This window comes from Mus musculus (genome assembly GCF_000001635.26).
Source record: "Mus musculus strain C57BL/6J chromosome 4 unlocalized genomic contig, GRCm38.p6 C57BL/6J MMCHR4UN_CTG3".
Classification (NCBI taxonomy): domain Eukaryota; kingdom Metazoa; phylum Chordata; class Mammalia; order Rodentia; family Muridae; genus Mus; species Mus musculus.
The window spans coordinates 15,918-87,344 of record NT_166434.1 but is presented as its reverse complement, the minus strand read 5'-3'; the positions used below and the strand labels follow the sequence as shown (position 1 = coordinate 87,344).

Sequence of the window (71,427 nt, the reverse complement as noted above, 5' to 3'; positions counted from 1 at the left end):
ATTCAGAACTTTTCAGCTGGGGAACGAGAGTACCAGTGAGTACAGCTTTACGAGGTAAGCCTGGCCTTGAACTTTCTAACGAAATTCAAGACAGTCTATCAGAAGTAAAGTGGAAAATGTTTGGCCTTGAATTTTTTCTAATGTTAGGAGCCCTTTTGTTCCTTTTCACATGTTATCAAGTGGTTAAGATAGGGCGGATTCTAGATGAAATTCAGGACAAGCTATCAGAAGTAAAGCGGGGAGAGAGAGTAGGAGCAAAGAGAAAATATGGTACACAAAATAAGTATACAGGCCTTTCCAAGGGTCTTGAACCCGAGGAAAAGTTAAGGTTAGGTAGGAATACCTGGAGAGAGATTAGAAGAAAAAGAGGAAAAAGGGAAAAGAAGAAAGATCAATTAGCGGAGGTCTCTAGGAGATACTCGTCACTAGATGAGCTCAGGAAGCCAGCTCTTAGTAGTTCTGAAGCAGATGAAGAATTCTCCTCTGAGGAAACAGACTGGGAGGAAGAAGCAGCCCATTACCAGCCAGCTAATTGGTCAAGAAAAAAGCCAAAAGCGGCTGGCGAAGGCCAGTTTGCTGATTGGCCTCAGGGCAGTCGGCTTCAAGGTCCGCCCTATGCGGAGTCCCCGCCCTGCGTAGTGCGTCAGCAATGCGCAGAGAGGCAGTGCGCAGAGAGGCAGTGCGCAGACTCATTCATTCCCAGAGAGGAACAAAGGAAAATACAACAGGCATTTCCGGTCTTTGAAGGAGCCGAGGGTGGGCGTGTCCACGCTCCGGTAGAATACTTACAAATTAAAGAAATTGCCGAGTCGGTCCGTAAATATGGAACCAATGCTAATTTTACCTTGGTGCAGTTAGACAGGCTCGCCGGCATGGCACTAACTCCTGCTGACTGGCAAACGGTTGTAAAAGCCGCTCTCCCTAGTATGGGCAAATATATGGAATGGAGAGCGCTTTGGCACGAAGCTGCACAAGCGCAGGCCCGAGCAAACGCAGCTGCTTTGACTCCAGAGCAGAGAGATTGGACTTTTGACTTGTTAACGGGTCAGGGAGCTTATTCTGCTGATCAGACAAACTACCATTGGGGAGCTTATGCCCAGATTTCTTCCACGGCTATTAGGGCCTGGAAGGCGCTCTCTCGAGCAGGTGAAACCACTGGTCAGTTAACAAAGATAATCCAGGGACCTCAGGAATCCTTCTCAGATTTTGTGGCCAGAATGACAGAGGCAGCAGAGCGTATTTTTGGAGAGTCAGAACAAGCTGCGCCTCTGATAGAACAGCTAATCTATGAGCAAGCCACAAAGGAGTGCCGAGCGGCCATAGCCCCAAGAAAGAACAAAGGCTTACAAGACTGGCTCAGGGTCTGTCGAGAGCTTGGGGGACCTCTCACCAATGCAGGCTTAGCGGCCGCCATCCTCCAATCTCAGAACCGCTCCATGAGCAGAAATGATCAGAGGACATGTTTTAACTGCGGAAAGCCTGGGCATTTTAAGAAAGATTGCAGAGCTCCAGATAAACAGGGAGGGACTCTCACTCTTTGCTCTAAGTGTGGCAAGGGTTATCATAGAACCGACCAGTGTCGCTCTGTGAGGGATATAAAGGGCAGAATTCTTCCCCCACCTGATAGTCAATCAGCTTATGTGCCAAAAAACGGGTCATCGGGCCCTCGGTCCCAGGGCCCTCAAAGATATGGGAACCGGTTTGTCAGGACCCAGGAAGACCCACAAGGGTGGACCTGCGTGCCGCCTCCGACTTCCTACTAATGCCTCAAATGAGTATTCAGCCGGTGCCAGTGGAGCCTATACCATCCTTGCCCCCGGGAACCATGGGCCTTATTCTCGGCCGGGGTTCACTCACCTTACAGGGCTTAGTAGTCCACCCTGGAGTTATGGATTGTCAACATTCCCCTGAAATACAGGTCCTGTGCTCAAGCCCTAAAGGCGTTTTTTCTATTAGTAAAGGAGATAGGATAGCTCAGCTGCTGCTCCTCCCTGATAATACCAGGGAAAAATCTGCAGGACCTGAGATAAAGAAGATGGGCTCCTCAGGAAATGATTCTGCCTATTTGGTTGTATCTTTGAATAATAGACCTAAGCTCTGCCTTAAGATCAACGGAAAAGAGTTTGAAGGCATCCTTGATACCGGAGCAGATAAAAGTATAATTTCTACACATTGGTGGCCCAAAGCATGGCCCACCACAGAGTCATCTCATTCATTACAGGGCCTAGGATATCAATCATGTCCCACTATAAGCTCCGTTGCCTTGACGTGGGAATCCTCTGAAGGACAGCAAGGGAAATTCATACCTTATGTGCTCCCACTCCCGGTTAACCTCTGGGGAAGGGATATTATGCAGCATTTGGGCCTTATTTTGTCCAATGAGAGAGCAGCGTTGGGGGATAATGTCGATATTTCCACTCCCAATGACGGTGATGTATAATGCTCAAGTATCCTCCTGCTTTTTTACCCACTAACTGGGAACTGGGTTTAGCCTTAATTCAGACAGCCTTGGCTCTGTCTGGACAGGTCCAGACGACTGACACCATTAACACTTTGTCAGCCTCAGTGACTACAGTCATAGATGAACAGGCCTCAGCTAATGTCAAGATACAGAGAGGTCTCATGCTGGTTAATCAACTCATAGATCTTGTCCAGATACAACTAGATGTATTATGACAAATAACTCAGCAGGGATGTGAACAAAAGTTTCCGGGATTGTGTGTTATTTCCATTCAGTATGTTAAATTTACTAGGACAGCTAATTTGTCAAAAAGTCTTTTTCAGTATATGTTACAGAATTGGATGGCTGAATTTGAACAGATCCTTCGGGAATTGAGACTTCAGGTCAACTCCACGCGCTTGGACCTGTCGCTGACCAAAGGATTACCCAATTGGATCTCCTCAGCATTTTCTTTCTTTAAAAAATGGGTGGGATTAATATTATTTGGAGATACACTTTGCTGTGGATTAGTGTTCCTTCTTTGATTGGTCTGTAAGCTTAAGGCCCAAACTAGGAGAGACAAGGTGGTTATTGCCCAGGCGCTTGCAGGACTAGAACATGGAGCTCCCCCTGATATATGGTTATCTATGCTTAGGCAATAGGTCGCTGGCCACTCAGCTCTTATATCCCATGAGGCTAGACTCATTGCACGGGATACAGTGAGTGTGCTTCAGCAGCCCGAGAGAGTTGCAAGGCTAAACACTGCAATGGAAAGGCTCTGCGGCATATATGAGCCTATTCTAGGGAGACATGTCATCTTTCATGAAGGTTCAGTGTCCTAGTTCCCTTCCCCCAGGCAAAACGACACGGGAGCAGGTCAGGGTTGCTCTGGGTAAAAGCCTGTGAGCCTAAGAGCTAATCCTGTACATGGCTCCTTTACCTACACACTGGGGATTTGACCTCTATCTCCACTCTCATTAATATGGGTGGCCTATTTGCTCTTATTAAAAGGATAGGGGGAGATGTTGGGAGCCGCGCCCACATTCGCCGTTACAAGATGGCGCTGACAGCTGTGTTCTAAGTGGTAAAGAAATAATCTGCGCATGTGCCAAGGGTATCTTATGACTACTTGTGCTCTGCCTTCCCCGTGACGTCAACTCGGCCGATGGGCTGCAGCCAATCAGGGAGTGACACGTCCGAGGCGAAGGAGAATGCTCCTTAAGAGGGACGGGGTTTCGTTTTCTCTCTCTCTTGCTTTTCTCTCTCTCTTGCTTCTCGCTCGCTCTTGCTTCTTACACTCTGGCTCCTGAAGATGTAAGCAATAAAGCTTTGCCGCAGAAGATTCTGGTCTGTGGTGTTCTTCCTGGCCGGGCGTGAGAACGCGTCTAATAACACATGTCCTGCTCAGAGTCTGTCTCCATGAAGACTTCTGGAGGTGGGTCTGGGAACTGGAGCTCAGGGGACTCCCGGGGACTGTGTGGACAGGCATCCTCAAGATGAAAGGTGTGACCCTGTTGTGAGGAGCCCTGGAGTGGTCTGTGCAGGAGCCTCTTCTCCTGCTCTCCATCCTGGCGTGTCTTTTGACTGACCAGGGAAAACCCAAGACCTGCGTCCCCTTCTCCAAGGTCCCCCACGACTTTGGATTTCTCTAGGTTGAACCTTTTCCCTCCAGCTTCCATGTCAACACAGACTTGGGTCTTATCCCTTTGGGATTGCGAGGCCTTGGAGCTCTGCTGGGCAGAACTATGGGGCACTGCTTTGGAAGGAGGAGGCCTTTGCGCCTGACACACATCCTGTACTGCAGAAGCTGGCTGTTTTTTAGGGTGGACCCCTTTTGCATTTGGGGCTGGCAGAGATGGGCATGCGACAGGCTGTTCCTGAAGCAGTGTGCTCTCTGACATGTGTAGACTTCTGAGAAATTCCTGGATGGATTCGCTCTCTAGGTCGGCTGTACCCAGCTCCTTGTATTCTCTCTTTTCCTTTTCAGAAATCCCAAACTGCATTGCTAGGATCTTTTTTTTTCAGGTGGAAATTCAGTTTGGCCAAGATATGTGTGTTTATTGGGTAGGGTCTGCATGGGGGAGGCTGACTCTCTGCAGGCACCTTCTCTGTCCTTCTGTCTGCCTCTGCTCCAGGCTGGAACTCTTCTGCAGTGTCCGCAGACACCCCACTGTCATCCTGAGTGCAGGGCTCAAGTGGGGTTATTTGAGTCAGAGCATTTGATGGGCTTTTGACAGCTTTGGGCATCTTCTCTCTGAGTCTAGGTTGGCTAGTGACTGCTGGGGATGCAGGCCTAGAGAGAGCTACACAGTAAAGGGCAGGCAGGCCTGACAGGAAGGCCAGATACTTATGATGTAAAGTTGTCTCCAGTTTCTTAATGGTTTCCTTAGGCAGGGATTGGGGCTTCTTACAGTGTTCAAAGAGAGTACCAGATAAGGTTTGTGTCTCCTGGCTGAGGGTCTTTGGTTTCCAGGGAACAACTTTGTGAAGTAAGTCAGGGTCACTTTTACTTTCTGCCTGTAACTTCCTGCATTGGCCTTGTGGAATCCAAGGGAAGGGAGCCACTGTTGCTAAGCTTCCAGGAATTTTGCATTCCCAAGATTTCCAGACTTGGGCCGGGACCTTGCCCTCCTGGATCTGTTCACATTTGGAATCAACATGGCTTTTCAACATTTCCCTTGTCTTGGCAAACAAGTGTGGCATGGGGATTGTCCCTTTGCCCGCTGTGAGTGAGAACATGTCCCCAGGCCCATTGGCCTCTGGTTTCCCGGGCTGTGAGATGCTCACATTGGGTAAGCTACTGCTGCCACAGGGCAGGGACTGCGGGTCTGTTGAGGAGAGCAGCATATTCATGGAGCGCTGGATCCTCTGGGGCAGCCCCCAGCGGAGGTGAATCAGCTGCTTCTGCAGGTGGAATTCCAGCAGCCTAACTGTGTGCTCTGGGAAGATGTCCCTGGTGGGATGTAAAAAGGGCTTCCTTGCCAAGGAAGTTTTTACTGTCTTAGCCTCACTGGGTGCTTCACACAGCATTCGGCGCTGGTTTTGGAGGAGGAGTGTTGGCAGGCCCCACTGAAGCTTGCTGAGTTGTTTCTTTAGGAGGTGGCGTTCCAGTGCTTCACACTCAGCCAGCGACAGGAACGGGACAGTAATCTGTGCTCCTTCACGCTCACAGGGAGTCTTGCCATTCAGAGAGGTCGGGGAAGAGGGATAGGCTGACTTACATGGTGTTTTGGGTAAGAAAAGGCCCGAGAGTACCCCTGAGGGCTGAGTATCTGTGGAGGGCTTGGACATATCCTTTTTCTTGCAGGTACCTTGAGAACTCAAGTAAGTAACATCCAAGGACTCACTGTGAAGAGATGGAAGGCCACAGAATAAGTGGCTATAATATTCACTCTGAAGATTGTCCCCTGAGTCATTAGCTTTTGCCCTGGGGAGTGGATAGAAATTCCTTAGATGTTCACCTTCATGAGAGGGCAAGCAAGTATGAATTTGGTGCCAGGGCCTTCCTTGTTGCAGGTTTATAACAGGCCGTTTGGAAACCCAGAAGGTCTGGACGGGCTGGCCTGCCGAATACAAGCTGCTGGTCTTGTGGGAAACGATNCCCAGTTCTGTCCTCAATGACCTTAGAACTGCTGCTCAGAGTGCAGGAAGATGGATTTTCTCGAGATCGACGAAATAATGTTGGGTCTGGCATGAGCTACCTCAGGGACTCCTCCACACGTCTCGGAAGACCCCACTTCTGGAAATGTATGCATTTTTTTACCTGTAGTTCAAGAAGCCCACGGACTTTAGGACTAAGTAATGGCAGATGGGAAGACAGCATTGAGTCCATATGTAAGGACATAGTATGTGTCAAGCTTGGGTCCAGGGGTAGTAAAGACACAGAGGGCTTCACGTGATGAAGGTCTTGGCTTTCCTGGTCAAGCTTTGCTTTGCTTTGCACTATTGTTTCCTCAATCATTAAAACCATAGGTTCCTTGAGCCTTGAAGAAGTCACAGTCTCTGAGACCATGGGCATGTTGGCGAGATGAAAATTTTGGTCTAGCTGGAGACGATCAGTCCAGCATTCTTGAACCCCGAATGTGTTGGTCAACTGTGTTAAGTGTCCCGTTAGTTGTGTTAGTGTTTGGTTTCCAGGCACCCGTGGATGAGGTCTGGTGTGCCTGGAACAGAGCTCCATATTCTGTTCAAAAGACATGGGTAACGTCTCCAGGTGTGCAGAGTGAGCAGAACCCTGGTTCAGTCCCAAAAAAGCAGGGGAGAGCTGACTTTTCTCACTCTGCACTAACTGCTGAATCTCTTCAGTCGCAGCCTCACAGATTTGGCAGCTGGGATCTAAACACAGGAGCTGCCGCACATTTCCCTGCTTGGGGACCCAGCTTTGGCTTGGAAGAGAAAAATAAGACAACCATTAATGAACGAACTTTGTCTGTCTCTTTGGAAGACTGTGTCTGGAGGTTTCTGGGCCCTTTTCTCCAGTCCCAAAGTTCTAACCCTACACTGTAGGAAATGAGGTCCTCACTCAAAGCATGGGGTGCTGCTGTATCCAGAAACTCTTGGGAATCTTTTGTGCTCTCCAGAAATGAAGTAGAGGGTAAGATGATGGGAAGATGGCATCCCAACAACTGCTCCCCCACTCTGAGGACAGACAGGAGGTAATAGCAGCAGTGTCCAGCCAAACCCAGGGCTCTGCCTTTGGAAGGGAGCAGCAGGAAGACCATATGACATGGTGACCTCTTTATGCTGAATTCCCTCTCTTGACAGGTTGGTGTCTGGGTGCAACCCTAGCAATGTCCTTTACAGAGCATGCGTGAGTCCGTTCTGAAATTCAGACCTGCTGAGACCCTAACATACAGATTGGGTGTGGGGTGGCTCTTCCCTGTTGAGCTGTGACCCATCTCTGCCCTGGCAGCCCTCTCAGCTGGCAAACCTGCCTGCCTGTGTCTGTCCTTCCCTCAGTTACCCCTTTCCTCACCCCTGGCCTGGATCAGACCAAGAAATTGTCAGAGTTTAGATACAGAGATCAAGAAGTCACCTTTTCATGATAGAGAGCAGCTCCCATGGCTTCTCAGCTTCTTCTCGGGAAAGTCTCCTGGCTGAGGAATCAGGACACAGTGTTATGTGGGATTCTACAGTAACAGGAAGCTGAGCTCCTAGACTTGGTGCTCTGTGCCTTGTCTGGGTAGAGCACCACCATTTACAACGCACTGTCCCCTGTAGGGATAATTAATAGTGTGCTTATTTTATTGATAAACCCATAGGTGAAATGAATCCCATAGGGTCATAAACTCAGTAAATGACAGTTAAGGACGCCTCAATTCTTTCTTATCAGGGGAGTAAGGCAGAGAATTTTTTTTTTAACATTCTTAATTTCTCATTTCCCATCAAGATCAGTCCGTTGTAAATGTCACCAGTTAGTGGCTCTGGAACCTCAGAAGTTAGAGCACTTGGCACTGGGCAAGGTCATAGAGAAGAGGAACTGTGGGAGCTCTCCCGGGGCGGGGAGTCAGGGGACATTGGAACTTTACCTCTTGACGCTGCATCTTTAGCCCTTTGTCTGACTTTTTGATGACGCTTAAAGAGAAAAATATTAGAATGTGAGGCTGGAACTTTCTTTTGTGTTCATATTGTGACAAATATCTTGCACTTTTCCTTTCCTTTCCTTATCTATGTGTATTTTTTACGCTCTCCTCCCCTGCCTTCTGCTAGGCTCTACTTTTTTTTTTCCCTGACTTTCCCTTCTTCTCCATCTTTCTGGTTCTCTTTGAAACTAATCTGAACTCTACTTCCTATCCGTCTACTGGGTGATGTTTTACCAGAGTTTGCAGGCAAAAGAGTAGAAAGAATAGAACACATATAGGATGTGTTCTAATATAAAAAGCTTTCCAGGTATAAATGCCGTAACAAACTAAAATGGGAAATTCTCCTGTATTGGGAGATCTGAGATAATGCTAATCTTCTATTCAAAGCAATACAATGGTTTTTGGTTTACAACTCATAAACATTCTGGTAAGGAAAGGCCTCACAGGAGAAAGGTATTATATAAACACCCTTCAAAGTATCATATCCAAACTGTCAGATGGGGTAGTGAGGCCATAAGTGGAAGATGGATCTTGAAAGCGTCTCTACCAGCTCAGTATTGGTCACAGGGTTTCCCTACCCGACAGCAGCTTCTTCTATTTTCGCACTTCAATCCTTGGTAATTCTGACGCACTTGCCAGACAATTAGGACAATGATGAAGATGCAGAAATAGACATACAAGGGACATTCAGTGTCCCACAGAAAGCACATAGAACCTCATCAGCATGAGGAGACCAGCCATCCTACTCTTAGGACATTCAGAGTCCATGTGCCTAATAGCTCCCAGGGCCAAGCCTTGACATGTGCATGAATCAGGCCACCAGACCGCATCACAAAGACCTCTATTCCATCAAGAAAACTTGTGTGGTAATTCAGCCTACAGCAGAGGATAGAGACATGGTTATCTTTAAAGGTCATGAACCTTTGGTCATGAATGTCACATTCACAAGCAGGACCTGCTCTCCATTTTCCCTGTACCCACCCACCCCTCTCCACCAGCCCGTTGGCTTGGTTCTTTTCTTCACAGCTGTGTAGTTGTTCCTGGTGGTCAGAGTCTGGGCTTAGTGCTGCCAGGTTCATGACATCTTATTCACAGCATTGAAATGATCAGATACAGATTTGCAAAGTACAAAATTGTATCCAAAGCAAAGTGATAGTATAGAAGAGAAAGAAGGAATGTGGTTAAAATAGTGACTGTGGGCCACTGACTAAAGGTCCCCAAGGACTGTCTGGCATTTCCTTTTATGGAATTAAGAGAAGGAGGAATTTGGTTGCTAAAGGTTGCATAGGTGATTCTTTATCTAGACTGACAGAGTGTTATGTAACCTTGAAGGGCCCCAACTTGACAAGACAAACTCCATCTTGTAACCAGGCTTCCATTTTATTATACACTAGGCCCTATCCTCAGGTTCAACCCTAATTACTGAGAAAACCACAAACTGTTCCAGGAAGGAACCACCCTAAACATGGTTCACCAGCAGGAAAATACCTAATGTTCCAGACGTTATAGATAGATATAAATTCTTTAAGCCAACTGAAATAATTGTTAACCAATCATGTAACTGCCAAGCTGATAAGCCACTCACCCTGCTGTAACTGAAATAAAAGGGCTGAACCTTAGATGCTTGGGGCCTTCTGTGCTACCTTGCTCATCAGAGGGGCCTGAGGGTCCAAGCTCGAGCTTGAATAAAGACTCTTTGTCTTTGCATACTAGAGTTCAACTCCTAGTGGTCTTTGGGGACCCTCGGATCTGGGCATAATAACCTCTTTCCTACGGTGCACGTTCTTTCCATAATGCACCTGATTTTTGATATGTGTACCCAATTATACATAGGCATAAGATGGCAAATAGGGGTTTACTCCCTAAAAGTTCACCCAGAGTACATACTTTCATCTTGTTACCCATGCACCCAAAATTAATTCAGGTTATATCAATCTTACTATCCTCTTACAAGATGTAGTTGCAACATCTTTGAATAGAAACTGTCCAAGTTCAATGGTTGTTAAGAGTGGAACAACTTATTCAATTCTTTTAAAATATTTTTTTAAGATTTATTTATTATTGTATCTAAGTACACTGCAGCTGTCTTCAGATACACCAGAAGAGGGAGTCAGATCTCATTATGGGTGGTTGTGAGCCACCATGTGGTTGTTGGGATTTGAACTCAGAACCTTCGGAAGAGCAGTCGGTGCTCTTAACCACTGAGCCATCTCTCCAGCCCTCAATTCTTTAGAGATGGCTGTGTGCATAGCTCAATACAAATGGGGGTCCTAGGTTCCTTACAGATTGCATAGGCATATTGTTTGGAGTGTGGTATGTGTGCATAGCCCAAGCCAAGCAGAGTCCTAGATTGCTAAGCAATTCTTATGTTTGCCTATAAAAGGAATTACATATTCAAGCTAGCCTGTACAAAAGACATACAATCCTTGTATTTTATTAACAAGCTGTGAGCCTAGATTGGGCAGGTTTGGAGTTATTCTAACTTACATCCCAGCCATATGTCCCTTGTTATTTGCCATTTCTCCTGGCCATGTGCTCGTGGTCCATCCACTCTCATGGTGGCCTCCTCTTCTCTGTGTGTCCTTTCTTCTCCGTTTTCTCCCTACCTGTGACCCCAAGCCAGGTAGCTGAAAACGCACCTACCTCTATCTACTGCCCAATCACAGGTTTTAGCCTTTTATTAATCAATTAACTTGGGAAGCAAGGTTACATAGCATCATTTTGTGTTCATGAAGATCTCCTCACACCTGAGGTTCTCCTCACCAAAGGCAACCAGATCTTGGGGGTCAGTATTTAGCATTTGAATAGATAACAGTGCCAGATCAGTTCCCTACATTTCCCTCTTTTGTATGAATAAAAAGACTACTTTTCTTACAACAATAAAGTGTGTATAGTAAGAACAATTATGAAATCTATGGTGTAATAATTAACATTCATAATGTCCACTCCTTTTGTATTTGGAGAAAGTGTTCTATTATTTAGCCTATATTGGTGAGTTTAGAGTTCTGTATTTAAATCATTTTCTCATTACCATCTTAGGCATTAAATTCTCTAACTTTCATAACTTGCAATTATCAACCTTAAAACATCCATTTATAACTTAAACCTTCAAGTCCTCCAACTTACATAACTTTCATTTGCCATCCTTAAAAACCTCTTTAGACCCTAAAGTATATTTTTTAGATCCTTTATAACTTAAGTTTAATTGTAAGACTATAACTCTCTGGCCTTCATCCCCATTAGAGATGTGAGAAGGGGTAAATATTACCTGAATTTGTAGGAAATGCAGGCAAGCAGCTTTCAAGGTTAAGAAATGGCTGAGAAATGGCTGCCTGGACAGCTCCCCAGAATTGTCTCCATAATGTTGGAGCATCCATCTTCATCCTTCTGGCCCAGTATATCTGACAGACATTTTGTGAAGCAGGAATTATAAAGGACTTGCTTACCCTCTCTTGGCAGAGCTTGGCAGATGTCCCTGAGCCTGTTTGTCCTTTCTGAACAGCATTATGTCTGTAGTTGAATTATGGGCAACTCTCTGCCCTGTGGCAGCTTGCCACATTGAGGCAAACTCCGGTTGGAGATTCTTGATGCTCATCATCTTCTTTGAAATAGAATGGGGTACTGCCAGAAGCTGACATGCCTTTATGTCAAGAAGGTCTTAAATAAAAAAATAAAAAAACAAACAACAACAACAAACAAACTTTAAATGCCCTATTCTATGAGTATCTGAGAGTTTTGAAGACTATCCATCTATTTATAGCATACCTGAGCAAGCAAACATTGCTTGTTTATAGGTATAAATTATCTGTGCAACCTAGGGTGTATATTTCTGTGATAATCTAGACTAGCATCTGGCATGATACTAGTAACTATTAACTTGTATTTCTTAACCATCCCTAACAGCCCAGGGGGCAACCAGATCTTAGGGGCTGATATTTAGCATTTGAATACATAGCAATACCAGATCAGCCCCCTACACTTGCCTACTTATAAGTTACTCATCCTCAGAAAACTAAATACTTTGGCATACCAGGTACATTGTCAGGAAGAGTGACTGGGACAGAGAAACTTCTACCTTCCTTACCTGGAAATGTGTCTGACAAGTACACAGAGGTTCAGGGAGAGAACATATTTAAGGATCAGAAATGAAAAGCCTTGATATTCACTAAAGGGGTTAATCAGACATCAGAAATACAAAAAGGGCAGGTGTGGAAGGGAAAACCAAGGTGGCAGGTTTGTTTGTTTGTTTTGTTTTTTTAATTAAGTAAGCTTTTATTGGAACTTACATTGTGGTACAAAAATGCATTCCAGCTAAAAGAAAGTATGACACCACAACCTCATCCCACCCAGATTAATCACACTGACGACCACCCAGTTTCCATTTCTTCCCTAGGTTTTGTTCTACACAGATCTGTGCACATCATCAACATTAGAGTTCTTAACTTTAAGTGAAGAAAGGGACTAAGAATCAAACCCCAAGCCAATAACATGTTATCAGATCTACTAGGCTACATACTGTTCAATCCCGTGTAAGCACTGGCTCCTCGGGAAGTCAGTTATCAGCGCCTGTACTCATTACAGAATTGGACCAATGGAAAGATTCCTCAGTAAGACATTTGGTCAACAGCATGTTTAAACCAAAAGTCCAGCAGTGTTCCAACCACAAAGACAGCAGTGTCTTTAAATTGCACAATAAGAGCAAGGAGGGGAAGCCTCCAGTTTGAGTGGGAAGAGATTATAAGCACTGCTGTCCATGGAGGCTCACCAACTCGGCTTGTTGTGGAACTCTGTCCAAGGCTTTGTGTATCTGCAGCTCTTTCTATCCATATTTCACCACCCAGCCTGCTCAGGGCAATGATGCCTGCACAGAGGAGCACTTCCAGCCCGAATCATAAAAACAAACAAACAAACAAACAAACAAACAAACAAAAACAGTAGCTAGTTGTGGTTAGATATTCTTGTAGCTTTATTTGATGTGCATTTATTGATGTGCAGCTAAGGCATGGGGCAAGTGTTTTGCAGCTCATTTCTAGAAACAGTCATTCTTGTCCTCGTCCCATTAATCTGCATTTGTGCTAATTGCTTGATCCCTGTGGATACTGTGATGTTTCTGTAACACTCAGGAATTCTGGAAATCCTTTAGACTATCTTGCCCAGTGAGAATGGCCTCATAAAACCTTTGTATCCCAAAACTGTGAAGAGTCTATTTCATAGTTTCCTCAGCGTTCAGTCTTCACCCTACTAGTCTGATGAACACTCATGCCCACCCTGAGTAGTGTGTTAGGCATCTTCCCATCATTGAGAGAAAATACATTAGCACAAAGGGGAAAAAAGATTCATTTGGACCCATGATTTCAGGCATTTCAGTCCTCAGTCACTTGGCCATGTCGTTCTGGATCTATGATGAAGCAGGTAATAGTGGGTATGGGAGCCGGTGGCAAGAAAAGCTGCCCTCACCTCAAGAAATCCAGAAGGAAAACAGTGAGGGAGCAGAAAGAGCCAAGGACAGAGCTACACCTCCCAAACACATCCCAAGGAGCCAATCGCTTGAGTAGATTCTACCTTCTAAATAAACAATCTTTATACATTCATTTATTCATTGTGAAGTTGCACTTGTACCATGTGGTGGTCAGAGGACAACTTTCAAGAGTTGGTCCTCTCTTTCTGCCATGTGGGTTTCAGGGACGGAACATAGGGAGATCTGGCCCTGCCCTTGCCGATTGTAAAATTGGGTAAATGGGTCAGTGCTGGAGAGCTTGAGCTTGCCCTGGTGCTGTGCGTGTGGGCGAGCTGGGACTAATCACTGATGTGTGAATTAGTCTTGTCTTTAAAACTATATTGTCAATTGTCTTGAGAGCAGGAAGATAGTATTTCTCAAATGTATACACTTGTGCTATGGTTTGAATCTGAAAAGACTCCCAAAAGCTCATGTTGAAGTCTTGATCTTCAATGTGGCTATCTTCCAAGGTGGGCTTTGGTGAAGAGAGTGGAATTCTGAGGACTCTCAATGGAATATTCCATTGATGGGTTCATAGTTTAATGGGATATTGAGAGGTAATAGAAACTTAAGAGGTAGGGGTGGGTGGGAGGGATCAGTGGATAAAGGTACTTGCCACTGAGTCTGGTGACCTATCAGATAGCCTGCAGTTGCCCTGTGTCCTGGAGATCTTGCAGCTTTGAATAGGCAGGACCAGCTCCTTCAGTGCCCCAGCAGTTCGTAGATAGGGTAGATGTTGGGGTGGGCCAACTCAAAGTCCTGATCTGGGTCTGGGTGGTAGCTGAGCTGGTCAGCCTGGGTCTCAGACAGGTGGGTGGGAGTGTGGCCAGTTCTCCTGCCCATGCTGCTGTTAATGTGAACTCTATGTTTAGTTTGTAGAACTATTTGTGAACTATTTGTGAGCTTAGAGACTGAAATGCCAGGCTGATAGACTAGCGAGCCTCAGAAATGGACCTGTCTCTGCCTTTCCAGTGCAGAGATTACACGAGTGCCACCATGCCCAGCTTTAAAAATACTTTTATCTTTGAGAATTTCATACTTATACACAAATATGGCACCCACCTTTCTTTACCCCCTCCAGCAAGCTCCCCTCCTAAACGTCATGTCTCTTTTTTTAACTTTATTGATCCCTTGTGAATGCACCCCAATCCTCTCCTCTCCTCATCTCTTTGTATCTTCCCTCCACTCTTGTAACCTCCCCCTAAAATAAAATAAAAATAAAGAATAAAAGAACAAAAAAAAACCCCAAAAATAAAAAACAAATACAAACCTAAAAACTCTCATTGTGGAAGCTGTAGTGTGTCACAGTGTGTCCCACAGTATACTCTTTTAGACCACATGTCTGTACTTGGAAATGTTCATTGCTGTGTTACTAGTCTGGTTTGAGGCCTCTGGTTTCTGCTACACCATCCATACTGGATCCTTACCAGGACTCCTCTCAAAAACCCTGTTGTTGCCCTGAGTCATGGAAGTCCTGCAGTTTTGGATCTGCAGGACCGCTCTCCTTTTAATGCTCCAGCAGTTCATAGATGGAGCAGATGTTGGGGTGGGCCAACTCAACACCCTGGATCTGGGCCTGGGTGGTAGCTGAGGTGATCAGCCCTCAAACTCTCCCACACTCACAGCACCAGGACAGGTCTCCAGCGCTGGGCCACCAGTTCACCCAGTGCTGCAGCCAGCAAGGGACATGAGGGCCATCTCTCCCTCACCTGCACCACCCCACAGCAAGTGAGTAGGAGGCCAGCTCACCCACACTCCTAACATCGTGGCCAACTCTAGTGATGTCACCCAGGTGACGAACATGGCCTGCTCTCAGGAGTACTATAGCTGGCAAGAGGCAGGGACAGCAATCCTGCTCTCCTAACCTGCCACAGGGCTCACCTGAGTCCCCTCAACCCCCAACTGGGCCATCTCTGCACAGTCCTTGCACATCAACATGGTTCCAGGCAGCAGACCAGACCAGGGACATCCACGTGGCCTTTGGTCATAATGTGAGCCACAGACATAGACACAGGCCCCTGCTGCTGCCTGATCACAGACCCAGACATGGCCCTCAGTGACGGCTCGGGCTGGGGCTTCACCGAGCCTCACTCCATTCTCCTATCTCTCCACCACAGACTTTCACGTTGTAGTAGCTCCAGCGGCAAGCGAGCCATGTGATGGGTGGGCCTCTGGGTGTCTTCGGTCCACCCACATGCTCAGAATGATTCTCTCTCCCCAGCAGCTGCCAACAACTAACAGCTCCTCAGCGAGGGGTGGGGCCTGGAGATCATCTACCCGCATCCACACCAGAGTGTTGGCTGACTTGATCTTGTATAGGGTCTTGTGGGGGGCAGGCCATAGCCTGCCATGAGTGAGACGGACACAGCCCAGAAGCCAACATTTCACGATGTTCCTCCCATCCTGCATTCCTTCCCTCTCCTGAGCCTTGGTGGTAGTGGTTGTGGGGGGAATTAATATGATATTCCGCTTAGGTTGGAGCAAGTAGTCTCCCTCCTTACTCTTTTACCAGCGATACATCTCAGCTTTGACTTATTTCCACTCCAAAAAGAAGCTTCTATGGCCAAGGCAAAGAATAGCCCACATCTATAGGTGTAAGCATAAATATTTAGGAAACAAATTTGACAGCATGAATATTTAGCAAAATAACAATAGCTGGTTCTACTCTAGGGACTATGACTCCCATAGACATGAGCTAGGATTACAGCCTCAGACACAAAAGTCCCTCCACAGGGATAATCAAAAAAACATTGTAAAAATGCATGAAATTCTCAAAGATGTAGTTATTTAAAATGTTACAACTTTTTTTTTTTTTAAATCTGTTTTCCTAAGGATTCTGGTAAGCTGGGCATGGTGACACATGCCTGTAATCCCAGTCTGAGGCAGAAGAATATTGAGTTCAAAGCCAGCCTAAGCTACATAGTGAGACTCTGACTCAAGAAACAAAGATGCTCACAACTCCCTAAAACTCCAGTCACAGGGAATCCAACATCCTCTTCTGGCCTCTGTGTACCAGACACATACATGGTGCAGACAGACATGCAGCCAAAACATGCATACACACAAAAATAAAGGGAGTTTCAAAGTTAAAAAAACAAAAACAGCCAGAAACAACCATAGGCACTAGAAATGCTCATTATTGTAGCTTGAAATGACCCCCCCTCCCCCCATAGACTCATGTCTATTGCTCTCCAACTGGTGGACTGCTTGAGAACACTATGGAACCTTTAGGAAGTTCCTAAAGACATCCAGAACCTTGCTGGAGGATGTAGGTGACTGGGGGTGGTCTTTGCTGTTTTATAACCTGGCCCTGCTTCCTTTGCTCCCTCTGGGTTTCATGTGTGGGAATGAAATGTGATCAGCCAGCCTCCCGATGCCAGGCCTATCTTACACTCCTGCCACCACCATGCCTCTCCTGTTGTGCTGGGCTGTATCCCCTCTGGGAATGTAAGCCCAAATAAACCCATTTCCTCCTCCTCCTCCTCCTCCTCCTCCTCCTCCTCCTCCTCCTCCTCCTCCTCCTCCTCCTCCTCCTCCTTCTCCTCCTCCTCCTTCTCCTCCCCCTTCTCCTTCTTCTTCTGGTGTTTTATCTCAGCAACAGAAAAGTAACTAATGTGATCATGTTGCCAAATTGCATTGTAAATATAAATGTTAAAACCCATAGACCTGAGCTCTCTCGACCTTGATCAAAGCAGCTGCTTTTTGCAGAAGACACAAGTCAAAGTGGAGGTGCACAACTGGTCACAGTGCTGAAGAGACCGGACGCTCAGCACTAAACGGGACATCTGTATTCACACCCCAGCACCAGGGCTCAGGAGCTTTGCAGAAGAAGAGATGGAAGGAATATAACCTGGAGAATGGGCGAGGTGAGGTGAAGTCCTGTCTTCTGGACATGGCATGGCTCACAGTGATGAGCGCCACCTGCACAAGATCAAGCCGGCCTGGCATAGATAGGGTTGATGATCTCCAGGCCCCACCCCTCACTGAGGAGCTATTGGCTGTTAATAGCTGCAGGGGAAGGGAAGTTCATTAGTTTTTGAGGCTGTGGCCATTGTTAGGTTTCTCACACTCTATAGGATGCCCACACTCATGTGCATATAGGCGGCACTAACTGGACTTAGTGGGCTACCAAAAAAAAAAAAAAAAAAAAAAGACATGAAGTTAGAAGAGGACATACTAGCATGTGCCCTCCCCCCAGTCTTGAGCAGGCTGGCTCAGACTTGGTTTGCCACAGTTGCTAGCCCATCTAGGGTGGAGTCTTCCGACCTAGGTAAAGTCTATTGTCCTGCCACATTTGCGGTTTCCTCCAAGATGCCACTACCTGCTGAAAGCAGGGATCCTGACAAAGCAGCGAGATCCTGGTGTGGTGGGGGATGGGTCCCCCCACCCCCTTTATAAGCTCTGACTCACAAGTAAACATTGGCCTTGATCAGAGAACTTTGTCTTGGCTTGTTATTTCTCTCACTGACTTTCCCATCCAACCCCAGCTTTCCTTTCAGGAACCCAGTAACCCGTAGCTGCTGGCGACTACACTGGGGGGTGGGGATAAAGGAGGAGTTAGAGGGAAAATTGAAAATGAGTATTGTCATATTTCATGTGTGAAATTCTCAAGAATGAAGAAAAACTATACCCAAAAACTTAGAGATTATAAAAGAAAGAAAATCGTAGCGTGTATAACACGACTAGGAATGTCTGATTAGTGGGAGTGGCCCAGAGTAGGTGGTATTAATAATGCATGAGCCTCAGCTGCCATTCAGACCAATCAGGACGATAGCATCAGAGTCCATTGGACATGGTGCTTGCACACCTGGGATCCCAGCACGGCCATCATGAACTAGAGACCAGCATACATAGCAAGACCTTTTCTTAAAACAGAACAAAAACAAACAAACAAACAAACAAACAAAAACATCAATGTGACTCAGCCTGCATGCCATCTTGGTAGAGTCCTGGGCAAAGGTTACATGAAAGGAGCCTGAACAGGACCTGTGCAGCCCTTGTGCTAAAACACGTGACGCCTTCTCCAGAGAAGTGTGTGTGGATGACGTCCTCCAGCCTATCTGTGTGAAGACATTGCTGTATGTGCCTTCAGCAGTGTATGATGATTTACACTGGGGGTCCCTCTGACCCAGCATTCAGCAGTGAGCTTCTCTAGAGGCTCAGCCAAGTAGGGCTCCTCCTCTACAAAAGAAAGCCTTGCTGGCGGCCTACTCACCAGCTACTCCAAGGTCTTCTGGAATTCTCCCTTCACCATTTCAGCCACTTGGAAATTCTCACTCTTGGGAGCAGCTCCCTTCCTCCCCTCTGCCAGCGCAATGTGACTGTCACCAGATTTCCCAGGTGGGTTTCCACCTCCTTCCCCTCCCCCTTCGCCTCTGCCATAATCCATGCCATTTACTCCCTATCTTGCTAGAACAATCCTTGTAAAAATGTTTAAATCAATAGTCGGTGACCTTAACAAAGAAAAGTGAAAAGGAATGTACAAGGTGGACTTTAGGAATTCGTCAATATTGGTCCCTCAACTGTAGGAAAAAAAAGTGTGACATAAGATGTAATAATAAAGAAAACTGCCAGGGTCTAGAAAGGGTTACGGGAACTTCGTATTTTCCAATAAGTTTTTCTGAAAATCTTAAGCGCTTTTTTAAAAACTTAAAACATAATACAATTTTCTTTTTTTTTTTTTTACAAACTATAATCATCCATTATAGTTCAGCTTGTTCAGGCAAAGGCAAAGTAAGATGGTGTAGTAGTTTGAATATGTTTGGCCCAGGGATGGCCTTTTTGGAGTAGGTGTGGCCTTGTTGGAGGAAATGTGTCACTGTAGTTGTGGGCTTTAAGACCCTCATCCTAGCTGCCAGGAAGCCAGTCTAACAGCCTTCAGATGAAGATGTAGAACTATCAGCTCCTCCTGCACCATGCCTGCCTGGATGCTGACATGTTCCCGCCTTGATGATAATGGACTGAACCTCTGAACCTGTAAGCCAGTCCCAATTAAATGTTGTCCTTATAAGAGTTGCTTTGGTCATGGTGTCTGTTCACAGCAGTAAAACCCTAATTAAGACAGATGGCAATGGAGAGGTATGTTAAAGGGTGGCCTTTGATAGGTAAGATCCTAAGGCTATGAGAACTTAGCGGCCAACTCTTTTACACAAAGCACATGGAGAATTTGAGAGGGTGAATAGAACAGAGGCCCTAGAGTCAGGGATTTCTTATAAGCTGCAATTTTTGAATAGGAACAGGGAATTTCTGCCCCTGCTCAGGTGTCTCAGTTGCTTTCTGTCAAAAGACTGTCATGCCAAGACTTCATAAAGCTAGGAAATGAACAGGCACACATTCACTCCTGTGCCCTGCATATCTTATGACCTCCCTTCTAGGATGCAGTGGGGGCAGGGAGTGAAGGTTAAGAATTTGGGGGGTGGACAGGAGAGATGGCTCAGTGATTAAAAGCAGGAACTGCTCTTCCAGAGGTCCTGAGTACCCAGCAACCACATGGCGGTTCACAACAATCTGTAATGGGGTCTGATGCCCTCTTCTGGTGTGTGTCTGAAGACAGTGACAGTGCACTCATGAATAAGGAAAGAAAAGAAAAGGAAAGGAAAGGAAAGGAAAGGAAAGGAAAGGAAAGAAAAGAAAAGAAAAGAAAAGAAAAGAAAAGAAAAGGAAATAAAAGAACAGAGGAGAGGAGAGGAGAACGAGAAGAGAAGAGAAGAGAAGAGAAGAGAAGAGAAGAGAAGAGAAAAGAAAAGAAAGAGAAGACTTATTTAAAAAAAGAATTTGTGGAGAAGACTCTGCCTCCTTAAGATCATCCACTGGCTCTTCAATCTTTCTGCTTCATCTTCCACACAGATCCCTAAGCGTTGGCAGGAGGTATCTTAATAAAGACATCCACTTAAGGCTGAGTGCTCCAGAGTCTCCCTCTTCCCTCCACCTTGTCCAGTTGTGGATGATGAGGACTGAGTAGCACCATGAATTTATGTGTAACAATATGTGGGCAGAGAAGATCTGGAAGAAGCTGGGGAAGAGGGAAGTATGACCAAAATATATTCTATGGAAAAAAGTATAAAATAAACATGAATTCATGAGGACCAATTGCCCTGTTTTGCCATGAAATAGAAGCCGGATAACAGCCTGGAGTGGGGCATAGGAAGAACCAACTCCATCTTAACCCAGAAAGTGTGCACATTCATTCGGTTTCCCGCCAGAGCCCATCAGTTCCCCTCATTCAGGTCCCCCCTGTAATCTCCTAGCTCTGTGGCTCTCTGCCTAGCTCCCACTGGGCAGAGAGGATGCCTGTCAGAAGACCTCCTTGATCTTTGGGGTGCTTCAGGGAAACACCTGGGAGTGTGTTAGTTCAGTGAGCCTGGGCCTTGTGTTTCTCTGCTTTGAGGATCAACTAAGGGTTGGTCTTCCTTCCTTTAGGCACAGAATTACCCTGGAGGGGAAGATGATACACACATCCATACTCTCTCCCACCTGGGGTTTCTGTATCCTGCTAGCAGCGGACACATTGTGCTAACCTGCAGGGTCCTATGAGAGGAAGCAACTCCCATGACCACTTCCTCTTGACTTGATGGGATGGTGATAGATCCAGAGTTTCTTTATGAACCAGAGGTATCCACCCACACACCCCCAAACCGCTCCACCCCACCCCCTACCCCTCATACCACATCACAAAGAAGCCCCAGCTTCCTGCCCTTGCTTCAGCTCTCCTCTGAGGTAGGCTAGCAAAATACAGCAGACATGCTGCCTTCTGAGGAATACTGGATGGCCAACAGGAATCCATCCCATGTAATCAAGACTGTCCCTTTCCTTTTCCTTCCCCTTCCCAATTTTGAAGCCCTGGCTCACATCCACGTCCTTGCCAATCCAGTGCTGCTAGGAGAAGACTTACTCCCATGGGGTTAGAATGAGGGTCTCATTTCCCACCCCCACAGTGTACACTTCTTCCAACAAGGTCAATCCTACTCCAACAAGGCCACACCTCCTAATAGTGCCACTCCCTGGGCCAAGCATTCAAATCATCACAAGTAGTTAGATAACAAATTATATCACCATTTACTTTGGGATTCTTGGGTGAGCTAGTGTCCACCATTTTGTGCTGACTCAGACCCCTGGATATATCCACTGTCACTCATCTTGGATCTGTCAGGTATCAGTGCTATTTGTTTAAGTATAAGCTGGCCCATCTGGCCCTCTGTTCTCAGTAGCACACTCCTTTGTTTTCTAACTCTATGGACAATGTAACTGAAGTACCCAGGTGCCTTTTACTACATTTTCCTACCGAGTCTGTGGTCAAATCATTATCTACACTATTGCTGTCTGTTTCTCTGCCCGGTGTCTTTCAGTTTGGGGTGCTCCCCCTACTTTCTATTTGATAATTTTTTTGTGGGACTTCCCACATAAAATGAGCTGGGTGTATTCCTTAAATCCTAGTACTCAGGAGACAGGGGCAGGTGGATCTTTGTGAGTGTGAAGCTAGCCTGGGCTACATAGAGAGTTCCAGGAAAACCAGGGTTATATAGAGAGACTATGTCTCAAAAAGAAAAAAAAGAAAGAAAAGAAAAGAAAAAAATTTTAAAAAATATATGAAAAGTCATGCTCTCCCAGGAGGAAGCATCCCTGCTACCGTCCTTCCTTTCATGGGGTATTTTCATCAGGAAAAGCATCTTTGCCTCCAAGCCTGATGGCCTAGTTTGATCTCTGGAACCCACATGGCAGGGGAGAGAAGCCACGTCTGCAGACTGTTGTCAGGCAGTGGGAGTGGGGAAATAATGGGGCTGGGAGAAAACCTGCCCGCCCGAGCTCTGGGGCTCTGGGTGGATGGACTCAGAAACTACTGTGCACTCTCCACGCCCCTAGGGTGAGCATCAGGTTGTAAGAAGCCACGGAATCCCAGTCCTCGGGGGATGGAGAGGGAGCAGTCCGGGTCCCTGGGCTTCACGGAGTCCAGGGATGACAGGTTCTAGGTCTTGGCCATCGCAGGACATTGCTGGACATGGAGGAAGAGCTGAGAATGGGTGGAGACCCCAGGGGCGGCTCAGTCAGCCCCAGGGCTGAAGGGAGAAGGGGGAAGGGGAAAAAGGGGCTCTGGGTGGTTTCCACTCGGGCGAGAGTCCTTGGTCTGGTGGTGTCTGCTGGAAATGCTGGGAGGCCTTCTATCAGAAGATTAGACGCAGCTCTTTAAGGGAAGGCCTAGTCCATCATTCAAGCACAGTGGGTCTTGATGAGCAGAGACGGTTCATGGTTTTAGAGCTTTATTGTAGAAAGGCAGAGAGAAAGAGAAGGTAGAAAAAGAGAGGCCGGCCATGGCCACGTGGAGAGAAGGGGGAAGGGAGGAAGAGAAGGAGAACTAGAGATGAGAATAAGTGAGGTGTGAGCTTAAGAGAGAGAGGAGGGGCCAAGCAGCCCCTTTTATAGTGGGATGGGCTATCTCGCATTTGCAGGGTAGTTTCGGGAAGGAGCATGCCTGGCTATAGTCAGGTAACTGTGGGGTGGAGTCTAGCCAGAATGCCAGGAGCTTGTGACATTGTCTGCGTGACTGATAGTCACAGGATTATGGAGTTGGGGGCTCCATGGTGTCAGCACCTACGTCTGAGAACATGACTCACTGTTCCATCCCTTGTAGAGTTTTCTACTGAGCCTCCGTGGTAAGCTTGGCTCAACCAGAACACAGGCTGCCTTTCACGTTCCCACAGATTGTCGTCTGGCTTTTACTGGTACACTGCTGGTGTGTGTGCTCCTGTACTCCCAGTAGGTAAATAAAATGTAATTTAAAAAAAAATCTCAAATTCCCACATAAAATGGGATTCTTCCTGCTTCCTTAAATTTTAGTGTTACCAGGGACACAGAGGAGGGGCTTAAAGCTGGTCAGGATTCGGGTTCCACCCTCAGTGACCTTCAGACCTGCTCCTTTCCAGTTAGTTACACAACAGCACTGCTCACAACAACCAATGGGCTCATCCTATACAGCCATTAAAGAGGACAAGATAAGATGTGCTGTATGTATATGTACAATGAGGCTTTATTCAGCCATGAGGGAGACTGAAACACTACCATCTGCAGGGAAATGAATGGAACTGGAGTTCATACCAAGTGGCATGAGCCAGACCCAGAAAGACAATCATTAAAGGTTTCCTTTCATAAGTGGAGCTCGCACATGCCTATATGGCATGAAAATATAGGCAAAACTACTTTGCAAGAGGAAAGAAACTATCAGGAAGGGGTAAGAGTGACACACAGGGGGGTAATAGGGAATGGATATGGACAACAAACTTGAACAAAAAATGTCATTGAGACGCATGGCTTTGTACAATGAACATGTGCTGATAAACAAAGGAGCCAATGCCATCTTTAGTCCCCGCAATAGCTACTTATATCAACTTCTGTATTTAACCCAATAGCTTCCCCACCTCTTGAAAAAATTCTTGTAGTGTATTGGCACACTCTACTAACCTATAAACTAAGACTATGGGGAGAAGGCTCAGTTGGTAAAGAGCTTGGTGTGACTGAGGGCCTGAGTTCCATTCTCAGCAGCTGTGTAAGGTGTGGTGTTGGGAAGTGGGGACAGATAGTCTAGCTGAATCAGCAAGCTCCAAGTTCAGTGAGAGACCTTGTCACAAAAAATAAGGAAGACAGCTGATACTGACCTCTGCATTTATATACATGAGCATGTTCTCTCTCTCTCTCTCTCTCTCTCTCTCTCTCTCTCTCTCTCTCTCTCACACACACACACACACACACACACACACACACACACACAGTGAGGTAGGGAAGCATAGGAAATAGTTTAGCAAACGGAGACTCTACTTGGCTTGGGGGATACACAGACCCGTCTTCTATTAACATGCTCAGCAGCTGTCTTAGTTAGGGTTTTACTGCTGTGAACAGACACCATGACCAATGCAAGTCTTATAAAAGACAACATTTAACTGGGGCTGGCTTACAGGTTCAGAGGTTCATCCATTATCACCAAGGCAAGAACATGGCAGCATCCAGACAGGCATGGTTCAGAAGGAGCTCTGAGGGTTCTACATCTTCATTTGAAGGCTGCTAGCAGAATACTGACTTCCAGGCAGCTAGGATGAGGGTCTTATAGCCCACACCCACAGTGACACACCTACTCCAACAGGACCACACCTTCTAATAGTGCCACTCCCTGGGCCAAGCATATACAAACCATCACAGCAGCCTAGGACTCACACCTGCATGTATCATGCACACATCTGAGCACCTAGCAACATGCTAGCAACCGAGACCCTCCCCACCTGCATCAAGTTGCCTGCACAAACTTCTCTCCAAACTGCTAGTTCTTGCTGATACCAAGGACTTTTAAAACGGTGATGGGGCTGTCAGGATGGCCATGGTGCCAAGCCTGAAACCCTGAATTCCATCCCGGGAAGCCATATGGATGAAAAACCCTCACAAAGGGTCATACCCTCTGATCTCTGCATGCACATGCATTGTGGTGGGCACACACACATTACAAACACACACACACACACACTTAAAAAATTAAATACAAAAACAAACAAAAAATTGGGATCAGACTGGGGGAGCCAGTTTGGGGTTTTAACTATAGGAAGGACCTTGGACCCTCGACCCTTGTCACTCTCCTGGGGTACACTGCTGGAGACAGCTTCTAGAAACTGGTCCTTCCTCTCACTGACAGCAGACTCCTCAACTTTGGCTAAAATGTTTTATATCCACTCCCAGGAAAAGAGGATTCTCCAGACATCTGGCAAAGTTATGGCTAGAGTTAGGTGGTAACAGCTGAAGTTGTGGGAACACTGATAGGTGGGGGAAAGATGTGGCCTACTCTCAGTGTGGGTGCTTTTGGGGAGGGCGTGGCAGAGAGCCAGTCACTGATAGTAATTACAAGCCTGACCCTTAGGAGCAATGGAGTCCTACACATGCAAAGGCTTCCTACCAGGGAGGGATGCCCTGTGGGTTGAGAAACAGCAGGTGTGGAGTGGGATTCCCAGCACCAATGGCGTCTGCGGTGGTAAAGTCAGGGAGGCAGTGGGCGTGACTTTAACTCTTTAATGCACCGGCTGTCTGTGCAGCAGCGGTGGGGGTGCGACAGAGGAGACCACGACCCGAGCGCTGGGGAGCAGGCCTCAGGCCGCTCGACAAACAGCTAATTAGGCCCCGCAGAGGCTCCAGCTTCTGCTCCCGGGGGTGCGCCGAGCTGTAGGGCGACCCGACAATGACATGAGGCGGGGCAGGGGCGCCTGGACTCCCCCACATCCGTCCACCGACACTGAACCTCGTTCATGCCCCCACGAGATCGCAGCCCCCTCACCTCCGCTCCCTGCGCCACATTCGCAGCCAAGGAAAAAATTAGAAGCAGCCCCAGTAGATACTGCAAAGACAAGGCAGAGCCGGACCGGGAGGGGCGGGGCTGACCCACAGACCTCACCTCTGGAACCGAGCCCTCCAGAAAGCCCCGCCCCCAAGGGCTGGACAGCAGCAGCCCACGCCCCTCGAGGGCCCGCTCCGCCCGCCCCGGGACGTTCCCCTTCCCCCCACCCCCGGCCTCACATCCCTCCTCCGCATCTCCCGCCTCAACTCACTCCTCCTCCGCTTCCAGCGCCACCTCGTATCTCCTCAATCGCGACCTGTCCGGGCTCTGAACGGTTCCTGTGGAACAGCATGATAGGAACACTTATTCCCAGTCGCAAGTCCCCTTCGCCATCATTTCCAGGACGAGTCTGAATAGTCCTCAGGTACACTGAGGCAGGTGGCCCCCACCCCCGGAAGCCAATTGTCACATCGGGACAGGATGGGATGGATGCTATGGAAATCACTAGAAGTTAAAGCGTTAGGAGGAGGGTTATCTAGGGACCCGAACTTGGAGTCACCAAAGAGGGAGGTCTAGCGGCAGGGGAGCTGGGACATTTAGGCCCTGGATGGAGATTTTGAGGGGCTGGAGTCACCTGAAGGGGGGCTCAGGGGTCGGCACAGCCTAAACTCCCCGCCCTCCCTGGCTCAGCCCGGGAAACGGACCGTTAACAATTACATCACAGGGATACCTTCGCATTCTATGTGTGGGGCTTGCATATCACCCGGAAGGGGAGGAACCAGGTTTTCGTCAGAGGAGGTGGGATCAAAATGTAACGTTAAAAAGTGGCACTGTATTTTTTGTTGCTTAAGGGGCATAGTCTGTGTTTATTAAGATGCCAGACACGCAGGACCCTCTTTTCTGGGATGGAGCCAGATTTTAGAGTTAGGCAGGTTGGTAGACTGTGACCTTGACTGGAGACAGCAGTAAAAGTGCTTTGGGAATCATCTTCACTGTGCCTCTACCCAGTGCCCCCACTTGCCTGACTTTTACCTTGCCAATTGTTTTTCTTCCTTGTCCAGTTCTTGAATGACCTCAGACCAGATTGAATGACCTCAGACCAGAAGGAATAGGCCAGCAGCGAGAACACAGCCTAGAGCAGGCTAAGGTATGGAAATGTCTTAGCTCAGTGGCCTAATTTTTTTTTCATGTACAGACACCTAGAGTGGAACAATTGTGAAGACACCTCTTAAACCTATGAAGCCTGAGGCTAACTTTGGGGTGGAGCTGTCGGAAATGAATGCAGTAAGCTGGTTAGCAAGATTTTTCATCGGGTGGATTCCCCATTGCCTTCCTGGTTTGAGGGGGAGGGTCCCTTTCAAACTTTTTTTTTTTTTTTGTATATGAGTACATTGTAGCTGACACACCAGAAGAGGGCATCAGATCCCATTACAAATGGTTGTGAACCACCATGTGGTTGCTGGGAATTGAACTCAGGACCTCTGGAAGAGCAGTCAATGCTCTTAACCGCTGAGCCATCTCTCCAGCTCCCTTTTAAACTTCTTAGTAGCAGCATTAATTCTTGCTTGGTTTCAGTTCTGACAACCACAGCAGTCAGGAGTTTGAGTAAGAGGTATGGTGGGAAAGATGGCTTAGCTTCTTGTAGAGGGCCAGAATTTGGTTCCCAGCACCCACATTGGTTGCTCACAACCACCTGTAACTCTAGCTCCAAGAGGAGCTGACACCTCTGGCTGCCAAGGGCACTAGCCCTCATGTGCATGTACCCCCTCATAATTAAAAATAAAATATATTTTCTTTAAAAATTGCCATTCTCAAGGTTGGGAGTCAGGGTGAAGAGTAACATCCCTCTGCCTTCACATTCCTGCTGTGACAGACTGCTGTGAGCTAAAAGTAGACCCCTTTCTCTCTTAACTCACTCTGTCAGTGTTTTATGACAGCAACAGAAAAGAGACCTAGATACCTGCCTCTTCCCTATGGTTCTGAGATCTGTGAGGGTTGGAGGAGGAGGGAAGATACGGCCCCTCATATTCTGGGGGCACAATCACAGGGGCGGGGCAAGGGTAGAGGAAGTCACTTCTCAGATTCCACCGAGGACTGAGGACTGTGCAGACTCACTGCTGGGCCTGCCTAGCCATCCTCTGAACTCCACTCCTGTGGAGCAGACTGGCAAAGTCAAAAGAAAGCTCTTTAAAAGACAGATCTCAGCCCTGTGCCTTGCATTTCTGATTGCCAAGATTCTGCCCTCCTGGCCTGGCCATTCCCACCCTTCTGCATTTCATCCATTTTCTGTGTTCCAGAGCTCTCAGGAATATCAAGGATGAAAACAGCCCCAAGCATCCCTTTCTCCCATGCTCTCCCTTCCTTGAGGATTGAGGGAGTTTTGAGGAGAGATGTTGGTCAGTTCACAGAGAAGTGAGGGAAGGAGGGAGGAGAGACCTGGGAAGTGGGTTCAGGATGCAACTTGTCTGAGTCTACTGAGAAAATTATATAAAAATTACATAAGTGGACTTATTACTAGAAATAGAAAGGGTCAGTGGAAGCCTGGGTTTGCTGTGAGCCACGTCCCCAAGGCTGCCCTTGCCCAGGACATAAGGTGTCTTGTCCTGTACTGCACTTATATGGCAGTTGAGAGGTCCAAGAAGGGAAGCCACTATGAATTTTATACTGAGGTGATGGGATCTGCCGTGCCATAGCATGGGAGGCTTTCCTGGTTCTGGTCTGCTTGTCTCAAGATAACTCCTTGCTAGCATGTCCTGTGGCTGTGCTTGGGAACAAGTGAGAGGGTGAGTGAGAATCCATAATCCAAGGGCACGTGGAGAAGACGACTCCAGAAAGCTCAGAGTGGGAGTCGCTTAGGAAGCCTACTATGGGATACTAGGCCCACTGTGGGATGCCAGGCCTACTGTGGGACACTGGGCCTACTGTGAGATGCCAGGCCTATTGTGGGATTCTAGGCCTACTGTGAGATGCCAGGCCTTCTGTGGGACACTGGGTCTACTGTGGGACACTGGGCCTACTGTGGGATGCCAGGCCTCCTGTGAGACACTGGGCCTACTGTGGGACACTGGGCCTACTGTGGGATGCTAGGCCTACTGTGGGATGCCAGGCCTACTGTGGGACACTGGGCCTACTGTGAGATGCCAGGCCTACTGTGGGATTCTAGGCCTACTGTGAGATGCCAGGCCTTCTGTGGGACACTGGGTCTACTGTGGGACACTGGGCCTACTGTGGGATGCCAGGCCTCCTATGAGACACTGGGCCTACTGTGGGATGCTAGACCTACTGTGGGACGCTAGGCCTACTGTGAGATGCCAGGCCTTCTGTGAGATGCCAGGCCTATTGTGGGACACTGGGCCTACTGTGAGATGCCAGGCCTACTGTGGGATGCTAGGCTGTTTTTTGTTTCTCAGACTTGGGATATATAATCTGATGGACTTAACTGTGGTCTGCATTTTTCAGACTCTCTCATCCCACTGACTACCTTCGTTCCTCTTCTATTATTTCTTTTACCTTTCTAAAAGTGATCAGATATGACATTAATATTTGTTGATCCTTAAGTACCAGGTGCCATACTAAATATTTTAAGTTGTCTCATGATAGCTCTATGAAGTAGATTTCTTGAGTGCTGTTTCTGTTCATACAAGCCACTTTTCTTTCTCTTTTAATTATTTTTACTACTATATCATCATCATCATCATCATCATCATCATCATCAAAGACAGGGACTAACTGTGAGGCCCTGGCTGTCCTAGAACTTGCTACAAAGATCAGGCTTTGAACTCACAGAGATTTTCTTGCCCTTGCCTTCCAAGTGCTAGGACTAAAGGCCTGTGCCACTGTGCCTGGTTCTGACTCACTGTTTTTGAGACAAGGTTTTGCTATGTGTTCCAGGATGGCTTTGGACTTATGGCACTCTTTATGCTTCAGCCTCTCCAGTGAAGCATTATAGCGTTTGCCACTTTCTATAGTAGTGGTGGTGGGGCTATCAACCACACTGCTGTGATTCCAGTATGCCAATCCTTGGACACTGTGATTGATTAAAGGCCTGAGCAACTAACCAGAGCTTCTCATGAGATTTGATGTTTGGATGCTAGACCAGTAACTGTGAGAATTTAGACGGGAAATAGACTGACTGTTGAGTTATAATCAGGACACCTGTATCAACCCTTTTCTCCCTGCTATGTCTCAGGGATCACAGTAGATGAGGCAGGGGATGGGGAGGTATGCTGTAAAATGCAGTTTTCTCACCATGAATGACATGTCTAGCCTATTCATGAATGCACCGAAGCTGTGGTTACCTACATAAGACCTCCACAAGATCAGCTAGCCAAAACTCTGTCATAGATGGGGTAGATGAACTCTAGGTCCACCCCTTACTGAGGAGCTATTGGCAGTTGAGAGCTGTGAGGGGTGGGGCAGGGATCATTCTTTTTGGAGGATGTGGCTACTGGCCAGTTTCTTATGCTCCCGTGGATGGCCCCACACCCATGCACATATGGGCAGCACTAACTGGGCAGCACTAACTGGGCAGCACTAACTGGGCTTAGTGGTTTATCAAAAAAGAAAACAGAAAAAAAAGTTGGGAGGGAGATGTGTTGGAAGGATATGGGGGAGTTGGAAGAAGGAATGGGATAAATATTTCATTTTATGCCTGCATGGAAGTCTCAAAAATAAAGAGAAATAAAAAATAGGGGAGCTAGAGAGATGATTGCAGTCTGCTCTTGCGGAGGACCTGAGTTTGGTGCTCAGCATCCATGTCTGATGGGGCTCACAAGTGCCTGTGGGTGCAGCTCCAGCTTTAAGTGATCCATCGCCTCTGACCTCTGAACACACATGTCCATAACACCCTGTACACAACAATTAAAATAATATTAAAAATAGATCTAAAACAACCCCTCAGACCTCAGGTGTCTAGGGGCCATGCTTGCTGTTGCTTGGAGCATCAGTAAATGACAAGAACGGCCATCTACAATAAGAATAAGACCCCATCCACAAAAGGCATTAAGTGGGGAATGGTGATAGAATGCAGAGGTGAAAACATTTGCATCCTTATATTACTGGTGGTCAGGGTCTGGGCCGGGTCCTTCCAGGTCCTTGGCTTCTTATCCAAAGAATTGAAGATGGGCACTCACCCAGGTTTGTACAAGTAGCAAGGGTTGAGAACAAAGCAGTAGACAAGATCCGAATACACTGTAAGAGGGCAGCCAGCCACGAGTGAAGGTCCACAAGGGCCCCAATATTTTTCTCTCATATATTGCATCCTGGACACGCTTTCCCCTCCCTCTCTTCCTCCAGTCTCTCCCTTTATCCCCCCTCCCCCAGATCCACCCTGCTCTGTCTCTTCTCAGGAAAGAGCAGCCCTCCCAGGGACATCCACCAAACAAGGCATAACAAGCTACAATAAGACCAGGCACATCACATCAAGGCAGGATGGGGCAACCCAGTAGGACGGAAAGAGTCCCACGAGTAGGCAAGAGTCAGGGACTGTTAGGGTTGAGTAGCTTGGTGTTCTTGAAGGGTCTAATTCTTATTTGTGGCTTCTTTTTATGGGGTTAAAGAGGAAGAGTTTGGTCACAAGCGGTACAGTGGGGTGGTTTTCTATTGTTACTGAGAGTTTAGGCTATATAATCACTTTCCTTATATACATGAGCCTTTCCATAATGCCCCGATTTTAATCATTTCACATCCCATTGAACGCAGGAAGAAGATGGTAAATAGGGCATTCTCCCTCAGAGTTTACTTGAAGACAAGGTTTGAGTTATTCCACATACTCCGCAGACTGATTCAGACTAGATCAGCCTTTCTGCCTTTAAACTGGATACACTGGGGATACAGTTGAGTGAATTGGAACAGTCTAAATTTGATTGTTACCAGGAGCTGAGACATCTGTTGTTCAGAGAGGGAGGTGTACCGGTGGAGCTCTGAGGGTGCTCTGCAGTTGCTAAGTGCATTGTTTGGAGAGGGCTACACATGTCCAGTACATACAGGTAAAGCAGTTAAACTGCCAAGTGCATTATTACAAGGGGAGGGCTATGAATAACCCAAATCGAGTCCCAGCTTACTAAATTATTTCCTATGTTTGCCTGGCTCACCTGGATTTAATCAGGGTTGAAGGCCATCTTCTTCCTTTCTAAGATTTATTTTTAAAAAAATTGGTGTGTGTATGTGTGTGTGTGTATTTGTGGCCCAGATACTATATCAGATCCCCTGGAGGTGTAGTTACAGGCGGTTGTGAGTCACTTGGCCTGGATGCTAAAATTGAACTCTGATCCTCTGCAAGAGCAGTACGTGCTCTTAACCACAGAGCCAGCTCTCCAGTTCTGAAGACAGCCTTTTGATCCTCCTGACTCTGTTTCCTGAGTGCTTGGAACTGTCCAACACTGGGCCCTTGACTCATGTCTGTCATTTTAAATATTCCTACTCCAGTGCTTGCCTAGTATGCATGAAGTCCTGGTTTTGGTTCCCACCACCACACAAGTCAAGCATGGTAGCTTGTAGTACCGAGTACTTGGGAGGCGGAGAAGCGGGAGAAGCGGGAGAAGCGGGAGAAGCGGGAGAAGCGGGAGAAGCGGGAGAAGCTTCTCAGGAGAGCTCAGTTTCACTCTCAAATGCATCGCGAGTTCCAGGTTTGTCTGGCCTATGTGAGATCCTGTCTCAAAAACCAAACAAGCAATAAAGACAACAACAATAACCAGAGCAAAATAATCCTCTACCCCAGCCCTTTTTAAAGGATGTATTTTTATTTTATGTATATGAATGTTTTGCTTCATATATATGTGTATCACATGCATGCCGTATCCATGGAGGATAGAAAAAGGGTATCAGAACCCCAAGAACTGGAGTTACAGATGGTGGTGAGCCACCATGCAGATGCTGGGACACAAACCAGGGTCCTCTGCAAGAGGAGTAAATGTGTTTAGCCTCTGAGGCATCTATTTCAATTTTTATCAGCACTGCTCCAAACCTAAAACCAAGTGAGTACTGAGCAAAACACAGGGCTGTCCAGCCAGCAGCCTCCATTAGACAACCTGATCCAGCCAGCAGGTTCCATTAGACTGCCTGATTTCTTTCTTTTTTGGGGGGGGGAAAGGGGTGTTTTGAGACAGGGTTTCTGTGTAGCCTTGGCTGTCCTGGAACTCACTCTGTAGACCAGGCTGGCCTCGAACTGGAAAATCTACCTGCCTCTGCCTCCCAAGGGCTGGGATTAAAGGCGTGCGCCACCACCGCCCGGCTACTGCCTGATTTATTGAGTTGGTATATCACTGTGCTTTCTAAATAGATTCTCAAAATATTCCTCCAAACATTCCTCTTAGGAAAAGAGAGTTGTCCTTTTGTGATTGTGTGTGCTGTTGTGTACATGTCTGTGTAAGTCTGTATTGTGAATATATATTTATACATCTCTGGCATGAGATGTATAAATCCCTTGAATCAATACATTACATTTACGTACATATATACACTATATACATATATGTATAGTGAGTTTATATATATGCATATATATATATATATATATATATATATATATATATGTATATATTGTGAATATGTACCTACATATGTATGGAACATATTAGGGTCCTTTGAAGGTGTCAACACTTGTATATTTGTGTGGGAGTTTCTCTTTCTCCCCTAACTCTCTCTCCTCGCTCAGGGTCTGGCTAACCCGAAGCTCACTGTGTAGTCCTGAGCAGTTCCTGAGGATTCTAATTCTCCTGACTTAGCAGCTCCCTGTCTTATTCTCCTCAGCATGGAGATCACGGCCGTGATCCACCTCCCTGGGCTCTTCTTTTCTATGTTTAGTTACCACAACTCTGGTGAATGTGATAGCATTCACTATAATTACTCCTTCACACGTGTATGTGCTGTGCCTTGATCATGTGTACCCCCACTTCTCTGTGAGGCTATCTTCCATTCTCTGCTCTCTTCCTAGCACCTGGTCCCTAAATAACCTTAATTTCCTCCCATTCTCCTTTCCCCACTCCTAGTGACCAGCACGACAAGGATTTTTTTTTAAGATTTATTTATTATGTATACAGCATTCTGCCTGCACGGATGTATGTCTGAAGGCTAGAAGAGGGCAGCAGATCTCATTATAGATGGTCATGAGCCACCAGATAGTTGCTGGGAATTGAACTCAGGACCTCTGGAAGAACAACCAGTGCTCTTAACCTCTGAACCATCTCTCCAGCTCAAGAATTGTGTGTGTGTGTTTATTTTTTAGATACATGTCTCACTTTGTAGCCAGGCTTATCTGTAATCCATTATGTAGCACAGGGTAGACTCAAAGTTACAATTCTCCTGCCTCAGCTCCTAAGTGCTGGTATTATAGATATGTGCCTACTCTGTACTTCTACACGGTTATGGTTTTCTTAGCTGAGTGGGCAAAACTGATGTTTGTTTTTCCATTCCTGGCTTGTGTCTCTTGAGATAAATTCTGGGGATGCTCTTTTCAATTTGTTCTTTTGTGGAACTCAGCTTCACGGGACCTGCAGGGGACGTTCTATGCCTAGGAGAAGGAGGACACAGGCCTGGCCTAAGATCTCAACTTTGAGGCCCGCAGAGGGAGTCCAGTGAATGAGCTAAATGAGGTGTGACGCTCCTGGCCCCGGGAACATTGGGCTCTAGTTGAACACAGATGTAATATTCCAGAAAGAACTGAGCAGGAAAGCAAGTGACTCAGCTTTCTGAAAGTCCCCGGCCCTGGGGAGGGGTCCATTTCACTTCCTGCGCTTCTCCAAATCTCATCTTGTCCAGAGGGTCTTATTTATTTACTTTATGTACATGAGCACACTGTAGCTGTCTTCAGACACACCAGAAGATGGCATCAGATCCCATTACAGATGGTTGTGAGCCACCATGTGGTTGCTGGGAATTGAACTCAGGATCTCTGGAAGAGCAGTCAGTGCTCTTAACCCCTGAGCCATCTCTCCAGCTCACAACCATATCTAAAGACAGGATTTTAAGCAGCTCCATTCAAGAGGTGAAGACAGAAGGATTAGTAGTTCAAGGCCATCCTCAGCTATAGAGTGAGTTTGGGGTGATCCTGGGCAAATGAGACAGGTCTCAAAGATAGAAAAGAGTTAAATGAACTCATAAAAATAGGAGCCGTAATACAGTGGGAGCATGGCCCTGTAAGAAAGTATTCTCTCTCTTTCTTGCACAAACACACAAACACACACACACACACACACACACACACACACACACGAAAAAGGCACCAAGAAAGAGAGCCCTTACCAGAAACTGACCACATTGGTACCCAGATATTGGATTTTCAGAGTCTAGTATTGTGAAAAAATAAATTTCTATTGTTTAAGCTGCCTTGTCTATGGTGTGTGTGTGTGTGTTTTAATGATAACCTGAGCTTAAAAGATGTGCTAGTTGCTAATGTTTTGAGTTGTCTGTCTTGGGGAAGGTGGTTTTGAGTTGTACAAGCAAAGGTGATAGATACTATGTTAACATTTTAAGTCAGGGATGGGGAAGATAGGGATGTGTCCATGTTGGACAGCGACTGTTGAGACATCACACTGTCTCACTGCTCAGAATTCACCTTTTGATGTTTGAGGAATGTCCTGCTTTGTTAACCTTACTTACTGCACCCTGGAACCCCAAGGCCACAGACTCGTTTCTCTAGTTCCTTCTGCAATGGAGACACAGACACAGCACAGTCTTTGCCAATCAGACGGACTTTTCAAGGCCCAGGATTTGAAGCTAGACCCAGTGAAAAAGAGCAGGGTTAGCAGAGAATTGGTTTTGGAGGTGGTAGAAGTGGTGACAGAAATAATGTCCATCTTACATGGTAGTCGAAGCTGTTATTTCAGAGGTGACAGATGGTAGGGTGGCTATCTATACAAGTGGAGGATCTATCTATCTATCTGTCTGTCTGTTTGCCTGCCTGCCTGCCTGCCTGCCTGCCTGTCTGTCTATCTGTCTGTCTGTCTATAATCTATCTAATCTGTCATCCATCTATCGATCGCTGAGGATACGTTAAGTACATGTACTACCTCTGAGCTATTGCCCTGGTCTATCTATTTAAAAACAACACACCAAACTAATGGAGTGACTTCCTATCTTGAAAAATATGCTTTCAGAACAACTTGAAGGGCAAATTTGAGTTTGGGCTCTTTGCATCTTGGACACTATCACACACTGGTTAAATTCTGAAGAAAGGTCATTTTGTGACTTATGATTCTTATTCAAGGCTAATGGTCCACATCTGGTGATGACTTTCTTTTCCTTCCTTTCTTCCTTCCTCCCTCCCTCCCTCCTTCCCTCCCTCCCTCCCTCCCTCCCCTCCTCCTCCTCCTCCTCCTCCTCCTCCTCCTCCTCCTCCTCCTCCTCCTTCTCTCTCTCTCTCTCTCTCTCTCTCTCTCTCTCTCTCTCTCTCTCTCTCTCTCTCTCTCTTTCTTTCTTTCTTTTTTGAGACAGGGTTTCTCTGTGTAGCCCTGGCTGTCCTGGAACTCACTCTGTAGACCAGGCTGGCCTCGAACTCAGAAATCCACCTGCCTCTGCCTCCCGAGTGCTGGGATTAATCATGTCACAAGGACCTCACCTCAACACTCTAGCTTGGTTGTTTCTGCCTTCTCATCTGTCCATGAGGATTATGTTTCTACACAAGTTTCATAGGAAACCATACTCAAGCCATTGAGTATTGTTAAAGGGCCTCATAATCCCAAGGGCAAACATTCCAGTTTCATGCTTAAGTACAAGCTCCATATTCCTTACATATAGCTACTTCTTGGCCACCCTCTGGACCTGATATATCATCAGTGACCTGGTCCATCCTAGGAAGAACAGAAGAGGAGGCTCATGTGGATAGTCCTGGAAGCTCCTTCCAGTGGGCAGAGAATCCACTGGATTTTAGTTCTTTGACTGTAGATCAAGAATAAGACAAAAGGGAAGTGAGTTCACCCCAGGGACTCTGTCTTTTGTCTAAAACTATGACTGGAGAATGGTCAAGGCACCATGCTGTCCCAGAGAACTATCCATGTTTGTCCTAGTTGTATTGCGTGGCTGGAGAGTGGTCCTTCTGCGGTCCCCCATCTTGCTGGTTTCTGCATCTTCCCAGGACCTCCCCATCACTACTTCTGTCAGTGAGCATCAGTGACCTGCATGTAAGAGTCCTAATGATACATTTGTTTGCTTTCTAAAAGCAGGGGGCTCTCCATGAGGCCTGAGACCATATCCATCTAGTGTATTAATGGGTTGCCAGTAATCAGAAGAGAGCTTGGCATGAATAAGTATGGTGGGTTGCAGCCAGTGGCAAAGCAGTACTTTAATGAGAAGAGGTTTGGTGGGACCCTCTATGATGACAGCTTTGAGACTCCCAGAGGCCCTACTTAACATGGAGAGTCACGAGCTCTGACCCACAACACTGCCACACTAGGAGGTGTCATGTATATAGTTGCTAAAGTGGTGGCCCTGGACTGGAACAGAGTTTCTGACCTTCCTTATCTGGCTTGTGTGTTACTGAGGGAAGTGGTGGCCTGGTGACAATGATGAGAACTTGACGTTAATGGTGGTGCTGTCACGGATGAGGATACAACAGGAGTTGGGACTTCTTGTCAAGGGTGGGTGTTCTTACATCACTGAGTTCTTTACAGTGTTGGGATCCTGACAAGAGAGGCTGACTTTCTTTTGGGGAGGATACTTGATTGCCTGATGGGCATGAGATTATAGTGACAGGGGTGTTGATGAAAATGGGCTCAGACTTCCAGGTATGGAGAGTCTGAGATCCAAAGCACTGGGGTGGGGTGGGGTGGGGAGGAGTGTCTAACTGACCTAGAACTCTAACATCACTGCATCTGGTCTTAAGGTTTCCCACCTATACCAGGTCGGGGGCCAGGATGGCTCGTTTTCTTCCCACTGGAGCCAAAGGAAAAGAGTCCAAGGTCCTAGGCACAGAAACAGGGTACGGTCTCCCTGGTCCTCAGAGTTAGTTCCTGCATCCTGCCCTCTGCCTGCCTGCTTGAAACCCTTCAGGAAGTAGAATGGTTCTTGCAAGTGTATCATTCAAGGGATGTTGCCAATCCACTGACCTTCAGACCCGGTCCTGGCAGGCTAGCATGTAGGCACGCTCAGTCCCACCAGTGGGCTGCCGCCCCTTTCTAGAAACAACACACACTGAACCCCTAGTCCCCTGGATCCCCAATACTGCTCTTCCATTTTCCTCTCCCTTTAGCCTCACCAGGTCCTGGCCTTGGGAATAAGGAGAGGGCGAGCACCACATTCTAGCCCCACATTCCATTGTGCTGACGTTGGGACAGCTGAACCCTGAGCAGATTCCCTCACTGAAGCTCTGGAGAGTCTCACTGCCCTTTGGCTGGAGAGTGTCAAGAGGCTGGCTGCTCTCCAGGGGCCATTTCTGTTTCTGAGTTCAAGCACTGCCTGTGTCTCCCAGACTCATTTCTTCCTGTTTCCCCCACTTCAGGTCTTCCTAGCAAAGCCAAGTCTTTCCACTCCAACTAGACATCAATCACAACTACTGAACAGGCCCACATGGGCTTCAGTCTCGGCCTGCTGCTTCCTGCTTGTGTGGACTTGAGAGGCCATGCCCCCTTTCTGTTCCACAGTTTCCGTGTATGCACAACGGCAGGAATGATACCTACCTTATGAGTTATTTGAGGGCACAATGATATAACACAGATGAAGGCCTGAACTGCTACATGCTCACCATGTGAAAGTAATGGTTATACCTTCAGATTGGTCCTGTCTTGCTGTTCTGGGTTTTTTTTTGTCTCCAGGATGGGCCAGTTCAGAAAGGCGGTATGTGTTGTAGCACTCTGGAGCCACACTGCCCCTCTGGAACCCTAGCTCTGACATTTCCTAGCTGTCTAGCTTGGGCAGCTTACATCCCTTCTGTGCCTCATGTTTCCCACCTACGGCTTGAGATCGGTCCTAGTGCTTACATCAGTTCCCAGCACCTAGAAAGCTCCCATAGAGAATTAGCTATCACTACAGAGCCATGTTCATCCACATAGACCAAGCCTGGGAAAGAGGACACCTAGGAAGGTTGGTATCTAGAGAAATGCCTGGTTTTGGAGGAAACTCCCCAGTTGGAAAACTTGCCTTTTTTATGAGACCATTTCCAAGATTTTCTGCTGATTCTGAATTTCCCGGAGGGTAGAAGTGGGTGGCATGGGGTGGGGACTTGCCGAGAAGTTGAAATCAGCTTATCAAAACCTTCTGGAGTTGACTCTAGCCAAGCACTCTATTCCACAACAGAGGCAGCTCCGACTGCCTTGGGAACTGGGTGTGTGCTCTATGTTCTGTGTGCTGTGTGTTCTCTCTGTCTGTCTGTGTGCCTGTGTGAGTGTGCACATGCATTGGGAAGGGAATATTCTCAATTTGTTTGTTTTCCTTAATTACATGTTGGGGCTTTTTCTGTGCCAGCCATGCAAAGCAAAGCTGGCAGTGAAGATGGATAAAACCCAATCTCTTCTCCCTGGGGATTCTCAGCTGACGTTAATGGCAAGAAACTTTGTCTGAAAGGCTGGAGCTCCCTGAGCAGGGAGAGCAGGGAGATGATAGCTTCAGGGGCTGTGAGTCTTTAGAGCATCAACCCATGTCATGCCCTGTGTAGTAGGTGCCGTGTGCCCAGGGAGGAAGGTTCCTTATAGAGTGTATAACAAGCCACTAGCCTGTCTGAGGAGCTAGGAGTCCATGCTACCTGCCAGAGAACTAGCAACTTTGCCGTTGTCAGACAGGAAGCAGAACTTGGGACAAACGGAGATGTAATCCTCATCGGTGAGCTCTAGAGAGGCAGGAGACAGATGGGCCACTGTGCTGAGGAGCTGGGCAGGAGGAGGCATGCCCCTCACCCCACCCTGCTGCTAGAGAGATGAGAGAGAGCAAGACCCAGTGCTAAGGTGTCATTACAGTTTGGCTGTAGGTAACAGAAGAAGCTAAGGTGGAAGCTAGTAGCTAAAGGAGTGGGGAGGGAGGTTGTGTGCCTCTTTCTAATGGGGTGTTCACTGCCTACATTTCTGATTTCCTAGGCTTTCCTAGTCAAGCAGGAGACCACATTGTGTGTGCCATTGGCTCCTAGATTTTCTTTCTTCCTTAGTGTTAGCCTCCCCTTAGTTTCCAGAGGATGGCCTCTGGGGAGCTAAGAAGCAGGAACATTTCTGGATATGTTGGATGTTGGGGGAGCCTGTACAAGGCTGGAAGCTTAGCCTGAGATCTGAAGATCCAAGAGTTATGTCTTTGGAAGGACTCAAAAGTAGCCCCTTTCCTGCAATCAATCACATGGCATGGAAATCCTGGGTTGGAGAATGTTGAAGGAACCTGCCCAGAGTCACTCAGTGATGGGGGAGACTGGGTTGTGACACAGGTCCAGACACTAGGACTTGCTATGGGGTTAATAATGTCCCAGGGCCTCTGTCCTGGTAGCACCTTGGGCAGGGCTCCCATGGTTGCCTCTTCTATTCTTTATATTTCTCTGGGGCTACAGGCACCAGAGGGAGGATTTGTGTCTGCTTCAAAAGCAAGCTGGCTTCTTGGTTCCCCTGAGACCTGAGCAAGATCTGAGGCAACATCTCCCTCCCCATATGTCTTAACCTCTTGTCTGTGGGAGGCAGAGTTGTCCATGACTGGGTGACTTTACAGAGGGATTAATGGATTGGTACAGGGAAGTGGGTATGGGGGTGGTGGATGAAAGGAGGTCACCTGGGTAAGTGTATGTGTGGATGCTTGAATGGGTGGGTAATTTCCCACAAGTGGTGGAAACAATTTTCACTCCATAGCAACTGTTCTTGGAAACTATTCCCATCTGTCCCATCCTTTGTGACTCTGAGACTTGAGATACTTGAGGTTTTGAACACCTGTCTGTGGGAGAAGAGGAAGAGGCCACCAGGCTTCCCGTCGCTCTAGGATCTCTGCCCCTCCTCTTCACCCCACTGTGACTCCCTCCTGCCACCTCTCCTACTGACACTTGAGCTCTCAGACATCTGGATGTTTGAACACCTGTCTGGGACAGCAAAGATGGAGAGGCCTGAGACTTGGAGCGGGAAGGGGGAACACAATTCCCCTACAACTTCCTTTTAAAGGCTTGCCCAGATAGGTCTGGCTTGGTTATTGGCTGATGTATATCAGATATAATGATGGCTTCTCTCCCCAGACAAGGGAAAGAGAATCTGACCTTCTATCTGACCTTAGCAACTCAGACTTGCCTCTCCCACCGGACAGGTCCTTGGAGGTCACACCCAGGAAGCTTCCTAAGCACAAAGCATTGCTGTGAGCTGTTCCAAGAGCCAAAGGCCTTGTCCTCCAGACCCAGGAGACTCATTCCCTGAGACTCAGTGTTGCCTGTAGTCCCAGAGCCTGTGTGTACTGAAGGCATTTCCATGATGAGTCGTGCAAGCCTCCCTCACGGTTCTTTCTTCCACCCTGTGGGCCTGTCTTCCTTCCCTGATCCCTGGCTCCTAGACAGTATCTTATTAGGTCTGGCACTAGGAATGTTCTAATGGGGCTGAGCCCTGCTCAGACTGTCTGAGATGAAAACCTGGTCTAGAATGGATTTAGAATGGACGGAATAGAAGATGGCGCTATCCCCATGGCTGCTGAGCCCCTTCTCACGTATCTGTTCATTCTCTAAGCAAATATTCATTGACTCCCTATCTTGTGCCAGGTGATCTGCTGGAAACCAACACAGATATGACCCTTGTCCAGGGAGAAGGACAAACTAACAAAAATAGGTTACTGTAATGAGTGCTGTGTGTGAATGTGCGTGTGCGTGTGTGTGTGTCTGTGTGCTGTAGGTGGGTGGTGTGTAGGAGGAGAGGTGCGGAGCCTTGGGAATCTGGGAGGAAGCAAAACTACCTAACCCAGTCTGAGTCAGGGATGATTTCCTGGAGGAGGAAACATCCAGACCCAGAAAGGAAGCAAGTAGGGCAGAGGACGGAGAAGAATATTAGAGGGAGCAACTTGGGGATGAGGGTGGGGTGGAGTGGGAGCGTTGGGGGGGGATCGAGAACTTCTCCTAGAGAGTGGAGCCATGTCTTCTGCCCACCCTCTAATCCTCACTGAAGTTCCCCTACTCCTTGTCCCTGAGACACATGGATGCTTAAGCGCCTGTCTAGGTGGCAAAGATGGAAAAGTCTGAGGCTTCTTGTGAACATTGCAAACCAATGCAAGCTTTGTGTGGCTGGATAGAGTATGAGGAGCACATAGAGACCTGGGCCAGGTCCTTCACTGTGGGGCTGGTTCCGGGAGCATCAGGGTGTCAGGTGGAGGCTGGGGAACAGATTGCTCAGAGCTCAGGGTGGAAATATATCCTGCCATTCCACCCCCTCCTTTCCTATTCCTGTCCTCCTGGGGCGAGAGAGAACAGACAACCGACAGACAGATCCACGGTACCAAGCAGCTTTATTGGAAGCACTGCAGTCTAGCCACAGAGAGACGGTGTTCTAGCCACACAAACTCTCTTGTCCACACTCACATCGACTCTCTAGGCACAGACTTGGCTGGGTTAGGTCTGGGACAGAGCATCAGGAGGCCTGGTCCTCTCTTCTGGTCCTTGAGTTTCCTGGGCCAGAGATGATTCACATCTCTTGACTCAAGACACAGGGCTCCTTCTGGTGCTGTTGCCTTTGTTCTAAGGGGAGGGAGGAGAGGCAGGGTCATGAGCTGGAATCTCGGGGTGTTGGGAGGGTGGAGGCAGGACTGAGGAGGGTCAGGCTTGCCTTGGCAGAAGACGTCTTCAGTCTTCGGATGATGCGATCCACCCAGAGCTGGTCTGGAGGTGCACAGAGCTGATAGCCCCTTAGTGTGGTGAACCTGTAGCCAGAGGTTGGAGAGAATAAAAGCCCTGGAACCCAGTTTCCTAGCAGGCTCTAGAGTAAGGAACGGAGGCTTGGAGACTATTTGTAGGGACCTGTTTCATGGGCTTCCATGAAAACTGGGCTCGGCCCTGAGTTCAGGGTTAAAGCCATGATGGCATCAGCAAGGGCTCATGGGGGGATGGGGCCAGATATTCTTTCCACAAGCAACTCACACAACAGCAGGCACCCTGCAGCCATCTTCATTAAGAAGGTAGCGGAAGGCTTTCACGATGTTCCCAGGGATGGGGCGCTGGGTCACAGACAGGCAGCAGTCTTCTGCATCATTAGCACCCCCCAGAGTTGGGGCTGAGATAGGAGAAAGAAGGGGGAGAAGACCCTGAGACCATGAGGAAGGGAGGCCCACAGTCCCCTAAGTGGCTTTGATAGCATCTCTCTGTGTGTGATTGCTGGACCTGATATTCAGCCTTGAGTGCCACTGTGGCTCAGTTGGCTGCTGAACATATTGTAGTCTTCTAAGCCATTTAGTAAATAACCATTTTTCAACGTATCCCAAATGCTAGGGTCATACACCCTTTCCCAGGTTTTCTCAGCTTTTACAGCGTTTTAGCATATGGAGAGTTAACAGGAGAATGCTGGGACAGGGGAGGCTTGCCTCTGCTGAGACTCCTTCAGGTTTCTGAATGACTACAGCAGATGGCTGCCATACCCGGAGTCCCAGCTACCAGGAGGAAAGCTGAGATGTAGGATCACGTGAGCCCAGGAGATGGAGGCTAGCCTGGGCAACATGGACAGATGCTTTCTCAAAAGCCAAACTAAACCAAACTAACCAAACCAAACCAAGCCAAACCAAACCAAACCAAGGCCCTTAAAAATGCAACCCCCAAAAGGGGAACAAGTTATTAAGCATGTCTTCAGTGTTTCTTGTTCTCTCAGATGGAAGCAAATACACAGCAAAGCTCTCACCCCCACAACCCCAGTGGTGCAATTGAAACCAGGGTTTCACCCAGGCAAGGCAAACACTCCACCCACTTAATTATAGTCAAGGAAGATACACTGTTCCTTCCTTCTGCTGCCTGGAAGCTGAGGTAACAGGACATGGAGCCCACAGCTATAAGCCCCAGGATATGACAGAGCTGAGCCACATTGGAATCCTGGATACAGGCACATTCATATAAACAGGCACACACAGAAGGCATAAGGAGCCCTTGGATTCACTGACTCTGAACTCGGAGGGTCTTTCATGACCATTGTAACAGTCTAAGACCTACATATTGTCCACAGGTCACTGTGGCCCCTACCGTAGTCATCTTCCAAGCCTTACCTGGGAAGGTCCAGAGAACCAGCAGGCTGAAGGCCAGGAGTGGGGTCACACGGGGGGCCGTGGCAGACGATCTGAGGCAGGCCACAGAGAGTGAGTGAGCCTGAGAGACTGTGTGCGCAAGAATCTGAGAGGTCGAGGCTCCTACGGGTTCACAGGGGAGTGATGGGAATCGCTCAGATGTCCTCCTGTGGCGTGAAGGGGTTCAGGAGCCAAGTGCAAGTGAGCTTGTGTGTGCCCCAGTGAGCCCGTTTGAGTCTGCTGTGGCTGCCACCAGCTCCAATTTATGCCTTGAGCTTTCACTTTCTGTCCCAAAATTCCCCCTCGATGGCCCGTTCTGGGTCTTCCCCTTTACCCCCCTCTGCCCCCCTTTTTTTTCTGGCAAAACATGACCTTGGCTTCCTTCTTCCCCCCACTCAGAGTCTTCACCCTCTGCTTTCTTTGGCTTTAGCTCTGAGAACTGCAAAAGTCTGGGGAAAAAAAAATCCGTGTCCTGTCAGTTCCAGGGAGGGCTTGCATTGTGCTCTGGATAGTGGCATTAGCTGGGTAGTTAGAGCCCAGTGGGCTTCTCTACATCCTCACCACTTTCTTCTTTCTGATGAGGCCGGTTTTGAAGCCAGCTCCATGGTACCTTCAGAGCAAGCGTGAGAGCCTGGATGGCCTTTCCTTGTCATCACAGTGCCTTCCAAGTCACCATCTGGGGGCCAGTCCCTCTCTTGGAACAGGCTGAGCTGGAAGGGAAGGTTCCTAAGGAGAGGGCCCAGGCCTCCTAGCCCACAGCTCAGGTCCCTGTGAATCAGCTACCTGGATCTACAGGCATTGTTCATTTTCTCAAATCCAAAGCCTAGGTCAGAGGAACAGCTGGAGGGAGCACAGGCTGGAACAGCCCCCTCCATCTTTCCCTTCTCTCAGTCCTGGGAACCTAGAGGGGATTTCTAAGGAGAGGGGCTAGCCAGCTCCTTCTGAGACAAATCCCTAAATTTCAAGGAATTGAAAGATCAGGGAGGAATAAGTGATTTCCCATCCTTGTGAGAAAGACCAGAAGAGAAGACTGCAAAAGAACAGCTAATATATGGGGTACCCACCCAGCCCTTTGCACCCACACTTGGGGTCCTCTGTATGTGTGTGTCAGATGGGAACATCCACATTCGTGTGCACGCCACGCAGAGGCCTGAGGTTGATATCAGGGACCTCGTCCATGACTCTACACCTTAGCTCTGGAGACAGGGTCTCACTGAACCTGGAGCTCACTGACTTGCTAATACCAGCTGTGACCAGCTGTGAGCTTCAGGCTCCCCCTTTGTCTCTGCTTCACCAAGCACGAAGGTTACAGGTGTGTGCCACTGCGTGCCTACTTTTTAAGGTGGGTTCCGGGGATCCAAATTCAGATCCTTGCGCTTCATAGCAGGCCCTTCACTCTCAGAGCCATGTCTCAAGCCATTGTCTCCTCTTTCTCACCAGGGAAGGCAAATGTGTTCTTACATCCTGACTTAAAGATAGTTGGAAATTATGATTATTTTTCGTGTGTGTGTGTGTGCCTGGGAGGAGGTGGGCACATGTCATAGCACAGGAGTGGAGGTCAGAGGTTAACTCTGAGGGTGTTGACTCTCTCTTACCGCTGTGGAAGTCCCAGGGATCAAGCTCAAGTGACCAGCTGTGATGGTTTGTACGTGCTTGGCTCAGGGAGTGGTACTATGAGGAGGTGTAGCCTTGTTGGAGTAGGTGTGTCACCGTGGGCATGGGCTTTAATACCCTCATCCTAGCAGCCTTCAGAACAAGACGTGGAACTCTCAGCTCCTCCAGGCCCATGTATGGCTGGATACTACCATGTTTCTACCTTGATGATAATGGACTGAACCTCTGAACCTATAAGCCAGCCCCAAGTAAATGTCGTCCTTATAAAAGTTGCCTTGGTTGTGGTTTCTGTTCACAGCAGTAAAACCCTAAGACACCAGGCTTGACATTGAGTGCATTGACCTCCTAAGCTGGCCCTACAGTTCTCACATTTATCAGTTTTCATTCATTAGTAATAATCACAATAGCACCGGGCGTGGCGGCACACGTCTTTAATCCTAGCAATCGGGAGGCAGAGGCAGAGGCAGGTGGATTTCTGAGTTCGAGGCCAGCCTGGTCTACAAAGTGAGTTCCAGGACAGCCAGGGCTATACAGAGAAACCCTGTCTCGAAAAACAAAAAAATAAAAAACCAAAATAATAATAATAATAATAATCACAAAAGCACAATAGTCTTCTGTGCTCTGGATCAATCCCTCTGCCAACCATACTTTGTGTAATGTTCCCAGCATCTTCTGACATGTGCTTATTGTATTGTGATCCTTGTTTTACACATTCAGAGTAGGAGGCTCAGAGAACACAACCACACAGCTGGTACTACCCGCCCACCCTGCCCGTGCCAACTATATGCTGGGCATAGCATGCAGCACAGAGTACGTAGCACATGGCAGAGGTGGGAATCGGCACTGCCCACCTGATGCATGGCCAGGGAAGTAATGACCCTCACCGTAGTCAGACCCAGTGCTGCTACGTTATTGCACCAAAGCCTTTAAATCCAGGTTTGACTACTTCTCAAATGGATGTTTTATTAAAATCCCTTTTATTACCTTTTTTTTTTTTTGAGACAGGGTCTCTCTATGTAGTCTTCTCTATTCTAGAACACTCTATGTAGACCAGGCTGGCCTTGAACTTGGTGTGCACAAACACATGCAGCTTTGTGAACCATCTTTTGAAGTATAAGCTTGGGACTGGAGAGAGGACTCAGTGGTTAAGAGCATGCATTGTTCTTGAAGAGTTTGATTCTTGCATCCACATCGGAGCAACGCTTAACTCCAGCCCCAGAGGACCTCACCCACTCTGACCTCCGCAGACAGACAGACAGACAGACAGACAGACACACACACACACACACACACACACACACACACACACACACACACACACACAAATAATAACAAAGTAGTTTAAACAATTGTTCTTTCTGGTCCCCCCTCTCTACCAGCAAATTTATACTAAAATCTTTGAACTCTCTGTAGTAATCAGAGTTTTTTATATTGCTGAGAAGGGATAAAAGGGCTGGAATGCCAGACCCCTTCACCCAAGAGAGTCCAGAGGCAGGGTAAATTCATAAACCTATAGCCATAACATCATCAATTATGGCCACATAGTGAAACTTCAAAAGGACCAAATTAGGTTTCTGAATAGCTGAGGAAGTGGGGCTCCCTGGAAAGGGAGCAGAAGCTCTGTGCGCCTCACACACCTGTGAAGGTCTCTCTCAAGACTTTCCCTGTAGCCCTTTGTGGTGGTTTGAATAAGAGTGATCCTCATAGGCTCATATATTTGAATGCTTAGTCACCAGGGAGTGGCACTGCTTGAGAGGGATTGGGAGGCGTGGTCTTGTTGAAGGAAGTGTGTCCCTGGGAGTGGGCTTTGAGGTTTCAAAAGCTCGAGCCAGGCTTGATGTCACAGTTTCTCTCTGCTTATGGATCAGGATATAGCTCCCAACTGTGGCTCCAATATGCCTGCCTGCATGCTGCCATGGTCCCCACCATGTTGATTATGGATTATACCTCTGAAACTGTAACCAAGCCCTCAATGAATGCTTTCTTTTTATAAGAGTTGCCTTGGTCATGGTGTCCCGTCACAGCATTAGAATAACAACTATGACCTCTGTAACATCCTTTATCATAAACAGTAAATGTGTTTTCCTAAGATTTATGGGCTGTTCTAGCAAATTAATCCAGCCATATGAGAGGCAGGATGGAAAGAAAGAGAAAACTAAGGGGATGTGAAGCAGGGAAAGGGCCCTTTACCCCACAATCTAGCTTGCCTGTCCTGCTGGCTGAGTGAAGAAACTTCAGCACAACTGATAAAGCAAAGATTGCCTGCAGAGACAGTGTTGCCCCAACGATGGCTCAAGCGAGGGGGGGGGGGTGTCAAAGCAACAAAATGAGCTTGGTCAGAGTGTTTGTAAGCCTGAGTTCTAATGTCAGCATTCTTCTCTCACACCCGTCTAAACATCTAAATGTACCCCTGGCACTTGTACTTACATAAGGAAGTTCTTCCAGAAGATAAATCTGCACATACAATTTTACTTAAATTTTAAGCTTTGCTTAATCTTTGAACATTGTTGTAAATTACATCTTTTTAAAGAATGTGATTAGGACCATACAGGATCACATAGTAAACCACACACCCATACACAGCACACACATACACATGCACACACACACACACACACACACACACACACACACACACACACATGTTGGAGAGACACATAAGAGTGACTTTCAAAATCTCACACCCCTTGGAATGTGTTCTGTTCATTTCTATTATTACTCTGATGACAAGAGGAGCAAGGAGCTTGTCAGGAGACCTGGAAAATGAGTACCTTCTGCTTCATGTCTCCACAACCCATTCTGTCTTGGCCAGGAGGCAGAAATGTCCTTAGTTCTATGGGAAGTTCTGTCTTAGTCAGGGGCCAGAAATGATAGACGTTAGGTGCTGTTTGTGCTCTGGTTTCTTTTTCTTTTTTCTTTTTTTTTCTTTTTGGTTTCTTTTTTTTTTTTGAGACAGGGTTTCTCTGTATTGCCCTGGCTGTCCTGGAACTCACTCTGTAGACCAGGCTGGCCTCAAACTCAGAAATCTGCCTGTCTCTGCCTCCCAAGTGCTAGGATTAAAGGCGTGTGCCACCACTGCCCGGCTGTGCTCTGGTTTCTTATTATCCCTCTTTTCCTTTTACATAGAAACTTAATGGGTATAGCTACCTGGATTCTATTCATGATCAGAGATTTCATTGGCTTTGAAGCTGTCTCCAAAATTCCAGTCCAGTCAGGAGGATGCAGAGGTTCACAGGCATCAGCCATGAGTCCAGGTAGACCAGTTGGACCAACCAACTCACTTCCCTATGCCTCAACTCTGTAGAGTCTCATTACCCTTTAGACAAAGGCCCTCAGTGGTAACCCTCCTGCTGCATGGGAGTGCCACTTGATTTCTTCCCCTTAAGCCCTCTTCTGTGACAACACTCCCTTCTAAAAACTCACCACTTGTTTCCCATGAAATCTGTTCTTCACGTTCTTGAGAAAAAGGATCTAGAAGCTTTGGTGGCTATTTATTGCCAGGGACTCTAGTCTCCAGAGTTATGCTCAACCTAGGTGAGAAAGCCTTTATCATATGAAAGGAACCTCTGCCTTTTCCATTTTTGTCATTTGCCTAAGTACTTAATAAGCTCCCATTTTGTTAAGTTCTAATATTGCGTCACTCGGCCATTCTGGAATTCCCTGCAGTACACTCAGGTGTCAGTTTTGCCTGAGTGGAAGCCCCTGTGGGTAAGGGAACTTTCCGGTCCACAAGGGGCTTGTTGAGCTGTGGTCTCCTGCTGCCCCTGGCTACACCACCTGTGGCCTCTCAGTTGAAGACAGCATCTTTCTAACAGCTGTAGGGCTCAGTCCTCAAAAATTGCTATGAGGTTCAGATGTCCATCACAGGCACCAGTTGTGGCTTGTGCTTCTGACCAATAGTCTACATATGCAGTAGTTCCCATGACCCTTTTGTCAGTTTGCAGCTGCAAGACCTACCCAGCACTGCAGCCAACAGCCTGGGGTAGGAAGAGCTCCCATATATGGTAATCAGAGGTTGTGCAAGCTCTGAGTTGTGAGTGGAGAGTGGGAAATATTTGACTTTCCTATATCCTTACAGTGTGCCACCCATTTTCTGTCAGAATCTCCAGGGATACTGTAAGCTTTACCAGAAGAGACTGCAGAAAGTAGATCCTCAAAGTGGATCTCAATCCTGGGATTGGTTGCCTTTATATATGAGCGCACAGATAATCTCTCTGCATGGAGACAGAGGACCCAGGACATCAGGAGGTTGCACAATTGTCATAGTCACTCAGAACATCACTAGTGACACACAGGGTGGAACTTGACACCAGGATCTCAGTTGGAAACCTTCCCTTCTGCGTATTCTCTCTTGAAGTCCCAGGAGACACAGACAGAGAATAGTGGATAGGCAGAGGTTATTATCAAGTAGAGTAGACACTCAACGGAGAGAGCAGACTGTGGCCAAAGACACTGTTGCTCCTATCTCTGCTCTAGGCAGATCTTATACTATTTTCCAAGCTCTCTGTAATAAACTAGCTTTCCTAAGGGACTTGGCCCTATCTACATGACTGAAAGACCTGCTCGGTTCTTTATCAGAAAGCCTCTTGTCATCTTAAAAGGTGTAGGGTTTCTAGAGCCTGGTTTGGATATTTTCCCACTGGCAATCTTTTCGTCAGCTCAGGAGGTCACATCTCGTCCTAGGGCCAGAGCTATGACTTTGTCTAGTTCTTCTCAATGATACCTAAAGTCCTTCTATCTCGGTCCTTGGTTTCATGGACTATAAAGGAGGGAGCAGCCTGAATGGGGCTGTAGAGATGGCTTCCTGGTCAAGAGTGCATGCTGCCGTTGCAGAGGACCTCGTTTTGGCTCCCTGTAAACACACAGGGAGGCTCACAACCACCAGTAACCTAAGCTCCAGGGGAACTGATGCCCTCTTCTGGCCTCTGAAGCACACACACACACACACACACACACACACACACACACACACACTTAAATAAAAAACAAACAAGCGGAAAAAGAAAAAGAAGCAAAAAACAATCAAAAACCAAAAACCAAGCCAAAACAAAACCCAAACAAATCAAGTCAAACCAAACAGCTCTTTGCCCCAGGGCCCTGGTAGGAAACTTGGACTGTAGTTCCCCAGTGACAATGTGACCTAAGGGTGTTGTCTATATTACAGCACCACCCCTAAATGGATGTGCTCACGACATGCATATGTGAGCGAACAGGCCTTAGATGTTTTGGAAGTCAAGGAGGAAAGCACAGGAAGGTAGCGTAGCCTTTAACTTGTTAGATTTTGCTTTTTTCTTTGATCACAAGCTTCATGGAGATATTCTCTAGGATTGAAAAATAGGGGAAGTGAATGGTCTTCATTTTCAGGTGGGCCTCTAAGATATACCAGCACCAGAAGGAACTGGCTGCCTCCAGCTGCAGGAGTGGCATTCGGGATGATGAAGACGTGGAGTCCTTTCAATGCGCAGAATTTTCATGCAGCACATTTAGTGTCTACTTTGTCTAGCAGAGAAAGCCCAGAGTTTGAAGCTATGCTTGTTTATGCGCAGTGGCTGGCTGCCCTCACCTCTGTAAAAGGTGCAGCCATACGTCCCTTCTTACTAAGCCTTTTTGAGTTTGCCTTTGCCTCTTGCCAAGGTCCTCGTCACACAACAGTGCAGTGCAGACTCATGATACTTTCAGTTATTTTGTTACCCTCTGCCTTGAGTGCCTGTTGGGAATGATCCCAAGAGTCAGCAGGAAAGAGTGCAGTAATGAGGAAACAGTGTACAGGGAGGGCATCCGTGTCACATCTGCAGCACACTCACATAGTATGGACTGAGTCCTCCTCTGTGCCCGGCTGTCCCCAACACTGGGGGACAGTAGCTAACAAAGCAGAAACCTTCCTGTTGTTGCAGAGTTTCTATTTCAGCGAAGGAGACAGACAATAAGCAAACAACAAAATCTACAGTCAGATGGCAACAACTGCCACAAAGAAAAATAGAGAAGTCAAGAGTGGGTAACAGGAGGGATGGCCCAGCAGTTAAGAGCCCTTGCTGTTCTCCCAGAGGACCAGAAGTCTGGGCCCAATACACGCATCAGGTGGCTTACAACTGCCTATAACTCCAGCTCCGGGGGCTCTGACTCCCTCTTCTGGCTTCCCTAGGTAACTTCACATGCATGCACATACACATATGCAGACATTCAAATAAAACTTTAAATTATTTTTAAAAAGAAGGCGAGAGGCTAGATGTGGTGACACATGCTTTTAATCCCAGCACTTTAATCCCAGTAGGAAGAGCCAAGGGTACCTAGTTCCTGGGCAGCCAGGGCTGCATGGTGAGACCTCACTCCCCATCCCCTCAAAGGCAAAAGTGGTAGGCGTGCAGGGTGGGTGTTATTTTAAATCAGGCAGTCAGAGGAGTCTTTAATGATATAAAAACAGAGAGTTGACACAAAGAAAGGAAGAGAAAAAGAAGGAAAGAGAGAGAGAGAGAGAGAGAGAGAGAGAGAGAGAGAGAGAGGAAGAAAGAAAGAGCCACACAGAAACCTGGGAGAAACATTCTTGTTAGAAAACAACAGATTCGAAGGCCAAGAAGCAAGAATGTGAGGAGCAGCCTAGAGTCCAAAAGAGCAGAGCATAGGACACAGACAATAAGAAATGACAGTGCACGTCTGTCAGCCACTGTAGGTGTCTACTTCACTGAGTGACTTGAGCCCTTAGCCGGACGAGCAGAACCCTGACATATCTGACTTAATGTTTAAAAGATTCCATATAGCTGTTAAATGTAGACTAAACCAAAGGAGTGTGGAGCAAGGAGTTGTGGCTGAAGGCTATTGCAGTAATTCAGGGGACACAGGCAGTGTTTGGAGCTACTGAGACGTGTTCAGATCTGGAAAGATTGTAGAGCCAGTGGACTGGGGCTCAGCAGAGGATGTGAGAGAAAGCAGAGGCAAGAAGAAGTCAGTGGATGAGACAGTTATTGAGATGTGGAGGGCTGGAAAAAAGTGGGTTTGTGGTGGACCAGGAGTTCAGTTCTGATTGGTTGCATTGAAGCTGCACCCTGGATACATAAATGGGAATGTTAAGTAGGTAGCTGGCATGTCTGGAGTTCAGGGGAAAGATGCTATCTGAAGATACATATTTGGAAGCGTACGGGTGGTATTTAAGGCCTGAAGACAATGAGATCACTAAGAGAGGGAGCGTAGGTAGAAGAGGTCCTAAGTTCCAAGTCTTGAGCCTTGCCATCATTAAAAGACCAGGGGTGGGGGAAGCTGGTGAGATGATTCAGCTGGGAAAGTGCTTGCTGTACCTGCCCAAGACATATGTTTGCACACCCAGCCCCCACGCAAAAGCCAGGTACGGTGCTGGAGGCCCAGCACTGGGAAGGCAGAGACAGGTGAATCCTCTTGCACTTGCTAGCTAGCCAGCCTAGCCTAGTCAGTAAATTGCAGGGTTAGTGGGAGATCCTGTTTTAGAAAATAAGATGGTAGCTTAATGGTTATGAATGTTTGCTGCTGATATAGAGGACTGGAGTTCAGTTCTCAGCACTCACATTAGTTGGATCACAACTGTCTGTAACTCCAGATCTGGGGTACCTGACAGCCTCTTCTAGCTTCCCTGAGTCCTTACACACTCTGTCTCTCCGTCTCTCTGTCTCTTTTACACACACACACACACACACACACACACACAAAATTGGCTTCTGGCTTCCACACACACATATACAAGTGACATGCACCCACATACACATGTGCAAATGCCCACATACAATTGGAGAGATGAAGAGGAATCAGGGAAGGAGGGGGCGAGTAGGGGTGAGAAGAGAGGGAAAGGACACAGGCACTGTGACAGTTCATATTGACTGGATGTGGAATCTACTTTGAGATAACCCTCTGTGTATACCTATGAGAGGTTTTCTTGGTCAGACCTATTGAATGGAAAAGACCCACTCTAACTGTGGGCAGGATGGTGTCTTCTGTTGGTGGGCCAGATCTGAAGAGGACCACTTGCCTATGTGACACACTGCTGAGTTATCTGTCTTATTGCTGCCATATTTCCCTGTGGCCAATTAACTCAGCTTCTTCAGTCGTCCTCCAGTATGGCGGCTCTCTAGGAATTCCCCAGCCCCTCATTGCCAGCCAGAGGTTGCAGAAGCACCCAACCTGATCGACTGAGCAGCCAGCTGGTTCTAAGTCTCCCCAGTGTGAAGACAGTATTGGTGCCCCCCCCATGATCTTATGCAAATCGATCTAAAGATTCTTCTTCTAATATATTAGCTGCTTTCAGTCATCCACACCCAGCCATTGGTTTAGATTTCACTTAGAGTAAGGGCGTGGGTGGGGCAGGGTGGGGGGTGAGGGTGGAGGTCCGCAGATCAGGTAGGTTTGAAATGTTTCTGATTCTCTTCGTGGAGCCTGTGGACTACCACCTCACTCAGTTCAGACTCGGCTAAGCCAAGTTGCCTCTGCATCCTGGTTCAGGATGAGTCCTGGGAAAGTTGTCCCAGGTTAGGATTCCTCAGCGGGGTTTAGCTCAGCTTGGCTTCCTACTCACCAAGGAACCTGCATCGTCTGACCAAATCCTTGTACCAGAACAGGGAGAATTGGAAGAGGGGCCCTTTGCATTTGGGATAAGGAACTCTCCACTCATACTTGAGTCTGGAAAGTCAATAAAGTTTGTCGTGGAACTAGGGAGGCAAGGGAGTGAACGGGAGAGGACCGAGGCTGGATGTTTGAATGAGTGCGTGTCCTGGAGTTGTGACACTGTGTGCTATTAGGTCTTCGCGGGGTGGTTTAAGTTGGCTGATGTAAACAACGTCTCTACTCTCCGGCCTGCAGGGGGCGCGCCGAGCCTGGAGAGGATGGCTTTAGACTTCTGGGTCCAGGCGGATTAGCTCTGAGGCTGCGCAGGCGTTAGCATCTGGAGTCGCCAAGTCTCCAAAGTAGTCTGTCGCCTCCCAGCTCCTCACTAAGGGCTCACTGAAAGCCAAGGACTGGATGAGGGTGAAGCAGGGGGTGGGGCTCGCATGCGTGGCCAGATCCCCCATCCAGGCCTTTGAGTCTACGGGTATTCAACTAGGCAAGAGGGTGGCGGTCAATAGAAGGAGTTTGCCTCCATGGTACCCACCCAAACACCCTGATGTTCCCGAATCCATGGCACCAAATTTTAACTAATATTTGACTTAAAGGCTGAAGGAAGTTCACATCACTTCTAGCGTCCTAAATTACTTAGCAACCGAACCCACTCTAAGCAAAAGTTTCTTTATTCCCTAGAGGCTTCTCGAGCGACGAAATGCTGTTCTGTGCCTGATGAAAGGCTTGAAACTGACGAGCGGAAAAGAAATTTGTTCTATTCTTAAATGGGGACAAATAAATGATAAATATCTTTTCTAACACGATACACAATTAATAAAAACAAATCAGTTTCACAAAGATGAAGCACGCAAGCACATCTGGAAGCAGAGCTGCAGGCAGAACAGAAGGTGGACTGTAATCCTTCAAGGTCCACTCCTATAGGGTCCTCTGCTTGCAAAGCTCTCTCTGGGCTCTCTATAACTGGCTATAACTGGCTATGCTCAGTACAGACAGCATTCCTTGTCCAACTTTCCGTATCTCTGGCATCCATCTCTGCCATCCTAGGACATCCCTTATAACACGGCCTCTCCCACAGCTTCACGCCCAGGCATCAGGTCACCACGCCTTTCGCCCCACGATGCGTGGAACTATGTGCTCAAACGAGCATCTTCTCCCTTAAACTGCTTGACAAAATCCTAGTTATTTTGTCACAGGAGGGAGAAAATCAGACTAAGAGCTAGTTTTATGGAGTGAGAGTTAGTGGGGGGTAGTGATACCCAAAAAGGAGACTTCCTCTTCTCAAAAAAGAAGGGGAAGGTGGGATGGAGGGAGGACTTGTGTGATGGATGGGGTACTGGAAGGAGGGGCTGATAATGGGTTGTAAAGTGTAACTTACTCAGCCATCCACAAAGTAGGCATAACACTGGCCATTCTCTCTTGCCTGTGAAGCCCAAATGAAACTGGGCAAGGAGAGCAAATTGTAAATGGTTATGCTCTACACAGACATGCCATAGAGCACCGAGTCTGTGATTCCTGTAGGATCCCCCTAATATGCTCATTCGCCACGTAACTCTTTGTCTCGATTCCTCAGCCAGGTTCATGACCTTTAAAGATAACCATGTCTCTATCCTCTGCTGTATTCTGAATTACCACACAAGCTTCCTTGATGGAATAGAGGTCTTTGTGATGCGGTCTGGTGGCCTGATTCTATTCTCTGTGACATGCGCATGTCAAGGCTTGGCCCTGGGAGCTATTAGGCACATGGACTCTGGATGTACTAAGAGTAGGATGGCTGGTCTCCTCATGCTGATGAGGTTCTATGTGCTTTCTGTGGGACACTGAATGTCCCTTGTATGTCTATTTCTGCATCTTCATCATTGTCCTAATTGTCTGGCAAGTGCGTCAGAATTACCAAGGATTGAAGTGTGAAAATAGAAGAAGCTGCTGTCGGGTAGGGAAACCCTGTGACCAATACTGAGCTGGTAGAGACGCTTTCAAGATCCATCTTCCACTTATGGCCTCACTACCCCATCTGACAGTTTGGATATGATACTTTGAAGGGTGTTTATATAACACCTTTCTCCTGTGAGGCCGTTCCTTACCAGAATGTTTATGAGTTGTAAACCAAAAACCATTGTATTGCTTTGAATAGAAGATTAGCATTATCTCAGATCTCCCAATACAGGAGAATTTCCCATTTTATTTTGTTACGGCATTTATACCTGGAAAGCTTTTTATATTAGAACACATCCTATATGTGTTCTATTCTTTCTACTCTTTTGCCTGCAAACTCTGGTAAAACATCACCCAGTAGACGGATAGGAAGTAGAGTTCAGATTAGTTTCAAAGAGAACCAGAAAGATGGAGAAGAAGGGAAAGTCAGGGAAAAAAAAAAGTAGAGCCTAGCAGAAGGCAGGGGAGGAGAGCGTAAAAAATACACATAGATAAGGAAAGGAAAGGAAAAGTGCAAGATATTTGTCACAATATGAACACAAAAGAAAGTTCCAGCCTCACATTCTAATATTTTTCTCTTTAAGCGTCATCAAAAAGTCAGACAAAGGGCTAAAGATGCAGCGTCAAGAGGTAAAGTTCCAATGTCCCCTGACTCCCCGCCCCGGGAGAGCTCCCACAGTTCCTCTTCTCTATGACCTTGCCCAGTGCCAAGTGCTCTAACTTCTGAGGTTCCAGAGCCACTAACTGGTGACATTTACAACGGACTGATCTTGATGGGAAATGAGAAATTAAGAATGTTAAAAAAAAAATTCTCTGCCTTACTCCCCTGATAAGAAAGAATTGAGGCGTCCTTAACTATCATTTACTGAGTTTATGACCCTATGGGATTCATTTCACCTATGGGTTTATCAATAAAATAAGCACACTATTAATTATCCCTACAGGGGACAGTGCGTTGTAAATGGTGGTGCTCTACCCAGACAAGGCACAGAGCACCAAGTCTAGGAGCTCAGCTTCCTGTTACTGTAGAATCCCATATAACACTGTGTCCTGATTCCTCAGCCAGGAGACTTTCCCGAGAAGAAGATGAGAAGCCATGCGAGCTGCTCTCTATCATGAAAAGGTGACTTCTTGATCTCTGTATCTAAACTCTGACAATTTCTTGGTCTGATCCAGGCCAGGGGTGAGGAAAGGGGTAACTGAGGGAAGGACAAACACAGGCAGGCAGGTTTGCCAGCTGAGAGGGCTGCCAGGGCAGAGATGGGTCACAGCTCAACAGGGAAGAGCCACCCCACACCCAATCTGTATGTTAGGGTCTCAGCAGGTCTGAATTTCAGAACGGACTCACGCATGCTCTGTAAAGGACATTGCTAGGGTTGCACCCAGACACCAACCTGTCAAGAGAGGGAATTCAGCATAAAGAGGTCACCATGTCATATGGTCTTCCTGCTGCTCCCTTCCAAAGGCAGAGCCTGGGTTTGGCTGGACACTGCTGCTATTACCTCCTGTCTTTCCTCAGAGTGGGGGAGCAGTTGTTGGGATGCCATCTTCCCATCATCTTACCCTCTACTTCATTTCTGGAGAGCACAAAAGATTCCCAAGAGTTTCTGGATACAGCAGCACCCCATGCTTTGAGTGAGGACCTCATTTCCTACAGTGTAGGATTAGAAATTTGGGACTGGAGAAAAGGGCCCAGAAACCTCCAGACACAGTCTTCCAAAGAGGCAGACAAAGTTCGTTCATTAATGGTTGTCTTATTTTTCTCTTCCAAGCCAAAGCTGGGTCCCCAAGCAGGGAAATGTGCGGCAGCTCCTGTGTTTAGATCCCAGCTGCCAAATCTGTGAGGCTGCGACTGAAGAGATTCAGCAGTTAGTGCAGAGTGAGAAAAGTCAGCTCTCCCCTGCTTTTTGGGGACTGAACCAGGGTTCTGCTCACTCTGCACACCTGGAGACGTTACCCATGTCTTTTGAACAGAATATGGAGCTCTGTTCCAGGCACACCAGACCTCATCCACGGGTGCCTGGAAACCAAACACTAACACAACTAACGGGACACTTAACACAGTTGACCAACACATTCGGGGTTCAAGAATGCTAGACTGATCGTCTCCAGCTAGACCAAAATTTTCATCTCGCCAACATGCCCATGGTCTCAGAGACTGTGACTTCTTCAAGGCTCAAGGAACCTATGGTTTTAATGATTGAGGAAACAATAGTGCAAAGCAAAGCAAAGCTTGACCAGGAAAGCCAAGACCTTCATCACGTGAAGAACTGTGTCTTTATTACCCCTGGACCCAAACTTGACACATACTATGTCCTTACATATGGACTCAATGCTGTCTTCCCATCTGCCATTACTTAGTCCTAAAGTCCGTGGGCTTCTTGAACTACAGGTAAAAAAATGCATACATTTCCAGAAGTGGGGTCGTCCGAGACGTGTGGAGGAGTCCCTGAGGCAGCTCATGCCAGACCCAACATTATTTCGTCGATCTCGAGAAAATCCATCTTCCTGCACTCTGAGCAGCAGTTCTAAGGTCATTGAGGACAGAACTGGGATCGTTTCCCACAAGACCAGCAGCTTGTATTCGGCAGGCCAGCCCGTCCAGACCTTCTGGGTTTTCAAATGGCCTGTTATAAACCTGCAACAAGGAAGGCCCTGGCACCAAATTCATACTTGCTTGCCCTCTCATGAAGGTGAACATCTAAGGAATTTCTATCCACTCCCCAGGGCAAAAGCTAATGACTCAGGGGACAATCTTCAGAGTGAATATTATAGCCAGTTATTCTGTGGCCTTCCATCTCTTCACAGTGAGTCCTTGGATGTTACTTACTCTCGGGCCTTTTCTTACCCAAAACACCATGTAAGTCAGCCTTTCCCTCTTCCCCGACCTCTCTGAATGGCAAGACTCCCTGTGAGCGTGAAGGAGCACAGATTACTGTCCCGTTCCTGTCGCTGGCTGAGTGTGAAGCACTGGAACGCCACCTCCTAAAGAAACAACTCAGCAAGCTTCAGTGGGGCCTGCCAGCTCTCCTCCTCCAAAACCAGCGCCGAATGCTGTGTGAAGCACCCAGTGAGGCTAAGACAGTAAAAACTTCCTTGGCAAGGAAGCCCTTTTTACATCCCACCAGGGACATCTTCCCAGAGCACGCAGGAAGGCTGCTGGAATTCCACCTGCAGAAGCATCTGATTCACCTCCGCTGGGGGCTGCCCCAGAGGATCCAGCGCTCCATGAATATGCTGCTCTCCTCAACAGACCCGCAGTCCCTGCCCTGTGGCAGCAGTAGCTTACCCAATGTGAGCATCTCACAGCCCGGGAAACCAGAGGCCAATGGGCCTGGTGACATGTTCTCACTCACAGCGGGCAAAAGGGACAATCCCCATGCCACACTTGTTTGCCAAGACAAGGGAAATGTTGAAAAGCCATGTTGATTCCAAATGTGAACAGATCCGGGAGGGCAAGGTCCCGGCCCAAGTCTGGAAATCTTGGGAATGCAAAATTCCTGGAAGCTTAGCAACAGTGGCTCCCTTCCCTTGGATTCCACAAGGCCAATGCAGGAAGTTACAGGCAGAAAGTAAAAGTGACCCTGACTTACTTCACAAAGTTGTTCCCTGGAAACCAAAGACCCTCAGCCAGGAGACACAAACCTTATCTGGTACTCTCTTTGAACACTGTAAGAAGCCCCAATCCCTGCCTAAGGAAACCATTAAGAAACTGGAGACAACTTTACATCATAAGTATCTGGCCTTCCTGTCAGGCCTGCCTGCCCTTTACTGTGTAGCTCTCTCTAGGCCTGCATCCCCAGCAGTCACTAGCCAACCTAGACTCAGAGAGAAGATGCCCAAAGCTGTCAAAAGCCCATCAAATGCTCTGACTCAAATAACCCCACTTGAGCCCTGCGCTCAGGATGACAGTGGGGTGTCTGCGGACACTGCAGAAGAGTTCCAGCCTGGAGCAGAGGCGGACAGAAGGACAGAGAAGGTGCCTGCAGAGAGTCAGCCTCCCCCATGCAGACCCTACCCAATAAACACACATATCTTGGCCAAACTGAATTTCCACCTGAAAAAAAAGATCCTAGCAATGCAGTTTGGGATTTCTGAAAAGGAAAAGAGAGAATACAAGGAGCTGGGTACAGCCGACCTAGAGAGCGAATCCATCCAGGAATTTCTCAGAAGTCTACACATGTCAGAGAGCACACTGCTTCAGGAACAGCCTGTCGCATGCCCATCTCTGCCAGCCCCAAATGCAAAAGGGGTCCACCCTAAAAAACAGCCAGCTTCTGCAGTACAGGATGTGTGTCAGGCGCAAAGGCCTCCTCCTTCCAAAGCAGTGCCCCATAGTTCTGCCCAGCAGAGCTCCAAGGCCTCGCAATCCCAAAGGGATAAGCCCCCAAGTCTGTGTTGACATGGAAGCTGGAGGGAAAAGGTCTCAACCTAGAGAAATCCAAAGTCGTGGGGGACCTTGGAGAAGGGGACGCAGGTCTTGGGTTTTCCCTGGTCAGTCAAAAGACACGCCAGGATGGAGAGCAGGAGAAGAGGCTCCTGCACAGACCACTCCAGGGCTCCCTCACAACAGGGTCACACCTTTCATCTTGAGGATGCCTGTCCACACAGTCCCCGGGAGTCCCCTGAGCTCCAGTTCCCAGACCCACCTCCAGAAGTCTTCATGGAGACAGACTCTGAGCAGGACATGGAAGACAGTCAAAGCGAGGAATCCATTGTCCCAGATCGTCCTCTGAGAAGTCAGTGATGGCCTCCTTATTAACTGCTCCCCATATTGTAGACAGTAAGCTCCGGCCTCGCTCCCGGCAGCTTGGCTCTGTCTCAATATTAGGCAACTCCCGCCATTGCCCTCGGCACTGTCCTAGGTTGGCTTATGCCACTCACCACAGAAACCTACCCTAGCTCCCAGGGTTTACTTCAGAAATGCTCTTCTGGTATTGGAGACCGCCCTGCATGGTGACAGTTTCTAGGCTCCCCAACCTCTGTATCCCTTTAAGAGCACAGCATTGTCATTTTCTTTGATGAACAGGTAGGGACTGCACTACCCAAAATGTATTTTCTATCTCCGAATGAGTTGTCTGTCGTCTTTGTCTCTGCTGTACATTATTAAGAGAAGGTATGAAGGAAATAAAAATGCCCTCATCCTGGGAAGGAGACTTGAACTTACTTCAGACAAGTCAGTTTTCCTTACCCCAACCTAGAATGTGAATTAAACACTTGACCAGAAAGGAAGTCTCTCGTGTATTATACAATAAAGATAAAGATCAGGCTTGAGTTCCTTCACCAAACTCTGCCTGGCTCATATTTTGGGGCCAAAGGTGAAGCGATAAGGGAAAAATTGTGATGTTCTCAATTTAATTATGAAAGTCAAGGGCTGGAATGAAAAAGAAGTAAAAGAAATTAGTGACGGCAGAGAACCATCAAAAAAGATTCTTCACGGTTTGGGACCTTTCCATCCCTTCACAGTGAGTCCTTGGATGTTACTTCCTTGAGTTCTCAAGGTACCTGCAAGAAAAAGGATATGTCTAAGCCCTCCACAGATGCTCAGCCCTCAGGGGTACTCTCGGGCCTTTTCTTACCCAAAACACCATGTAAGTCAGCCTTTCCCTCTTCCCCGACCTCTCTGAATGGCAAGACTCCCTGTGAGCGTGAAGGAGCACAGATTACTGTCCCGTTCCTGTCGCTGGCTGAGTGTGAAGCACTGGAACGCCACCTCCTAAAGAAACAACTCAGCAAGCTTCAGTGGGGCCTGCCAGCTCTCCTCCTCCAAAACCAGCGCCGAATGCTGTGTGAAGCACCCAGTGAGGCTAAGACAGTAAAAACTTCCTTGGCAAGGAAGCCCTTTTTACATCCCACCAGGGACATCTTCCCAGAGCACGCAGGAAGGCTGCTGGAATTCCACCTGCAGAAGCATCTGATTCACCTCCGCTGGGGGCTGCCCCAGAGGATCCAGCGCTCCATGAATATGCTGCTCTCCTCAACAGACCCGCAGTCCCTGCCCTGTGGCAGCAGTAGCTTACCCAATGTGAGCATCTCACAGCCCGGGAAACCAGAGGCCAATGGGCCTGGTGACATGTTCTCACTCACAGCAGGCAAAAGGGACAATCCCCATGCCACACTTGTTTGCCAAGACAAGGGAAATGTTGAAAAGCCATGTTGATTCCAAATGTGAACAGATCCGGGAGGGCAAGGTCCCGGCCCAAGTCTGGAAATCTTGGGAATGCAAAATTCCTGGAAGCTTAGCAACAGTGGCTCCCTTCCCTTGGATTCCACAAGGCCAATGCAGGAAGTTACAGGCAGAAAGTAAAAGTGACCCTGACTTACTTCACAAAGTTGTTCCCTGGAAACCAAAGACCCTCAGCCAGGAGACACAAACCTTATCTGGTACTCTCTTTGAACACTGTAAGAAGCCCCAATCCCTGCCTAAGGAAACCATTAAGAAACTGGAGACAACTTTACATCATAAGTATCTGGCCTTCCTGTCAGGCCTGCCTGCCCTTTACTGTGTAGCTCTCTCTAGGCCTGCATCCCCAGCAGTCACTAGCCAACCTAGACTCAGAGAGAAGATGCCCAAAGCTGTCAAAAGCCCATCAAATGCTCTGACTCAAATAACCCCACTTGAGCCCTGCGCTCAGGATGACAGTGGGGTGTCTGCGGACACTGCAGAAGAGTTCCAGCCTGGAGCAGAGGCGGACAGAAGGACAGAGAAGGTGCCTGCAGAGAGTCAGCCTCCCCCATGCAGACCCTACCCAATAAACACACATATCTTGGCCAAACTGAATTTCCACCTGAAAAAAAAGATCCTAGCAATGCAGTTTGGGATTTCTGAAAAGGAAAAGAGAGAATACAAGGAGCTGGGTACAGCCGACCTAGAGAGCGAATCCATCCAGGAATTTCTCAGAAGTCTACACATGTCAGAGAGCACACTGCTTCAGGAACAGCCTGTCGCATGCCCATCTCTGCCAGCCCCAAATGCAAAAGGGGTCCACCCTAAAAAACAGCCAGCTTCTGCAGTACAGGATGTGTGTCAGGCGCAAAGGCCTCCTCCTTCCAAAGCAGTGCCCCATAGTTCTGCCCAGCAGAGCTCCAAGGCCTCGCAATCCCAAAGGGATAAGACCCAAGTCTGTGTTGACATGGAAGCTGGAGGGAAAAGGTTCAACCTAGAGAAATCCAAAGTCGTGGGGGACCTTGGAGAAGGGGACGCAGGTCTTGGGTTTTCCCTGGTCAGTCAAAAGACACGCCAGGATGGAGAGCAGGAGAAGAGGCTCCTGCACAGACCACTCCAGGGCTCCTCACAACAGGGTCACACCTTTCATCTTGAGGATGCCTGTCCACACAGTCCCCGGGAGTCCCCTGAGCTCCAGTTCCCAGACCCACCTCCAGAAGTCTTCATGGAGACAGACTCTGAGCAGGACATGGAAGACAGTCAAAGCGAGGAATCCATTGTCCCAGAACCTGAAATTCTTTTTTCAATATATTAACCCCAAGATGAAGAGCAAAGCACACACGGAGCCATCCACGGTCTCTTAAACAGTAAAGAAAATGTTGATAGGGGTCTGCCTCATGCCAAGAGCCCCACCAAGAAAACTAAGCCAGAGGACTCCAGAGGGCCCAAGGCCCAGTTTTCGTCCTCTGAGAAGTCAGTGATGGCCTCCTTATTAACTTCTCCCCATATTGTAGACAGTAAGCTCCGGGCCTCGCTCCCGGCAGCTTGGCTCTGTCTCAATATTAGGCAACTCCCGCCATTGCCCTCGGCACTGTCCTAGGTTGGCTTATGCCACTCACCACAGAAACCTACCCTAGCTCCCAGGGTTTACTTCAGAAATGCTCTTCTGGTATTGGAGACCGCCCTGCATGGTGACAGTTTCTAGGCTCCCCAACCTCTGTATCCCTTTAAGAGCACAGCATTGTCATTTTCTTTGATGAACAGGTAGGGACTGCACTACCCAAAATGTATTTTCTATCTCCGAATGAGTTGTCTGTCGTCTTTGTCTCTGCTGTACATTATTAAGAGAAGGTATGAAGGAAATAAAAATGCCCTCATCCTGGGAAGGAGACTTGAACTTACTTCAGACAAGTCAGTTTTCCTTACCCCAACCTAGAATGTGAATTAAACACTTGACCAGAAAGGAAGTCTCTCGTGTATTATACAATAAAGATAAAGATCAGGCTTGAGTTCCTTCACCAAACTCTGCCTGGCTCATATTTTGGGGCCAAAGGTAAAGCGATAAGGGAAAAATTGTGATGTTCTCAATTTAATTATGAAAGTCAAGGGCTGGAATGAAAAAGAAGTAAAAGAAATTAGTGACGGCAGAGAACCATCAAAAAAGATTCTTCACGGTTTGGGACCTTTCCCTACATCCTGTCACCACCAGGATTACTGAGTCCTATTTATGCATGAACATTCTGAATGGTTAGCACCAATCAATCTAGAAGAAACTAGGTGCCCAGTGTAGTAGTGTGGGCCTTTAATTCCAGCACTTGCAAGGCAGACACAGGCTGATGGGTGAGTTTGAGGCCCACCTGGCCTACCTAATGAGTTCAAGGCCAGCCAGGGCTGCACAGTAAGGTCCTGTCTCAACAACAAAGGTTCACAGAGACTATCTTCCTCCTTCCCCAAAACACTGCCTTTGCCCATGATCCTACCTTCTCATCTATACCATCATGAGGCCAAATGTACTCAGCTCTGATGGTGACTATTTCCCAACTGTCACATGCACCGGCTGAGGCCGAAAAGTACGACAACTTGTCCCAGGAATGGATTCCTCCTGGCTGGCATCTAACGGCTCCCTGGATTTTTTTAACTTCAGAGATTCCTTGGGACGATGGCTGCCAGTGCATCATAATGTCATTAGTGACATAGTCCAGCCATCGCTTCGATTTAGGATCATCAAAGCCATAGAGTACGGAGCCCTGACACAGGACGAAGTACTCGGATGAGGGTGAGGTCTCTGGAAGCATGGCTTTGAGAAAGACCTTGTACTCAACAAATATGTGAACTGTGGGCCGGATGCTTGTCTCTTATGTCAGAGACTATGCTAAACACAAGACATGGGCTTTGCCATGACAGATCTTCTGAACTTGGTTTAGTCCTTCTTATATATCCAGATTGCCTACTCAATCCCATTATTCACCTCCAACTCTGCAGAGATGAACTGAGTCCCCCACCCCAATGCTCACCTGTAACAACTGCTCCAGTCAGTGTTTCTTACAGAGTCCAATGGCTTCCCCATCTCTCCAGTAGTTTGGCCATAGACAATAGTGCCATCCTTGACTTTTTCACCTGAGAGTTCACATCCAACTCACCAGCCAATCCTGTTATCTCTACAATCAGGGATGCACGCAGACTTGAGCCTATTTGCACGCCCTCTGCTGCTCATCACTGCAGTAGCACACACAGAGATGAGCATAACGCAACCCAGAGCACACAAACATAAGCCTGAAAAAGCTACTAATACAATTTCAGTCTGGAGGCCACTGGCTCGGTATTTCCCTAACCAGCATTTTAGGAGGCTTGTGGACATAAATACAGTCTACATAAAAGGACTCCAGTAACCAGAAGTATCGAAGATTCACAGGTCTTATATAAGCTTAGTTTTTACCTTTAATGTAGAATTTAGTATCCTGGTCCAGAAGATCCTTTAGGGTTTTTTCCTCTGGTGGGTCTATATAGATTATCTTTACACATACGTTTAGAAAAGAGTAGGAATGATTATAGTATATTCACCTGATACACAGCTTCATCTCATACATACACACTGTGGCAAAAATGATTAGAGCAAGCAGATAAAGGCCAGGTCTCAGGGCTGGGGAGATGGTTTCAGGGTTTAGTGGTTGAAAGTACCAGCTTGCCCTTCCAGAGGACTTGGGTGCAGTTCCCACAACCCACATGTTGCCTCACAGCCACCTGTAACTTCGGTTTCAGAGAATCCGGTGCCCTTTTCTGGCCTCCAGGGACATCAGCGTGCACATGGTATGCAACCATCCACGCCGACAAAACACACACATGTACTAAATAATCTTCAAAAAAAATTTGAGAGAAAAAAAAAAAAGAAAACAAAGATCAGGTTTTAACCAGATAAAGCAGGATCTTCTAACGGATGTGTTCTGTTTCTGAATGGTACCAAACACAAGCAACAGAAATGCCAAGAGTTTTATTGGTGATTCTGTATTTAAGCTTTAAATGCCATGCACACCACGCAGAGTACGGCACTTACTGATTTCCTTGCAGAGCCTAATCTTTTTTTTTTTTTTTGGTTTGTTTTTTCGAGACAGGGTCTCTCTGTGTAGCCCTGGCTGTCCTGGAACTCACTCTGTAGACCAGGCTGGCCTCGAACTCAGAAATCCGCCTGCCTCTGCCTCCCAAGTGCTGGGATTAAAGGCGTGTGCCACCACACCCGGCAGCCTAATCTTCTATTCAGACTTTTGTGTAATGTCTGGATGAAGCTCAGACACATAGCATGTGAAGCCTGCAGATGTATATGCATATCTAGATACTAGATAAGGAATATAAAATATAGTATAATAACCTAAAATAGTAAGTGTGTATTTAGCCAGAGCTAGAAAATGATGATTTTAAACAAATAAACATTCTTTTGAGACTCAGTAAAGAAAGCAAATATCTTTATTGGCTTAGCAACTAAAGTGGAGACATATTAATTTTCAGAACATCTTTCATTTTTATCTTACCAATAAGTTTAAATTAACAGTGTCAAAGATTTACCAAAATCATATGAACCAAATAGCACTTAGGGCTGATTTTTTTTTAACTTAAAAAAAGTTTCTATGTATATGTGTTTGCTTACATATATGTATATGTACCATATGAGTATCTGGTTCCCACATTGGGCATCAGAGCCCCTGGAGCTGGAGTCAGTCAGTTGTAAGCTGCTGTGTAGGTGCTGGGAACAGAACCCAGGTCCTCTAGAAGTACAGCCAGTGCCCTTAACCACTGAGCCATCTCTCCAGGCCCCATTTAGGGCTGATTTAATTGTTTTAACTTACACAGACACTCACTGATCTATAACACCATTAGTACAGTGCAAACATAAAAATGTAAGGATAAATGTAGGCATGCATACAGAACACGTGTGTACACAGCCATTCATAAAAGCCCATAGGCTGGATTGCTTTCATTATACACAGCATTTTGTCCATTTTTCATCTCTCTCTCTCTCTCTCTCTCTCTCTCTCTCTCTCTCTCTCTCTCTCAATGGGGTTTTATTGATAGCTCTGGCTGCCCTGGAACTCACTGGGTAGAATAGGCTGGCCTCAAACTCAGAGTTTCTCCTGGGTCTGCCTCCCCAGTACTGGGATTAAAATCATTAAACTACCACACTCAGTGGTTAGATCTGCATTTCTTTCTTTCTTTTTTTTTTTTTTTAACAGAGACAGGGTTTCTCTGTGTAGCCCTGGCTGTCCTGGAACTCACTTGGTAGACCAGGCTGGCCTCAAACTAAGAAATCCGCCTGCCTCTGACTCCCAAGTGCTGGGATTAAAGTCATGCACCATCACACCCGTCTTAGATCTGCATTTCTAAATGCAATGAGACTCGGTAGAAATTTACTCAAAGACACTGAGTTTATCCAAACATCACTTAGAAAGTCTTGTATAAAAACCCAGTGGAAATCAACAGGTCAACAAGTGGGAGTGTTTTACAGTTTATAAGTGGGTATTGCCCCTGACTTGAGCTTATAAGCAGGTAATGCCCTTTCAAAGGGAAATGTCTTTTGCTGTGAATTTTTCTTTTTGTTTTAATATTTATTTTGTTTTATGTGCGTTGGTGTGAGGGTGTCAGATCTCCTGGAACAGGAGTTATACACAGTTGTGAGCTGCCATGTAGGTGCTGGGGACTGAGTCGGGGAACTCTGGAAGAGCAGCCAGTGCTCTTAACCACTGAGTCATCTCTCTAGCTCCATTACTGTCAATTTTTAAATGGCTAACCAAAACAGGAGGTGCCCATACTTTAGAGATCTGTCTAGGCAGATGTAAACTGTGTGACAGTTTAGTGTGACTCCTATTCTAATCAGATCCAGCTCTTCAAGAAGAGTACTTTCCCATCCACCCAACGGGACCTGCCTGGGTGATCTGCAGGTCCTCCCTGTCCTATCACTCCAGAGTCAGAGGGAGATCACACAGATGTGAGAACCTAGTAGGTCAGGTGCACAAAGCAAACAAAGAAATTGTTTTCCCCCAAAACAATTTCTCCCGCCCCGAGTATCAGCCATGGGCTTGTACCTCACAAAGGCCCACTAACCAACGCTCTCCTGTCTCCCCGTTTCTGGGATTGATGACCCCTAGAATCCAAGATGTGGTCATCCACGGTGCAAGAGAGGAACGGGGGAAACAGGGAAAAACACTTAGATGAAAGAAAACACCAAGGTGAAGACAGGCTGTGTAGATAAACCCGGTAACAAGAGGTATAGGCTACCAAATCCTGGTTCTGATGCCAGAAAAAAACAAAAACAAAAAACAAACAAACAAAAAGCCAGGAAGGTCCTCATCTGATGTCAGAAAGATTCCAGAAAGGTACTTGAGGGTCATCACTTCTCCCCCTGGAGCCTCAGGTTTACAACTTAGATTTCCTGCAACCTACCTGGGGTGATTCTCACAAAAAGGTATCTCTCAGCCTCCTCACCATCAGACAGTCTACTACATCATCTCAGTCAAGCATTCCTGCCTTACAGTGAGTACCAGAAACAACAGCAGAAAACAACACCTACCCCCTTCTTCCCCCCCCAAACATATACATACATACATACATACATACACATATACACACATACATACCCACACACATACACCCACATACACACATAGACACACACATAGACACAGATACACACACAGATACACACATATACATACATATATACACACACACATATACATACATATATACACACACATATACAAACATACACACATACACACATACTGACACATACACACACACACACACACACACACTCCTTCTTTCAATGGTTGGTAGCTTTATATTCACAAGAAGTTACCTTCCAGTAGGAACACAATCATGTCCCACCTTACTCCTCAAAGACAAGACTGGGTAAGGCAGGCAGAAATTCAGCTAGGTCACCTAGACAGTGTGCTGTAATCTCAGCAACAGAACAGTGATTCCAGGCAAGGCTATCCAGGGAGTGAGTGAAAATGGAGACATAGAAGGACTGGGACTTAAGGTGCTTTTACCTTAAGAAACTGAAGGACTGGGGTACAGTGTAGCAGTAGAGAGTTTGCCTGTGACAGGCCTTGCATGTGGTCCCTAGAAGTGGGGTGGGGGTATAAGCCTGAATCTAGAGGAGAAGCTAATACACAGAAAAAACATTGAAACATAGTAGCCCCTGTGGTAGCAAAAACAACAGAAGACTCTGTCACCCTGGAAGTGAAAAGAGGATGATTTTTCAAGAAGAAAGTGATGAATGGCATGTCTGCCGTGTGAGGTGCAGACATCTGATTTAGCTGCAGAAAGATTATTCACAGCCTGGAGAAGAACAGCCTTGGGTGAGTGAACCACACAGACATGATGGGAAAGTATCAAGAGAAAAAAAGTGGAGCCAGGTATGGAGGGTTATGCCTAAAAAGTCCAATATTTGGGGGCTGAGAAAGGAAGACGGTGAGAGAGAGAGAGAGAGAGAGAGAGAGAGAGAGAGAGAGAGAGAGAGAGAGAGAGAAGGAGAGAGAGAGAGAGAGTAGGAAGTGACAGGAAGGGAAGAGAGAGACAAAAGAGAAAGAACAGGCTTTGCTCCCACAAATAGAACACAAAATTAATGGGAGCCCCTCGTGTGCCATCAGTTAGTGTGTTGTCAATGACTGGGGGCTGGGAGGGGGAGGAATCTAGGAAGGGACAATGGCTTCCCAGGAGAGTCAAGCTAAGGAAAGAATGAAGGCAGAGAAGGGCTCTCTAAGTTAGCGTAGAAGTTTCTATTAGGCACAAACATCTGGTAGCAGCATAAGAGCCCAGGTAAGTTGAAGTTGCTGTTGGTGCCTCTGAAGCAGGTGTTCATGGAACATAGGAGCCGCAAGAACGAATCCAGTACTGAGTGCCCAGAGCCTCAGAGCACCCGAGCGCTCAGCAGAGGATCAGGGAGCAGTGCTGTCTGAGGAGAGACCCAGGGAGTAGGGGAGTGAGGCCTCCCTAGGTTCTCATTCATCCTTCAGGGTCATAGACCATACTCTAAGGGAGAGACTTTTTGTTTTGGGGTCCACAAAATATTCTCATTGATGCTTAGTGGCCACCAAAGAGCCCTCAGAATGTGCTGCTGCTGCAACTGCTGCTTCACCCTTCCAACATGACACAGAGAGGCCAAGAACTCTAATGCTAGGCTTAGTGATGATATGGTGTCAGGGGTAAGAGGACGCTCTTGATCTTAAGAAAATCTATCTTCAGAAGCCAACTCATCAAACCAATAAGAAGCAGACACAAGGCTTACTAACTCCAGCAGAACACATTTGTTTGGTATGACATGTCCACAGCAGAAAGCCCACATGGTAAAAACATGGGCATGTCCCCACTTTGAGTGGTAGATGACCCTGCACATAAAGGAAGGAAGCCCGGGCCTTAGTTGGTCCAGAGGGCAGAGAGCACAAGACCATGCCTGCTGAGCCAACATTCTCCCAGGTGTTTTCCTGAAGCATCTTCAAAATGGAAAGGAGGTCTTGTGACAGGCACATCCTCTGCCTGGTGGGAGCTGGGCAGAGAGCCACAGCTGGAGGAGTCCGGGGCCAGGGAGTAATAAAGGGAATTGACTCAAATGTCATGGTGGCCCAAGGTAGGAAGGTGGGTTACTGTGCACACATCCTGGTTTAGGGTGGAGCAGGTCCTTCCGAAAGCTCCCCACAGGCTCCTGCCTGTCACAATCCATCATGGGCTCATGCTGCTGACCCACCTCCCACAGCAAAGGGCTGGGGAGATGAACTGCAACAGAGACTTTCGGGATCCTGAGTTCTCAGCAGAGAAGTGAGCTAGAAGACAGAGGCCGAGACTATGATTCAGCAGGATGCCGATGGAGGATGGAGCCTCCCCAACCCTTCCCACAATCCCAGCACAGCCCCATCCATTCCCTTCCCTCAGACTTAAGAGAGGGAAACTCTGAAGAAGCAAAAGCCTCACGAAAGCACAAATTCAAGTGGCGCCTGCCTTTAATCCCAGCACTTGGGAGTCAGAGGCAGGCAGATTTCTGAGTTCAAGGCCAGCCTGGTCTTCAGAGTGAGTTCCAGGACAACCAGGAAACCCTATCTTGAAAAACAAAAACAAAAACAAAAACAAAAAAAAAAAAGAAGAAGAAATAAAAAAGAATTTACAGCCTAGATTTAGTGGTAGATGGCAAGAATATATCAGTGCTTGATT

General features: G+C 47.4%; 2 protein-coding genes and 2 pseudogenes across 4 annotated transcripts in view; 2 read left to right on the top strand and 2 right to left on the bottom strand.

Annotated features, from left to right (window-relative positions):
• LOC100041536 overlaps positions 1–8,818 on the bottom strand; it is a 9,869-nt pseudogene extending 1,051 nt beyond the window's left edge. Inside the window, exons 1-4 of the transcript XR_003953266.1 lie at positions 8,601–8,818; positions 7,969–8,014; positions 7,476–7,536; positions 3,829–6,825 (exon numbers count right to left, since the gene is read on the bottom strand). The product of XR_003953266.1 is annotated as a protein FAM205A-2-like (transcript). The remainder of the gene's footprint in view (positions 1–3,828; positions 6,826–7,475; positions 7,537–7,968; positions 8,015–8,600) is intronic.
• A 17,326-nt stretch (positions 8,819–26,144) lies between these two features.
• On the top strand, positions 26,145–60,161 carry LOC100041516 (annotated as a pseudogene).
• Positions 42,379–44,124, bottom strand: LOC100043918 (C-C motif chemokine 19-like; the record flags this gene model as incomplete). The annotated part of the gene is made up of 4 exons (XM_006536385.3): positions 42,379–42,417; positions 42,506–42,599; positions 42,817–42,949; positions 43,926–44,124. Coding segments are annotated over 4 exons (465 nt in total), but the record flags the coding sequence as incomplete, so codon positions are not given.
• Positions 60,162–61,390: 1,229 nt separating the features above from the next.
• The window catches only part of LOC115489314 (protein FAM205A-2-like), a 16,443-nt gene continuing 6,406 nt past the window's right edge, over positions 61,391–71,427 (top strand). Inside the window, exon 1 of one of the 2 annotated variants that reach the window (XM_030251646.1) lies at positions 61,391–63,409. In XM_030251646.1, coding sequence (XP_030107506.1) covers positions 62,123–63,409 — 1,287 coding nt within the window. In that variant the 5' untranslated portion in view covers positions 61,391–62,122. Of the gene's footprint in view, positions 63,752–71,427 lie in introns of those variants that run through there. The other variant, XM_030251645.1, reaches the window with a different exon arrangement.